The sequence below is a fragment of the Ornithodoros turicata genome, chromosome 1, assembly GCF_037126465.1.
Source record: "Ornithodoros turicata isolate Travis chromosome 1, ASM3712646v1, whole genome shotgun sequence".
NCBI lineage: Eukaryota > Metazoa > Arthropoda > Arachnida > Ixodida > Argasidae > Ornithodoros > Ornithodoros turicata.
This window is the reverse complement of record NC_088201.1, coordinates 164,851,318-164,923,406: the sequence shown is the minus strand read 5'-3', so window position 1 is coordinate 164,923,406 and position 72,089 is coordinate 164,851,318. Positions and strand designations below refer to the sequence as shown.

The window sequence follows — 72,089 nt, the reverse complement described above, 5'->3', positions numbered from 1 at the left end:
ACCATTGATGCTTTTTCCTTCCTTTACTGAGAATTCCATATCATCAAGCATCTGTTGCTCTGTACGTGCAGTAGGCTCAGTGGTCTGAACAGGATACTTCATGGAGCCCCCAACCCACTCTCCCTTTTGTAAACACCAATTGCACCCAAAGTAACCGTTAAACTGCGTTACCCCCTGCATAGGAGCCCGCGCCACGGAGTCTACTGCACTGCACACACAGTAAGGTTTGAAATTTTGAGGTTGCCCCTTGTACACAACATCGAAGCCCTCAGTACTTAGCCTGTACATGTCATCAACAAAGGCACTTTGGAAGAGTGCCATATCTGGCTTTTCCTTCCCAAACCTCAGAGCTGCCAAGATGAGCTTGTTCATCCTCCGATGAGGAGGTAATTCATTAACAATAAGTTGAACAGGTCATATAGCAGAGCCACTTGATTTGAAAAGAGGTGCCCCATCTGTATTGAGTGAAAAACTGATACGTTGTCCAGACCCTTCTGTGGATGTAACAAACTTACGGTACAGCTGTCCGTCCCAAATGTCACAGAACATGGTCCTTTCTGGCAGTGGTTGCGTCAGGTCAAGAAGGTCACAGTTCCTGAAGAGCTTTTGCAATTGCGATTCAACGTTCAAGATAACAAAAAATGGCACACTGAAGAGAGTTGACATGTTAGCTGAACAGTGGCAGTTTGGACACTGAAAAGATTAGTTTGTGTCAAGTTGGCTTATTGGTGTGAAGCATCCTGGAGAAAAGAAACGGAAGGTCATAGAAGTTCCACTGTGCTTGAGCAATTGAGTTATCTTGTAGCGAGACTGTGGCAGTATAGGGCGATCAAAGAAAAGATTTATCATTTCTATCACGGTTTTCAGTGCTGTGAAGGATAATTTATTTTTCAAAGCATGTTTGAAGATCATAAGCAGGATATCTCCCCTTGAGACAACTACTTTTTCACTTATGCGTTCTTGAAAAAAATCGTTGAAGAACGAATCATTGCCAGGGGTGGACTTGTCTCCTTGTAGTTCTTGTGGTAGCTGTAAGAACAAAAAGAAATCGTATGCAAAAATACTTCTAGACATCCAAAATGCCACTATCAAGATTAGTCATGAAGCAGATGCACTCAAATAAGCAAAGGAGGAACGAATGTTGTGCACACACCCCTCCCAAGGCGTGCACACCCCAGATTCCGCCTACTACTACACATGCCCTTTTGTCATACAACATCAAAACACCATCACTGCTACGTGATAAAAAAAACACTGCTTGCGTAGTCCGTAAGCATGTGCCAGGACTTGTGAATACTCTGAACACTTGCCAAGCAGCAATTACAGGAATATTGCAATCAGCCCCACCAAGCACTATAGCGTACCTGTTGTTTTAAAGTTTAACTTATGTGCTGCTCTCAACCATGCCCCAGGAGCAGAGCCAACCGGTTGCGGTTCCTCCCTCTATGGTCTAAGTCGCTTTTGTGCCAAAAACCTCCAATTCATCATCATCATCCGGTTCCTCCAGGAGCATATAGTATTACAGGCTAGACGTTTCAATTAGTGTTGCAGCTACACTTGTTCGTGTCGTCTATCGTCACAGAAAGTTAGTCACCATTTCCATTTCGACACAAATAGAAGCACTAGTACAGGTGGTCCGAATGCCAGACAACACACATTTTCAGCAATTACCGAAAAAGTGTTGTTTTGGTAAGACCAGGCAAAGGCAGTGGTATGCTGCACAACACTGAAACAGCAATAGAATGGCCAGACCATATCATTTAATTAGAGCACTGGGTTACAGCAGCATCTCGTACAACACCACAGTTCCTACCTGACTGCATGACGGCCATGAAACGCTCCACATGTATGTGTCTATGATATTTGCCACTCTCTACTGTGTTTGTCTGCCATATTGTTCACCGAAGTACGTAACAACATGATAATGTTGGCAAAATGAGCACTTTGTAACAAAAATGTTTTAAGACTGCCGTCAACTTTCATGCACATCTTGTATTGTACCCATGCATATCTTGCCACTCACCCTACTGTGCTCTTGCATCTCTGGATCACTTAGGAAGTCCTCGTCATCACTTCGAAGTGGTGAACTTATTTCCTGGAAAAGGAAGAACAGCAGCACAAGAGCACAGTAAGGAAAAGTGGGCTTCTGGGTAACAACAGGTGCATTTTAAAAGTAATCTTGCACACAAAACAAAAAACAGCGCCCCCTGCGCAATAACGCGTAAGGTGGTTTTCTGCTTACGTGTTCATTATCGTTCTCGCTACGGGATGCACTTGAAGGTTCTTCTTGGAGCGTCGTAAAGTTTGGATCGAAATTTTCGTCGTCAAGGTCCCGCTCGTAGCTGAAGAAATGCTCTTCAACGGCATCAGGGTCTGTTGTAGAGGTCGTCGTAACGTCTGGATCGAAATTTTCGCCGTCAAGGTCTCGCTCGTTGCTGAAGAAATGCTCTTCAACGGCATCAGGGTCTGTTGTAGAGGTCAATTTGTTCGAAGCATCCCCGGTATCGTGCTGCCGACAATCTCGCGAAGTGGAAAATTCGTGGTCTAGAGAAGCCTGTAGTGCGCTCCCAGTTCCACGGGGAACAATAGCGGTCTTCGGGGGGACCTCCTGAAACAACATGAGCAATCTTTTATATAACACAGTGTAAAGGTAAAGATGCAATCAAGAAAAAAAAAAGGAAAACGAAGTTCACTTACTGCTTGTTGCCGGTGCTCGCGGCGAGTGGATCTCGGGAGCTGGAACTCCGCTGAAGGACTCAGATAGCTTTTGTAATGCCCCCGCTTTTTTCGTTTTTCTGGAGGATTCATCGCGGCCCGCCTTCAGCGTATAATAGATCCCAGCGGCTAGCAGTAGCACGGGAAAGACAACACAACACGGCACATATACCACTGACACATATCAACAACAACGCAGATGATGATGACGATGATGTCCATGTTTCGCGTTTTAATAGTTGTTCCACCTTACCTGATACGGGACAGCCAACATCACAAATGAGAAAAATAGCCAGCATTATTATGATTGCATTATTATTATGTTTGTTTCTATGCTCAACGGTTTCTGCGAAACTGTAGGCGCGCCACAACTCGACCGGCGTCACGCGCGAATTTTCCTTAGTTCTGACGCGGGGAACGCAGTAGCAGTAGTAGGGGTTCTGTATTGTAGTCAGTTGCTGTTATCGTATTTACTGCATGTACACAAAGTTTTGGCAACCTACACACAAAGAAGCGCGTTGCCATGATCACCCACGGTTATGTCCAATATGAGGATGACAAAAAATATGCCGTTGTGAATGTCGAAGACATCGAGGGTTTCCAGCCGCTGCATATACAGGACTTCTCTCCATCGGCGTTCTATTCCGTGAAGTGGACCGACACGGACGGCAGCTGTGACTACTACCGAGCGCGTATATTGATGTTAGGAGGTGAGTGGCATTTCGGTTGCTTGAATCCGACATGCCGAGCGTTCTCGGCGCGGCCCACCGCCACATGCGCCATATTCGTGGCATGCTCAAGTATCGTTTATCGTTTACAATAACGCTGTCTACACTGTGTTGCACCAACGCGAGCTCCGACTTCAGCCGAGATTAACGGTTTCTAAACTCGCGATTAATCGTCAACGATGTGCTACTAACGGTTCAGTTTGACTAGTGTAATGGCAAGGCTCGAAATCCAGCGTTTCTGAACAAATCTGAGTGTTTCAAACCGAGTTTTGTGGAATCCAAAATTTGTTCATGTCTGAAGTCTCATTGCTGCAACCGGGCGTAAGTGGGTTGTCGCGTGTTTGACATCTCCCACCTTTGTGTGGGGCGATTTATCACAAGTGCAACGTTGCGTTCTGCAGGTTATATTTCAGTCTGTAATCGTTTCCGGAATGCCTTACAGAGTCAGCAGAAGACGTGGCGGCTAAAGTGAATCGGAAGAGAGTCAGCGTCCGCTGCACCGTAGACACAAGCGAAAGTGAAGAAGACACAAAACAAGAGGTAGCTCCACAGCATTTACAAAAAAAGAAAACACAATAGGTTTTTCTTTTACAGCCACCTGTCCGCCCGAGTAAAGATGGGCACAGAAACAAGGACCTGCTGCACATATTAGAAAAGAGGAAGCAGCAGCTCAATGAAGTAACTCATGAACCGTCGAAGCGCAGCAAAAAAAAGCAGCGGAAGCTGCTAGCTGTGGAGGACGACAGAACTTCATGCTCAGAAAGGGCCATAAGAGTGGAAAGCATCATACGTGACCTTCAGATCAGGCTTCAGGAAAAGAACAATGAAATTCGGAACCTCCGTAGGATCAACAAAGCTCTGCAAGAGAAGATCCTGCGCAGGCTTGATGACCAGGACGGTACAGCATGTTAATGTATTTTATTTAAATTGCATAGTTTATGTCATCAGAGCATCATTTAATCCCAGGTGTACCATGAATGTCCTCCTGCTGGACATTTCGTGAACATGTGGCTCTACTGAATGCCGTTTCTTTTTCAGAGAACTCTGCATATATACCAGCTACGTGCTGGCCTGTTCAAAGTTTATTTGTATATTCTAAGTAACTAATTTTTTTTAGTCTGACATTTCCGCCAGCTTTGTCACAAGATTGGACAACTTGATCGAGAACTGTTTCTTAAAACAAATGTGATGAATATTAGTGTTTTTGCTTTGTTTTTCAAGTAATTAGTTGGTTTTGGTCTACAAATCTCGTGCAGCGTAAAGGCCATCTTTTATTTAGTTTTTATTATGGTTATAGTTTTATTAGCTTGTTCATAAACAGCGCGATCTCCTGGCTGTACCTTATCTTCCAGCAGACCCATCTCCTTAAGCCCATAATCTAATGCAGTATAGTCCTGCGAGAGAGTACATTGTGCGAGAATTTGTGGATTGAAATGCATTATTACCTGGAAAATTCATAAGGACTGAGGCAAGTTTTGCTCTGAAACAGTCCTCGATCAAGCTGCTTATTTCTGTGATGAAGGTGCCTGAAGCGTCCCACTCATATTTCAAGATTTAGATATAATTAGTTAGCTAGGCAAATAAGCTTCTGACATGTCAGCCACGTGCTGGTCTGAAAGAGGTTCATTTGCAAATGCTAACTAATTATTTTTCTCTAGCTTTCGGCAGTGCCACTTATTCACAAGCTAAAGATCAGGTGAAATAGAGCTCCACGGAACAGAGCACTGCTGAATTAGTCAACCACAGAGCGTTGTAGCCACACAAGTTCTGGCACAACAGCCTTTTCGGACCCAACAGCTGGATGTAGTGTCAGCTAGCGTGAACTGTTACATTTTAGCAGTTTCTTTTTTAACAGTACAGCTCCAAAATGACACCACCAATTTTCGGTTCCGTGCAGTTGCAGTCTACCCAAAAATATCGGTTTCTAATGGTTTTCGATTCAGGGTTGGATTGACTCTCTGCATAAATGTTCCAGAGCCTCTGAGCATCCTTTTCATAGTGCCGTTTTGCTTTCATTGTGGCTATAGAGAATACTTGTGTGCTCATTCAGCACGCTTTTATAACTGCTGGTTCTGAACTGGTGTGTGTTGAGAAAACAATTATAAGAGCCTGTATTGCAAATTAATGGGAAAATATAGATATGGGGCCAACAAAACTTTTGGCAGCTATGGTACACTTAATAAAGGTAATCTGTTATATAGGCCTTCAGGTCGCAGCACAGTCCCTTCATGCTGTCAAGAAACTGGAACTTGACAACATTGAAGCTCCAGCACTAGAGCTTCTGCCATCCAGAGAGGGCACTCCTGAGCCACCACCGCCAAGTGCAGCCAGCAGCAAAATGGTAGACGAAGCATCCCATAATTACTAACACCATTAATTGAAACCAGCCAATAAAGGTTGCCCATGTGACACCTGTATAGGTTCCTTATCGTATTTGCTCTAACTTGCTTCTTTCGTGCGCCCATAAGACAGACATGGAATATCCAAAAGTCCCTTGCTTATCCACTCTTGCTTCCAATTCAGGTTACAACTTTTTCAAATGCAAAATACAGATGATCTAAAGAGAGTGCTACACGATTTGATGGTTGTTTCCTTGAGGTTGAGTAATGGTGGTACTGCTAAAGCTAAAAAAAGTGTTAACAAATATCTTGTCACCAGTCAGCTTGGATTTAACTGTTAACAGTAATGTGTCCCAAAGTGGACCACTGGTCCAATTTTTTGTGCACTCAGCTGTGTACTCTGATTTCACATAAAGTGCTCTCTTGCATTCTGCTCAATGGTTTCAGATTAACATTGGCCAAGGTGTCGAGCTTCAGAAGGAGGTGTGGGAGCGTGTCCAGCAGTGCCAACAGAAGGACTCTATTTCTCTGAAGGAGCTTCTCATGAGCATCTGGCCAAAAGAAGACTTGCAGAATAGGTCTTTGGCTGGGTAAGCAGGACCTCTGTATGAGCCTTCTACACTTAGATGCATAACAGGTGTCCGTAGTGATGCAGCATGGCACACATGTTGCCCAACAACACATAATGTCAAGTGCCCAAACTGTTGTGGGACTTAAGACCAAATGGGGAAAGATTCAGGAAATATCATTTGCACACTCTCAATTGGTCTGTTACCTGAGAGGCAAGTTAATGACATGCCAGGGAAAGGTCTCCTACCAAATTGTGGTACCAGTAGAGGAACATTGCATACATTAACGCCTTTGCAGGTCAACTCCATAAAGTTGCATGATGAGCATATCTCAGGTGTCAAGTGATGTAAAATTGCACGGGTGAAACTAAAAATACAGCCCATTTGCACCCAAATTTTGAAAGAAAAGTAAACGAGAGAATACAACTCAGTGCCACATGAATCTTGAGGAAAACATACAACCCAATATTAACCCCCCGACTTTACTGAAAAATAAGTCCCAAAAAGGCAGCCCCCAGTTATGACTAAGCATCTCCCTATTGATCCTGTGTCTCGTGGGCTTTGTGAGGCCTCACATCCACAACACTTTCCTACATGTATTCCTACTGCTTAAAGGGTCAGTCGCATCCTTCTTGGTCGAAAGCGCCTTTTGACTTCTCATTCATCACCGACAAGAATTCTGAAAACCTGATGCAAATTGCTGGTATAGTTCTCGTACGATTCGATAAAACACAGAGCAGACGACAAATCTGGGTATGTGCCGTGCCCCCCTCTCTGTAGGTGTCACGCAGACAACAACCAATGAGGGCGTGCCTCCTAAGAAGGCAAACGGCTAAGCGACTGGGAGTGGGAGGAACGTCACACAAACTCTCGCCACTGTGCCTCCTCTGCTGCAAAAATAGTGTGCAGCCTCTCAAATTCTGTTATTGAATATGTGCCGTTTTTTGGCAAGCAAAACAGGGAAGGTACAGTGTCAAACGATGTGGAACGCTTTAGTTTTTGTTTTCTGGATGCAACTGTCCCTTTACAAATGTGACACAGTGATACACACCCACACACTGTCTTTAAGATGTCCACACTACATCTCCCAGTTGACAACAGTTTGATATTTTTTTTGTATCGATAGGCAAGCAGTGCCCTCGGTTTCCAGACAGGGCTCCAAAAACTCCGCTGACGCCTTGGAAAGTCAGCGTGATGAGAGGTAAGTGGATGTATACAGAGTAATATGGGAAAACATTGTTATGAATCTCATGTGTACTGAGTGTACTGACCGAAAGTGTGGTGCTTTGAACTCACTTGTTCAAAATAGGGTAACAGAGTTTTTTTAGTCTGAAGAAACACATGAGTAAATAAGCTTGCATATGTCATGAGCCGTCTGAGTTTATAAACGGGCTCTACGGTGCCATGCATTCAGAAACAAGAACCGCATTGCCCGCGACGGTGGCGACACCGGTCATCGGCTCCACGAAGCGTGGCATAAACAAACCTCCGTGCGGTTCGTATTCGAACGCGTTCCCAGAAATTTATTGTCATAGTAGAAACTGAAGCGAAACTTAAAGGGAAACTTAAAGGGGCCTGCGACTCTGTGCGGGACTTGACTTCGGTTGTTCTCACGCGATACGTAATAGGTTTCTTCCTGAGTCTACGCTAATACGACACCGGTCATCGGCTCCGCGAGCCGTAACGTCCGCGAGGTTTGTATTCAAACTCGTTCCCAGAAATATATTGTCATAGCGGAAACTGATGCCTACGACTACCTGCCGAAAATAGGGCCTACGACTCTGCGTGTGGACTTTGGTTGCCGCTGGAACGGCAGACATTTTCACACGTCCGTGATGAGTTTCTCCCTGAGCCTACCCTTGTACTATTGCATCGCGACTATTACGGTCAGTTTGAACTGCAATATCACTCCACGGTCTTTGTTAACGAAGCCACCTTTACAACGAATATTTTCCGTGGACCCTTGGACTTCGTTGTAAAGGACTGTATGGTTGATTTTCTTTCTAATCCCGAAGATTCATTGCTGAAAACTGTCGCAAAGTTCCCCAAAAAATCAGTTATATGAGCAAAGGAAGCCAAAATGTGCCTCCAAAGTCACGTAAAATTCTCATCTTTCAAACAACTGTATCCCCGGTGCATCCGGAATTAGTGCACGGAATGAGGACCATGGCTTCTAGAACGAAAAGTCACTGTAACACGTACAAGGACATAGTGTCTGCCTTCCATTTTGCTTTTTGTGTTTCACTGTGTGATGCCTACTAGACACATTGAATAATGTTGTTGTTTTTGGTTCGGTAATGATGTTCTGGAAATGAAACAGACTTTCATGTCATATCAGAAGTTACCTTTGTGTTTATGAGATGCATAATTCAATGGCTAATTGTGCTTTTTGGTAACTTTCTGTTAGAATGCTACAAAACACGCCTTCAACGTAATAGTGTTCCCCAGTGCCTCCTACCGTCTGCCCTGAAAGGCCTGAATCGCTTTATTGTGGAAAAACTCGCAGACCTTGAGAAGACAGCAAAGCGGTATGGGCCATTGTTTCTGTGTAACAACCTGCCACTATTTATAGTATGGTATGATACACTCCTGCGTGCCAATGATCAAACATGCACTGGGAGACCAGCATACAAGTATCGTGCACAGATATGTAATGTGTGTTGTACGTGTACAGTTGGAAACGAACCCACACATTGGTGTAAGCTGAGCTTTATTCATGATATATTTCCTGGCAACTAGTCTTCTACAGTCAGTAAAGTCCACTGGCAGCATGTTGTGACATGCAAAATGCTGCATTATGAAAAGAAAATCATGATTACATGGAAATGGGAATTACAGCAACATTTTACATTTGCGCGTCCTACATTCTGGACAGAAAATGAAATTTAGATTTACATGCCTCAAAGTGTTCTATGTACAGTTTCGTCCAACCTTAACTTGAACACGGTGCTGGCCTGGGAAGCAAGAGGGACGACACCCGAGCGGCTGAAACTGGAATTGGAGGAGAGCGATGAGGGTTGTCGTACTCACGTCACAGGGGTGGCCGTCCCACTGCTTTGAACGGGCACTGACTGTTAGGTGGATATTTGTTACCTACACGTCGTTCCAGCCTATTCTGGAGATTACTGTGGGCGATTTAAATCTTGGCCATCTGATCAGTGATTGTCCACATTAGCAATCGCTTTAACAAACATGTCACACATTGATTGGAATGAAAGAAATGGAATAATAATACACGTGACTGCATGGCACTGGGAAAGACTGTTGCTTAAAGCACCACATTCCGCGCCACGTTGTACCATGTTCGCGATGGCCAGCCATTTGACAAACTTGTTCCGTTCTCCCAGTGCTTCCCTTGTGTTGCAGTCGATAATACATGCCAGCGAAGACATTAAACATGTTACCCAAATAATGTGGTGTAGGCGGTGCTCTTATGAGTGCTGCCCTTTATTTATTTCTTCAAACAACAACAACGAGGATGAGCAGCTTGCTAGACGTCAAAATAAGTTATGGTAAAGGAGGCTTTGTAGAATGTCGTAAGAATGGAATTTTCCATGTGACATCACAATGTGGTTACTCACTCGCATTATTCAAATGTTCACCGTCCATTACCACTTCCATGCTGCTTCAAGAATAAATCGAGTTCGTTAAATGCAAGTGAAATTATCTTGTAGCGCTTGAACGCACAAAGCCTTTCTTGAGCAGTTAATAGCACGGAAATGGGAGTTTGGAGCCAACTGATGTTCCTTCACAGCGATATCAGATGGCACAAGCTCATGTAATCACTACAAACAAGCTGAAGCATTGAGTCTCCTATCATTGCCCATTCCAAGCGGAGCACCAGTCCTCGGATGGGCACCCCTGTGACGCCAGTAGCACAGCCCTCAATACTCTCTCCTGATAATTCCTGTTAGAGCCGCTAGGGTGTTAAACCCTGTGGTCCATACTCCGAGTCGGCATAGTGCACAACAAAGGAGGTCAGCTCTAGAGTTTTACAAATATCGGATTGCGCCCTTGTTGGGCGTTTTTCATGGATTGATGGGTCAGTGGTCTTCCAGTAGACGTGAATCACTGTCACCACTTTCGTTAAAGCTGCTTGGAGGAATGCACCAGGAAGATCAATGTACTCGAATGTGGACCCGTCCCTGTTCGTGCATCGGCGGGGCAGTACCGGTCCAGAGACACTGTCGGCCCTTTCGTTAAAACCGACGTATGGGGAAGATGCCAGGAAAAAATAGTCATCAGATAAGCCGCACCGGTGGATAAGCCGCGGAGCGTCCGTGAGAGAAAAAAATCGCGCATAAGCTGCGGCTAATACGTGTGAAATTACGGTACTTGAGTTAGAAACGTGACGTCTTGTCATTCCTGGGTGACGTTCATACACTTTGATGAAAACAAAAATCGTCTTCACTTTGACGCGGACGCCTTATTAAACTCTTGGTGCGTGAGAGAGCCCTGCACGGGCCCGGGCCCCCGACCCGCGGCCCGCGGGCCGGCCCGGGCTGGTTATTGGCTGTGTGCTCCGGGCCGGGCCGAGCCCCGGCCGACAAAATACGCCAGCACCGCGGGCCGGCCCGGGCCCGGGCCGTTAAAATACGCCACCACCGCGGGCCGGGCCGACAAATATGTTCCCCAGAGTCAGGCCCGGCCGGGCCACGCAGCTAATTCCACACAATGGAGATGCATTAGTTCATATCATCATGCCCTTGCGTCATTCCTGTGCATATTTTGCAAAGACAATCAAAGGATACTGCATTATTCATATGTTTCGACCCTCTAGAACATTCTCCAAGCCACTTTACATTGCTCCTCACATATTTCACAATCACTTTGGCAAAGCTTGGTGAGAGGGTGAGAGGGGTAGGTACTGGGAGAAGCAGTTTGTCGACAGCATGCTCTACCTCCGCAAAATCTTGACAGTGTAACGATAACGGCCATGCCCGCGTGCGTTCTGGATTTAATTTGGTCTCGTGCGGTTACGGTGTAAAACCGCCATCACTTGTATGTTTGTCTTCTCTCCTTATAAATTTACTTATAAATTTGTTTGATAATCGCCAGAAACGCGTACGTCGCGGCTGGAAATACTAGGCCGGATTTCTACTCGCCCGGCCACCGGGCCGGGCCGGGCCGCATAAAAATATGAAGGTTCGGGCCCGGGTCGGGCCCATTTTTCGATGCGCCCGGGCCGGGTCGGACCCGGAAAAGTCGGCCCGTGCAGGGCTCTAGCATGAGTTGCCAGCTCCTTAATGGCTTGATACCTACATGTTCCTCAGACACATCAGCCTTGTTAAGGAAAAGGAAGAAAGGATCTCGCGTACGCATCATTCATCGTGTACTCGTGTACATCGCATACGCATCATTCATCGTCATAGGCCATTTGAAAAAGTTCCAGGGAGCAGCGCGCGCCCTGGCAGGGCGTCCCGGGAAACGATGTGCGAAACGACAGCGATTTGCTATAGTCTCCGATCGTCGTCGTCTTCGTACTGGTGCATGCGCCGTCGCTGTCGTTTTGCACACCGTTTCCCGGCATGCCCTCCCAGGGCGCGCGCTGCTTCCTGGAACTTTTGGGAATGGCCTATTCTAGTCATTGATGAAAATATAATGGTCCTCAGAGTGAGGGCCGAAGCCCTTCGATGACCAAAGTTGTCAATTGTATTTAATGCGCAGAGCGTTTGTGGGATGGGCTTGAGCATGTAACAAGCAATTGAGCGTAGTGAGAGTGCGCAAGTCGGATTTAATTTATAGACTAACGTGATGAAATTTAAGTTCGAGACACCGCGTGATCCTGAAAGGTTGGTAGCGCGGGCAATGGCGAAGGATGTGTTCCGGATTTTCCAGGTCCCATCAATGACGCTTGCCGCAAAAGGTAACGCCACTGAGCTGTAAAAGCGACATTGAATCGCTTCCAGTGAATTAATGCACTATCCTTACGAGAAGCATGTAACGACATCCACTGAGCGAGCGTTGGACCAACTCTTGTCACCTATAGTCTCCATATAGACCATAGTCTATATAGTCACCTAGACTCGCCTTTCAGGAGTGCAATATTCGTCCGTCTACTAGAAGGGAGAGCTGCTCATTCCTCACGAGCCCACAATGACGTGGAGTTCTCCACTAACTAACTAGCCTGTGGGTTGCTTCCCTCTTTTGCATGTATCGCTACGTCCGTCGCCATGACGGTGGACGATCCCTGTATACCTTGCGTGCTTGCAGGCGGGCTCTCGATGGACGTGAGGTGGAATTTTGTCTCCTGATTCCAGAAGGTCCAGAAGAATCACCGAAACGCGCGACAGACTACTGGGTATAGACCACGCATTGAACCTTTATGTAAGAAGTCAATAAGGCTGGGGCGTGTCACACGCGCCATACGATAAAAGTCACATTTGGGGCGGACACAGATTTTCCTCAGGAGAGGGTAACGGCTGTGGTGTGCAGGCAAGCAGAGCAACTGCCGAGCTGCTTCGCTTTCACATAACACCTCAATCGGGAGTTCTCCGGTTTCCTCCAGAACGTGGTTCAACGCGTTTCAATCACTTCGGGGTGTCTCAAGCGCTCTAGCAGCCCCAAGGCGACGAAGAAGGCTACTTGCAAAGATGCCCCGAAGGGTATTCGGTGAGGACGTGGAAGTTGTTTGCAGACCTGGAAGGTTGTAAAGCAGCGTCGTCCACCCCAAGGCTTTATAAACTTCTCCATCCAGGTCCACACACATACAAATGAGATGATGGTGTGGTGGGTCATTCATCGCCGTTTGGGCGGTACAATGCCCCATTGCGCTTGTGGAAGGGATGAGAAAGTGATGATGACGGAAAGGTATCTTTTTAGAGTTCGTCAGTTAATCGAGTGCTGGAGAGGATCTCTGCAACAACCCGTAGGCCTTGCATCTGATGTGAAGTGTCCGACCAAGGCCCGATAATTTTGGTCAAGTCGAACTGGCGTTGAGCGACGCGTTGCAGAGCAGTACAGAAACATACTGAATAGCGGGAATCCGAAGGTGCGACTTGGCTCCGAGATGTAAGACCAAATAGCGCGGTAGAAAACACAGGATAAGGAAGAGACGAGAAGCTCTTCGACTGTGGACCTGCTCACGCTCTGTTGTCAGCTAGCCCAACGCAATGTTTTGACGGAATTCTTTGAGAGGACGCCGTTGTTGTAGCTGACAAATTTCCGGTGACCTGTGAGAGTTCATGGTTGTTCGCTACTCTGCTCCAGGGCACGCTACGTCACTGCAGAATATCGTGACGAGCTTCCTAGGTGACGTCTGTCCGCTGAAGGACGGCTTCAGTGGGTGTTCTGAATTGCGCAAATTGAACTCCACAGTTACAAGATGCCGTTTATCGACTGGCTGATCTCATTATCGAAGTTGAGCACGGTAGCAATATGGGAGCGGTGAAATTGCTTTCAGACACGTGTGTCCGTGATTTCCGCCGCGCGTTAAATAATTCCAACTGTGAAAATTATCCGCTCTCCCAACTGCGGCGCGTGTATGATGTCGCCCCACAAGTGTTGGAGGACTCACCTTTACACCGGCTGATGATAAAAAGATACAAAGCACAAACTATTGTTTATTATCATACAGGTCCTACAAGCTTTCATGCAGTGGACTGCATTTCATCGGGTACGAAAATATTTTCCATAATTATAAATTTTACAAATTCAATACAAATTCTAAATAAATAAACGAGAAATTAATTTTGTACCTAATGGAACGCAGTCCTTTGTATGAAAGCTTGTACGATAATAAACCGTAGTTTCGGTGTTCTTTAAAGGTCAGCTCCGGAGGAAACTCACTGCCACAGATTACAACAAAAACTCGCAGGCAGAAAGGTTGATGCCTACTGAATGTACTTCCAAAATAGTTTGGGCGAATACCCTGTATTTACTGCGAAATCTGTTTTTTTGGTTTGCCGTCCGATCGTCCGCTTGAACAACTGACGTCACGCTCAGCTTTCGCTTTGGCTCCTCTTGGCTTGTTTGCGGGCTCGCAGTTTCGCAATCGCCAGCAATCACAACTCGTCAGACTGAAAGCGAAATCGAGAGTCGTGTACGTACGGGCACCTTTCTCCGCGTCTTAATTTGATCATCTTTTTACTCCGGCTAGTCAGTACACACAACCTCATCTAAGTTGTCACTTTGTGAGAGATGCAGCGTGAGTGAATTGTGAGAATGCCGTGCTTCTCGCAGTATGAGCAGGTACGCTACTAAGAAAGATGTTTCGTGCAAGGTTCCCAGTTGATATTGTGCGTGATTGAGTGGTACGAAACCAGTGGTTGAGTGCTCTGAACTTATCAAGGCAACTGTCGTGTGTGCTCGAAGCATTTTGCATCAGAATGTTACGAGGTCGTTCACCTGACGGCCGATTTGGGCTGTAAAAGTCGCTGGAAAGGGATGCGGCACCTGCCTCGTTCGACGACAACAAAGAGGAGAGGATAGCAACAAAGGACCAAAGTTGCGGGCAAGTGTCCGCACGAAATTGCACTATGGCTTGCACACAATGTAAACATGTGAACGACAAATATGGGACTGCTAAACCCTATAACCCGCGGTTGTATGTAAAACTACGCAGTTTCTCAGAGAAGCTGGTTGAGAAATTACATGAGTTTGGAAAAGTCTGAGCTTGGGCACAGGGAAGACAAAACAGTCACAGCAGCTGAAATCAGCAACAACTTAGGAGTTCCTGTTTTGAGACACTCTGTGTCTGTTTGGACTTCTGTGTGATCACATTCAGCCTTTTCCCAACCATGGAACCACACCATATCCTGCATACATGGTAGCATATTGTTGTCCCTCTTTAAAAGCCGGGCTGTGTCTGTGAGTGCTGTGTATTCAAGCTGTAATGTAAAGTTATTACGTGCCAGAAATTCCATTCTGTCCTTCTATACTAATGATGTTGACTCCAGCAACTGAGTACCTTGACCAGCAAGGGATGACGATCAGCATGCTCGTCACAGATTAGCAGAAATAGGTGAAGTCATGAGAAACACTCATCTACCTGTGGATCATCGTTTTCACTCATGGCACATTGCAAGAGGGCCACATTTGCTTTGTAGCACACCGTCATAACACATATGTATGCTGTCCATTGGTTGACAACAAATTTCCTATTAGAAGGGGTATAGCTGGGGGCATAGCTGGGCATTTTGTAGCTCTTAAATATGTAGATGCTTTTTTGCACTTTTCCTAACAATATTAGCCTTAACAGGTATAATTATAATTTCTGCTTCTCCTTTCTCAGGCCCCAGGAAAGAGGTACATACAGCAGCACTGGTGAAGCAACGTCTGGTGCTACAATAATGGTGCCACAGTATCGTGAACATGTACATGTGTGCGCACATGGACAAGCAATGATAATGGCAACCTATTTCCGGTAAAATGGCTCATGATACTCTGGCATGTCATGGATATTTGGATCATAACGTTGCTTCACATATTCATGAGCATCAAAGTCACCATGCAAGATGTGCACATCAAGACATTGGGAAGCTGCTTTGGCCCCACGAAGGTGATTTACAGTATTTCAAGCTAGCAGCGATTACTAAGCAACTGTCCTGCATTCCTCACTTATAGGAACTGGAACATTCGAAGTGTTGTAGGGGATAGTGGGTGTACTTTGCCTTCTGAAGGGCATCCCGCCATTGTGTGCACTAAAAGTTTCCTTGTCTCAGTGCTGTTATACCCCTGTCAGACGTACTAATTTAGTGTCACTTTCAGCGAGTACACTTGCAGTAAGTGTCATTCTTTCGGAGTCACACGGCATCTTTTAGTGACACTAAATGCAAAGTACACTTACGATGAAGTGAGTTCGCCAAACTCACTTCACTTTGCCTGCGACAATCAAGTACGTAGCCTCCACGGCAGGGATTGCGTAACAAAAAGCTTATTTTTGGAAAAGGAAAGAAACAACGCAATCGGAATTTATTTTTAGACAAATTTGTTAAGACAGCGCTGATTTGTATAAGAAAGACGTAAGGATTTTTGGCGTGATTTACCGGTACTCTCGTTCACAGACTGCCCACTAGAGTTCGTAATCCACTTCGCGGCAGCCCTATTTGTTGACATCGCACGGTGGTTAAGTGTTACCGGCGAAATCGCGAAATACTCGCAGTGAAGTACTGAATAATGGAAGACAAAAAAGACAGGGCGTCGTGGTCTGAGATAGAAACCTATGCTATCAGAACATGGGAGGCCCAAGCGAAACGCGAAAGTGTATGCTGACATCGCGGGCCAGTTGCACGCGCAAGACATAGTAAAGACCACCAAAGAGGTGAAGAAGAAGATTGAACATTTGTCAAATAAATATACTTGTGTTGGTTCGCAACAATTATATTTATGACGTTCAATCGACTTCAACTGCGAAGAAAATCTTTATCAAATGTCTCTGGACGTAAGAAAAATGATTTTACCTAGAAAGTATGGCGCACTCCCCGATGTTAGGTAGGAGTTCAAGCCCGGCCATCGTCATCACCATGACTGCTTAGTGACACTTACTTATGCCGTGTAGCAGGAGCGTAGTGAAAGTGACATTAGAGGACGGAGTGCACTTCAAATAAGTGACACTAAATTAGTACGTCTGACAGGGGTATTACTCGGTCATGTATCTAAGTATGTCATGGTAAGTAGGTCATGCATCACTTCGACCTTATCTGTGTGCCACATATTGTATCTACACATAAGGAATGTGTGTGAGAAAACTACTGAAACAGAGAATTGCATTGCTTCTTTACTGCACAAGCCTGTTCTGTCTGTTTTAGGAATTCTAATAATGCTAATTTTCATGTCAGGGTATGTCCAGGGGCTTTCTGGTGCTCTGCTCGATCTCTGTGGACGATAGCAGTTCATGAGCCCCCGAACAGAAGGAAGAGACTACACAAGGGGTGCTCACCGCAAGAGTTACAGTGAATGAGTAAACGCTAACAACTCTGCAAGGCATTAAATGCAAGTCGACAGCAGAAGGGCTTCAGCAAACATGTACAAACAGTCGCACACCTAGGATTTTTAGTTTTTGGCATTTCATTCGCCATTAATCGGTGGCTTCTGTAGAAGCGTAGGGGATGGGGAAACAAACACAAGATTTTGGAGCACACAGTAAATGGTACTCCATGTTCCTTAGCCATTTTTACTACATGAAGTGCCAGGCAAAAATCAAAGGGGTTGGGACGCTTTCATAGACGTGGTTTGTTACATTATGGGTGCATCATGCATTGCGCTCCATAATGCTGATCAATCTTTTTTTTTTTCATGTGTCATACTTCGCGAGAAAAAAGCTCTCGAACAGATGTCTGACAAACGCACGAATGTCAAGGACCTCAGAGATACAGCCAATTCCACTGATAGCCCTGAGATCTGTGACGTCAGAGCTGCTTGAGTTTTGCTATTCAAGGTGCCCATTTTCTACGCTCTATTCCAACCTTGGTTTGTAAAACACACATTGGTGCGAAGAAGCTTTCATGTTCATGTGGGATGGTGGTGTTGCAACCCCTTTCACTGGTTTGTGGGGAATGACCTCATTCTGCACCTAAGACTTACCACAGAACACCTGAACTGACACTTGTATTCTGTCCATCTTGCAGTGTGCTTGTTTACCTGTTGCGAGGGATTATGGGGGGAGTCAGATAGTTTTATGATCTCTGTGTATCCAATAAAATTATGGTCTATTCAGTGTTACGTGTAAAATTACAGTATCTCTGGAATGTGTGGAGAAGTGCATTGATTCAAGAAGTAAATCGGCTTCTGAAACCAGCATGCAGATCCACATGTAATTCTGGTGTCTTTCACATATGGAAGCAACTCATCTTCATTTCTTTTCTCTCTTTTTTTTTTCTTTCTTTTTTGTGGTTGATTAATGTGATGGCTCATGGCTGCACTGCACTAGTAAACCAGCCGAAATAAGGTGCAAGATATCCCTGACAATTACACTTGCATGGTATCCTTGTACTGTGCAGTGTATTTTTGTATTCGTTTATTTTTTCCTTCCTTTCTTTTTCTGTTCAGCTCTCATAAGCCACGTATGCCCTCATGTAAGTATCTTGCTCTTGTATCTGGTGCTTGCTCTCTCGACAGTGTAAAAATTCGGCAAATACGTTCATCGCGAATCTACACTAAGGTTGTCATTCAAGCCCAATTCTTACGTACGTAGTACCTGCAGTGTGTATACGATAACATGGCGTTGTCAAACACAACTCGTTCACCCGGTTATAATGCCAAGAAATGCGATTACTGCTCCTGTAACGCCAAACGCCAGGTATTCGAGAGTGAGAAAGATATGCGCAAGTGATGCAGCAGTGGTGAGCCGTAACTATAAGAGAGTGAAGTCTTCAATTAAGCGATGAATTGACTTACTTTATCAAACACACCTACAATGCGAATAAAAATATCTTTCGTATGTAGGCGTAGCACAGTTCCGTTGACGATATACGTGACGTTCATTGCATTCTTAGCCAGTCTGCCGCTGGCCGGAACGCGACAGCATAATTGCACGAATCCTAAGTGCACAAGTGGTATCAACAGCGTGTTTTAGCATTGACAGATCATCCCAAATGTTAAAAAAACGATGCGATCAAGAAGCCTACGTCGATCGAGCAGACGCTTCCTGCCACCATCGCCTGTTTACATTCCCGTATGCTCCGTAGAGAGGGAGGGAAGTCTTGAAGAACACTGATATCACTTACGTCGGCGATATAGACCGCGTGAACAGCTGCCGTCATAAAAATGGCGGCCCCCATGTCTGTCGAAATGGTTAATTTACGATTATTTAAAATATGGGGCTGTTTTGTGGAAATGAAGGGCGCTTTCAGACACAGTTCGATATGGGCTTCCAGAATATTGTTACAGTTTCAAGAAGTCAAGGTATCTCCGGAGCTGACCTTTAAATCTTTTTGGCACTTGCGTTGACCGCACCAGGCTCAGTTTCAACATTCCGCGATTATCGGGTTATTCCAGGTCATCCCCTAAATGTCATTTCATTGTACTTATGCATCCCACCCCCGAAAAATCTGTTGAGATAAGACACCACAACAGAAATTCCAATGGAAACTTTATTTACAGGTCAACTGATATCCGAAGTAAAACTTATGCACCGGCAAACGGAGTTAGATACAACATTGTCCTAAAAGGGATGGATTGAGGTTTCACTCGTTTATTGCATCTCAAAAAGCAGCAATCCTGGCAACTTCGGTTGACAAACGAGGGTTTGTCGCTTCAACCTCTGGTGCCTGAAAGAAGAAAGAAGAATAAGCATGTTTACATAGGTGCAAAATGACGTACGTTACATGACAACTGATATGCGCAGCCGATATGAAATGCTGCAGACGTTATGGAGTTGCAGTACAGCTTGGGACAAAAGTTCACAGAACACTGTGGTGTCGTATTTGTTGCTCTGCTCAATGATTTTTTTAAATTCTTGTGATACAATGGTTCAGCAGGATGTAAGTATTGCTGGTAAGTATTTCGGCTGTATCGTGAGATTTTATTCGACTACATGCAAAGGGGTTGAAGAAGGTCTTTGCTAAGCGGCATTCTTGGTAGAATTTCTCAATGAATTCAAAAAGTTGCGCGACCCACGCGGTACTGAACTTTATCCACTCATCAATTATTAGTTCCCACATCTAATTGCACTGGCGGCATAGAAGGGAGGGGCAAGGCGTCCCCATCGTTGGTGGTAGCCAAGGTCGTACTGAAGACTGGGAGGTGGTACGTTCGAATCCTTAGACGGACTGTGCTGTCTGAGGTATTCCTTGGATTTTCCGAATGCGTTCCAGGTGAATTCGGCACAGTTCCCTTGAAGTCGGCCCATGACGCACATTAGCCACCCCCACACTCCTTCCTGCTGTCCTCTCTCCATCTGTCCACGTCTGTACGCCGCTCATAGCCACAGTTGCTTCGCGGCGCTAACACGGAACTAAAATATCATTTAATTGCTCACATTTGTTTCAGAATACTCGCACGTTCCCCTTTAGCTATTCATCTTAACAAAGAGCATTACATCGAATGCTGTTTGAGAAGTTGCTACGCTACACGCTTGGTGGCGCTACACTAAGACTGGCCGTGTGAGAGGGGCAGCGTCGTCCAGAAAATTCGATAGCGCGGGCAATGGAGATGGGGAGCGTGCTCCGGACTTCCCAAATCAGCACCGCAAATAACCTCGAGCAATGAGTTTAAATACGACTAGAGCCTCAATCTATCGGTCCGACCCGGCCCGTACCCGACGCCACGGAGGCTTATCCGACCGGAGCCCGACCCGGACGCCGTAAGTCCGGCCAAGGCAGCATCGCAGTTGCAATGGGGCGGACATTGTACACACCAATCAGTGTAAACTACACATACTTGGAACGCGCAAGCGCAGCTTTTGATGCGGTTTGTACTTATAGCAACACGCCGGCGTCGAGTCTAGCGCGCCTGTCCACGGTAGTGCACTGCACTGGCCACATTTTTAGGCCCAGGCCCGGCCTGAACCAGGCCGTTCCTTGATTTACCCACCCGTGCCCTGCCCAAGCCCGAAGGATCCCTAGTTTCTCGGCCCAAGCCCTGCTCGAGCCCGAGAAATTGATAGGATACCTGGCCCAGTGTATCAGGCTGTAAAATTGTAAAAAGGCCGTGGCTATCTAACACTGTGGTAACACAGGCTCGAGACCGACATAAGCCCGGCTATGTACGGGCCGGCCCAAAATGGTCAAACCCGAGCCCAGCTCAAGCCCACAAAAAAGAAGCTTTACCCGGCTCGGTCCGGCCCACGGGCCGGACCTGGCCGGTCTCGGGTTTTCGGATATGCCCGAGCAAATGCAGTGCTCTAGTCCAGAGTGTATGACGCAGGCGAGATCCACAGCGTCGCGAAGTCGAAAATAAGTTGACGCCTATGTTGTAGCGTTTTAGAAGAAAGACGCCGGGAGCACCCAGCTCCATGGTTTCTTTGTTTTCAAAACGTATGTTGAGTATTATATAATGTGAAAGACTGACTCACACAAGCTCGGCCCGACTGCGACCCGAGAACTCTCGGACTGAACCCAAACCCGGCCCGAGCCCGCAGTCAAAAACGGCTTTGAGGCCCGATTTCGGGAGCGCGCCGGGCCGGGCTCTGGCTTTCGGGCATGGCCGTCCCATTGTAGCGCTCTAAGTACGACTACCCCTATCATCGTCACCGTCAATGCATTCCCGTTGCCTTGCTCATTGGAGTCTTCATAGTGCATAATAAATAATAATAATTGGGGGTTTACGTCGGCGAGACAACAGAGATCAGTGCACAATAAAGCTTGAGGAACACAGCCTGGGAATGACGAGACGGACATGAAGGACTCCGCAATCCCTCTACATCCCTTCTGAGGCTGCACCGCAACTTTGTTTGTTAGTTTCCGTCTTTTCTCGGTGTCCTCATTATATATTCATTGCATGTTTTGAGCGCTCTGTGTCGTCTGGTCATTCCCGGGTGTTCCTCAAGGTTTGTTCTGCACTATGAACGTTCACCAGCTGGCCGCAATCCTTTCAGTTCACTTCAATTCACACTTTGCAGCGCCTTTTAGGCAATTCAAGTTTGGTAAATGAATTGAATTAAAACGAAAATGAAATTCTCTCCATTTGAGTCTTGTTTTGGGCGTGGAGACAATATGTACCTTTACATAGACTTACCTGGTGATAATTCACTCTCAGTGCTGGGCGAGTGGTAGTCAGAGAGGTCTGAGGTGAGTTCAGTCATTTTATACTTCGGTGAGCTGTTTTTTTCTTCGCTGTATCAGTGTTGCAAAGACTGGGCCGAATAGTTGCTTATCGCGAGAGCATTACTCTTCACGTTACTGTTTCCGACGCTGTGGAAGTGACCCAACAAGTGTACTTAGCTTAAAGTTACGCGACTATAAAAGTATTTAAGCTCGGGAGAACCTAGTATTTTTTGTCGACGATCAAGCTATTGCGAAATTCGCGACTTCCTAAACTTTCCACGAATAAGAAAAATAATAAAACAAACAATAAGAATCTGCAATGAATGAGTCGCACGAAGTGGGATCGACACACAGAGCCCTATTTATTGGTAGCACTAATACACACACTGTACACTTTGATAACCTTTACACTATTATAGGCACCCATTTCCATCTTTTTTTTTTTCAAAGTCTACTAACACATCACGGAAAAATGACGTCCACGAAACTCGTGAAAACTGACTGTGTTCGGAGTAACTATGGTTAGCCGCCGTTTCAGTCTGTGGATGGAATGCGAAAAGTATGCGATCGAATGCATACGAATGTTATGAGGCTAAAAATATGTATATATATATATATATATATATATATATATATATATGTATATATTTGTTTTTCAGTCCCAGTCCGCAGAAGACAAGTAGAAGCCATGACGCGTGTGATACTCCTCTCTTTCCTCCTCTGAAGAGCATGGGCAAACACAGGTAAGCTCTTAAACGAATATGTTTGATGCCATCGACTGATTTTAGACTGAATATACATTTTCGGAACTTCGTCCACCAGAGCATGGTAGTTTTTTGAGATAGAGAAGAAAAGTAAATGGCGTGCACACATCCGGTGCAGTACAATACGTGCATCACGTAATGATCTATATACGTGCAAGTGTCACAACTCCTTTATCTATTGTCTACATAGAAAACCATTGACAATATTAGAGAGTTTTAGCAAACCAGTTTCGTCTGCACTTTAGTAACGATCCCGCGGCGGACGGATAGGGATAAATTCAGCCATGCTTCTGAACGTTCGGCGATTTCATTGGTGCCCGAATATGGATTTCGAGATATGCGCGCGATAATGCATGGTATCGTGTGCTAAAGCTGTATGGGAAGTAATATTCTAAATTGCTAAAGAATATGCGATATATTTAATATTTGAAGGCGTAAATTAGGAAGCGGACACGTCAGGAAAAAGTGAACATATAGCAGCTTTTAAACTTCATACAGTAGGAAATCTCACAAACAAAAGGCAGAAAACAAAAGCAAAATCATGTCTGATGCCTTCACTTGACCGAAGAGGCGGCCTTGTGCCAGCATTGACTTAGGCGAGATAGTATGGGTGCGGATGTCTGGATCAGACAACCAAATTGACCAAGGTTAGGTTAGGGGTATCGGGCACATTTCGAGGGGCAGACGCAAAGGGAACACCCTGTCACCAAACAGGTGATCTCTGCTGCGTCGCAGATCCGTAGGTCTATCTCTAGCCAACAAGGTCTCTTCCGCTGCCAACAGTTGCGATTCTGAAATTTCAAGAAGAAAAGGTTTTCTTTCGCTCTTTAAAATCCCAGTAAAAGTACCCGTTCAAAAATCAAACCCATGTCCGGTACATCAGCGCGCAAGATGTAGTTAGTGCGCCAAAGTCGGCGTCGAAGAAAATACGAACTTAGACCCAGTGTAGAACAGAATGTACACCCAACGTTACGAGTGGGTTATCAACAAAATGTTGTGTCCTCCGCTGGCAAAAGTGTGCTAAAAGCAGCCTATAAGAGTTCAGGAACAAGCTCAGTGCAAATTTATACAATGTCAGCTCACTGAAACACAAATACAAAACGACTTACTCGCGTCGCATAAACCGCGCTCGTCAGAATGACAGCTGTTTTAGAATGACCGTTATCCAGAGTCCTGTAAAACTTATCTAGATAGAGGCACAAATACATGTACAACACACATTTTCCAAATTGGCGTCGTATCCTAGGGCCTTCCAAGCGGAATCAACCTCGGCGCGCGTAAAAACAAACCAAAGTGGGTAGCAAAAGGACCAAGACCGGTCTTGGAGTGGAGTCGCCGAGCTAGCGCGATGTTCCCGCTGGTACCCACTGCTATGCCCCTGGTCCCAGCCCTGGTCCCCACAGGTCCACTGGCTCTAGGGACGAGCAGAGAGGAGAATGCAGGAACGCTACCCGTCGTCCCTATCCAGCGCCATGTATTGAACACGGAGATCATTTTTTCTCCGGCGCAACCATTGTCATCAGCGCCGGAGCTCACGTGCATAAGCAGGCGTGAAAAAGAACAATTTGTTGCACACGCGGCTTTGCTTCTAGTGTTCTCAGAATGGGAAGGAATCGCAAACACAACGAGTGTGCAATTTGTGGCACATGGAGTCCCACGAAGTGTGACTACAAAAAGGACTATGAAGTATGAGCTAGTCTCGAAAACATATTTTTGATATGAATACAGCTGCAGCTAAAAGCCTTGGTAGAGAAAGGTATGCTTGATGACCAACACACACACACAAAGAACTAGCTCACCTTGAGCGCTTACTTTTTGTGGCAATTAGAAATACTAGAGATGGGACGAATCCAGAATTTTCCGAATCCGAATCCGAAGAAGGTTCTGGAAATCCACGAATCTCATGAATCACGAATCTTTCGAATCCTTTCTTGAAAAAGAGTGAAAGACCCAGGTGAAGAAACACTTCTACTGAAAAATGTTTTGAAGTAGAGTTTGGTATCTTGGTTTAATGAAAATAATATTAAATATTAGTTCACTTTCAGGGTAAAACATACTCATATACTTCTTTATAATGTAATTCATTTAACTTCTTGTTCGTCGACTACAGAAAACACAGAAACTCTCGAATATGAATTCTTTCCATAAAACTACGAAACAATCAATAGCAAAACCATTTTACTTTTCAACTTGTAATGTAAGATTCCTGCCTGCACTCTTTCACTATAGAGCATTGTAAAGAAACAAACAAGAAAACACAGCTGAAAGTTTTAAATTAATGCATATTGTTTTTCTAAAAACACCAGCAATCTCACCCGCTCGGGGTCTAGCCCACAGCTTTTTTTATCAGCTATAACACCTGAAGTGCTCAAGATTACACAACGAGTGCGACATTACTGTCGGTGGCGATGCGATCAGGAACGTTTTAGGCCAATCAGGCTTTCGGCGGACTCCCGAGGCGCCAATTTTCAAAAGAAACAAACAAACGTGGCTGGTGGATTCGAAAGATTCGGTTCGTCTTTTTCAGCACTGGGATTCAGATATCATCTCGAATCCTTACCTAGGATTCGAGGATTCGGTTGGCCCGTCTCTAATAAATATGATGAAAGCTAAAATTTGGAAACACCAATTTTTTTTCATACCCCATGAGTTCACCTAGAAGATAACAGAAGGATCCTAGATGAGATGTCGCTACAATGCAGCACTCAGACGGGACGAAGGGCGGTTAAAACAAGGAGACAAACGTATCTGCAACCGCGTTTTAACCTCCCTTCGTCCCGTCTGAGTGCTGCATTGCAGCGACATGAACTATCACCAAGTCCCCCTCTTCCTCCCTTTGATCCTAGATGAAATCCCAGATTAGAAGCTTATCCCAGAAGGATAACATCCGATGACACTTTACGGATTGTCCACATGCTGCCTGCAGGACGTTCCGAGGACATTTAGGACATTCTGGGAAAGATAAGGACATGATAACACTTTGAGGGCATCCTGAGGACTCTATGAGTCCTTAGGGAGATGAGTGTTACGCAAGTCTCGTGACAGTCTGTCATGAAGTTGGTCCGGGGCGTAGATCATGCTGAGGGCAGGCAAAATATCTAAACATATATCAAGACAAAGGGAGAGATGGAAATATAACCGTACATGTAAATATTGAGTGTTACAGGAGACGGAGCGCACTTGACCATCACGATTCGCGTGGATACCACTGTGAATGTCGTCGTAGCTTCCGTTGCTTCAGTCATCATTCTTGGCTTCCTGCTGTTTTGTTACAGCAGGAAGAGAACAGGGGTAAAATTGTGTTTTAGGTTGGGCTTACAATAACATGACATCATCCATTAGCAATCAGTATCCATCGCCAATGTAACAATGCGGCGTTAAACAATGATTTTAGCTCGCCCTCTCTCTCTCTCGCAAAATTACTTGGTCCCTGGACACATCCAGCCCACCAGCGCCCTGCCCTAAAAGCTCTCCTTACCTTCCTGGAGCTCACGATCGAAGTCGAGCACGGTAGCAATATGGGAGCGGTGACATTGCTTTCAGACACGTGCGCTTGCGATTTCCGCCGCACGTTAAATAACTCCAATTGTGAAAATTATCCGCCGTCCTAAATGCGGCGCGTGTACGATGTCGCCCCACAAGTGTTGGAGGACTCACCTTTACATCGACTGATGATAAAAAGATAAAAAACACTGAAACTATTGTTTATTATCATACAGGTCCTACAAGCTTTCATGGAGTGGACTGCATTTCATCGGGTACGAAAATATTTTCCATAATTATAAATTTTACAAATTCAATACAAATTCTAAATAAATAAACAAGAAATTAATTTTGTACCTAATGGAACGCAGTCCTTTGCACGAAAGCTTGTACGATAATAAACCGTAGTTTCGGTGTTCTTTAAATCTTTTTGTCACTTGCGTTGACCGTACCAGGCTCAGTTTCAACATTCCCCGATTATCGGGTCAGTCCAGCTCATTCCTTAAATGTTATTCCGTTGCCCGTTTAAAGCCTCCATCATCAAGAGGAAAACAAACTAAGTACTTATGCATCCCCCCCCCCCCCGAAAACTCTGTTGAGATAAGACACCACAACAGAAATTCCAATGGAAACTTTATTTACAGGTCAACTGATATCCGAAGTAAAACTTATGCACCGGCAAACTGAGTTAGATACAACATTGTCCTAAAAGGGTTGGATTGAGGTTTCACTCGTTTATTGCATCTCAAAAAGCAGCAATCCTGGCAACTTCGGTTGACAAACGAGGGTTTGTCGCTTCAACCTCTGGTGCCTGAAAGGGCAAAGAAGAATAAGCACGTTTACATAGGTGCAAAATGACGTACGTTACATGACAACCGATATGTGCAGCCGATATGAAATGCTGCAGACGTTATGGAGTTGCAGTACAGCTTGGGACAAAAGTTCACAGAACACTGTGGTGTCGTATTTGTTGCTCTGCTCAGTGATTTTTTTAAATTCTTGTGATACAATGGTTCAGCAGGATGTAAGTATTGCTGCTAAGTATTTCGGCTGTATCGTGAGATTTTATTCGACTACATGCAAAGGGGTTGAAGAAGGTCTTTGCTAAGCGGCATTCTTGGTAGAATTTCTCAATGAATTCAAAAAGTTGCGCGACCCACGCGGTACTGAACTTTATCCACTCATCAATTATTAGTTCCCACATCTAATTGCACTGGCGGCATAGAAGGGAGGGGCAAGGCGTCCCCATCGTTGGTGGTAGCCAAGGTCGTACTGAAGACTGGGAGGTGGTACGTTCGAATCCTTAGACGGACTGTGCTGTCTGAGGTATTCCTTGGATTTTCCGAATACGTTCCAGGTGAATTCGGCACAGTTCCCTTGAAGTCGGCCCATGACGCACATTAGCCACCCCCACACTCCTTCCTGCTGTCCTCTCTCCATCTGTCCACGTCTGTACGCCGCTCATAGCCACAGTTGCTTCGCGGCGCTAACACGGAACTAAAATATCATTTAATTGCTCACATTTGTTTCAGAATACTCGCACGTTCCCCTTTAGCTATTCATCTTAACAAAGAGCATTACATCGAATGCTGTTTGAGAAGTTGCTACGTTACACGCTTGGTGGCGCTACACTAAGACTGGCCGTGTGAGAGGGGCAGCGTCGTCCAGAAAATTCGATAGCGCGGGCAATGGAGATGGGAAGCGTGCTCCGGACTTCCCAAATCAGCACCGCAAATAACCTCGAGCAATGAGTTTAAATGCGACTAGAGCCTCAATCTATCGGTCCGACCCGGCCCGTACCCGACGCCACGGAGGCTTATCCGACCGGAGCCCGACCCGGACGCCGTAACTCCGGCCGAGGCAGCATCGCAGTTGCAATGGGGCGGACACTGTACACACCAATCAGTGTAAACTACACATACTTGGAACGCGCAAGCGCAGCTTTTGATGCGGTTTGTACTTCTAGCAACACGCGCGCGTCGAGTCTAGCGCGCCTGTCCACGGTAGTGCACTGCACTGGCCACATTTTTAGGCCCAGGCCCGGCCTGAACCAGGCCGTTCCTTGATTTACCCACCCGTGCCCTGCCCAAGCCCGAAGGATCCCGAGTTTCTCGGCCCAAGCCCTGCTCGAGCCCGAGAAATTGATAGGATACCCGGCCCAGTGTATCAGGCTGTAAAATTGTAAAAAGGCCGTGGCTATATAACAGTGTGTTAACACAGGCTCGAGACCGACATAAGCCCGGCTATGTACGGGCCGGCCCAAAATGGTCAAACCCGAGCCCAGCTCAAGCCCACAAAAAAGAAGCTTTACCCGGCTCGGTCCGGCCCACGGGCCGGACCTGGCCGGTCTCGGGTTTTCGGATATGCCCGAGCAAATGCAGTGCTCTAGTCCAGGGTGCATGACGCAGCCGAGATCCACAGCGTGGCGAAGGCGAGAATAAGTTGACGCCTATGTTGTAGCGTTTTAGAAGAAAGACATCGGGAGCACCCAGCTCCATGGTTTCTTTGTTTTCAAAACGTATGTTGAGTATTATATAATGTGAAAGACTGACTCACACAAGCTCGGCCCGACTGCGACCCGAGAACTCTCGGACTGAACCCAAACCCGGCCCGAGCCCGCAGTCAAAAACGGCTTTGAGGTCCGATTTCGGGAGCGGGCCGGGATCTGGCTTTCGGGCATGGCCGTCCCTTTGTAGCGCTCTAAGTACGACTACCCCTATCATCGTCACCGTCAATGCATTCCCGTTGCCTTGCTCATGGAGTCTTCATAGTGCATAATAAATAATAATAATTGGGGGTTTACGTCGCGAGACAACAGAGATCAGTGCACAATAAAGCTTGAGGAACACAGCCTGGGAATGACGAGACGGACATGAAGGACTCCGCAATCCCTCTACATCCCTTCCGAGGCTGCACCGCAACTTTGTTTGTTAGTTTCCGTCTTTTCTCGGTGTCCTCATTAAATATTCATTGCATGTTTTGAGCGCTCTGTGTCGTCTGGTCATTCCCGGGTGTTCCTCAAGGTTTGTTCTGCACTATGAACGTTCACCAGCTGGCCGCAATCCTTTCAGTTCACTTCAATTCACACTTTGCAGCGCCTTTTAGGCAATTCAAGTTTAGTAAATGAATTGAATTAAAACGAAAATGAAATTCTCTCCATTTGAGTCTTGTTCCATCCCGGTATGCTATGCCCCTTATGAAAATTTATTTTTCCTTTCTGCAGACTTCTTGTGGACTTCTTGTTCCCTGTCTTGACAGTGTGTTGACTTTGCGTTCTTGTTGATGGAGCCAACAGGAATTGCCATTGACATCATTTTTACAATCTCTTGAACTACCTTATGTGTACCTTCTGTGGACAAGGTATATAGATGTCGCTGTTGACAGTTTGTGGACTTTCTATGCGTCTATAGTAGCAAGTACTTATAGTAGCAAGTACTTATTTCAACCGTTTTTTTACATAAATTCCGTACTATTAATTACCGCATTATTGGACAGTAATGTCCACAGAGGTCGACCTCAAGGGGGCACCGAGCATCCCATGGGGGGGGGGGGGTATACAGGGTGTCCCAGAAAACGTGTCATTGAATTATAATAAAAAAAACTACGCCACCTAGAATCATGCGGTCAAGAGCATTTGATCTTACTAGGTTTTCGCCACCTCCTAATGGGAATGTCATGTACTCCAAGTTTAATTATGTAAATCTTTGCGAACTCAAATCGGAAATTTGCCAAGTAAAGGTCTCTTTTTTACCCCACCAATATGAAGAGCGTGCCGAATTCACTCAAATTCATGATAATTCACAGTGATATTCATGAGCTATCCCATCGGAAAAAATAGCCGAATATCGTGCTTCTCGGAGCACCGGACCTTAGCGCGCGATGACTTCTTGAGCGCAATCGCTCTCAGTGCGACGAAAGGAGGCTCCAAAGCCAGCCCACAGAGTGATAGGAGAAAAAGTAACAGTTCCTAAAATTGGGAGAGGGAAAACATTATCCCAGCGAAAGTCGTACGTGATAAGCCGTGTCTGTTTTATCTCTTTCTGCGGTGTCGGGGAGGGCTGGGTTTCCAACCTCCTTTCGTCGGACTGACAAAGATTGCGCTGAAAAATTCATCGTGCGCTATTCTGTGCGACTTCCGTAGAGCATGATGTTCGGCTATTTTTTCTGATGGGATGGCTCCTGAATATCCCTGTGAATTATCATTAATTTGACGAAATTAGACACGCTCTTCACATTGGTGGGGTAAAAAAGTGACCTTTACTAGGCAAATTTCCGACTTAAGCTCGCAAAAAATTACATAATTAAACTTACGTTACACGACATTCCCATGAGGAGGTGGCAAAAACCCAGTAAGGACAAATGCCATTGACCGCGTGACTCTAGGTGGTGTAGTTTTTTTATTATAATTCAATTACACGTTTTCTGGGACGCCCTGTATGTATATAGAGTTATACTGCTCTATTCATTCGGAGACAAGCTGGGTAATATCAGCAATTTCTGAGTGTGTTGTAAAAAACCATGTGGGATGTACACCAGGTCCGTGCTATCGGCTCTCTAAACAAAGCGGTATTTGGATCTGACCTTATAATTAAATGTAGCAGCTTCAACGCAACTTTGCCACCTTTTAACTACATTATTAAAACACTAAATACATTTTTGATGGCTTTGAAAAAACGGTTCCTCGTATTGTTTATACTTCAGTTCAGTACACAATATATTTCCAACTTATACGACCACATGAGGATCATGCGACAGGTTTGCTGCACATTTTGATTCTGCGCCTCCGTGCCTCGCCCTCTCCTCATCACGAAGGAGCCATCGCCATTAGCATCATCGGAGTGTCGTTGGGACGGTTGCAACATGTTTCAGTTGTCTCAGGCTTTCAGCGTTCACTCGTCAATTACAGAACAAAGGAGGATATGATTTTGCGTCGTAAGAGGTAAGCAGTGTGACAGAAGTGCCATGTGTCATCAAGCTTCACTTATATTCACACGATGACTGTTGTGTTGTAGGCTTTTTCTGTTCGCTTCGAGCAGCGGCTGCGGTCTTGCGTCCCGTTAGGTAAGTGTACAAGTATCAGTTCGTGGCCGGTGTTGGTTCTGCTAATTTCATTATCGTTTTTGCAGGCCATGAAAGAACAAAGGAGGATATCATTTTGCGTCGTAAGGGTTAAGCTGTGTGATAGAAGTGTGTGGTCAAGCTTCACTTGTATTCATACCATGACTGTTGCGCTGTAGGGTTTTGTATGCCTCGAGCGGCGGCAGCAGTTTTGCGTCCCCTCAGGTAAGTGTACAAGTATCAGTCCGTGGCTGGTGTTGATTGTGAACCAAATTTGTTGTTGCTATGACCATTCTACTCGGTTTTACTCACTTGTGTTTGAACATTACTAATTTGCGATTGAACGCCCTATTCAAACACATTTCTCTCCAGCGCTTCAGAGACATCGCTTTCGACGAAATTCAGTGAATTTTGAAGTCCACCGTGATCGTGGGTCACCAGAAGAACTCAGACCACAACCCGTCATTGACTGTCTATTGTGCGACGCGACACCAGTCCTCCTCAGGTACCCGCGGACGCGGCTGCAGAGTATGTACCACTGCGCCCATACACCATGTTGCAAGCCCATTGGCCTAGACTGTGCGCTCGCTCCAATTGGTCGAGAACGTTTTGAAATCGCATTTTGTAGCGCGCATGTGCGTACAGCGTCTCGGCCGTTTCAGCATAGTTTCGAAATAGCATGGCCGGCATGTCGTCCTCCTGTGTTCGGTGGTGTCAATCGACAGAACAGTTTGTAGAAATATGTTCGCGGGTTTATTAGTTCGTCCTTGTGAGTCTACGCGTGTTGTGCTGTTTCTGGACACAACTGTTATCCCACGAACAATTTGTCAACTGCGGTACCGGAATGCTTCATGAGTTGGAGCGTGAAGAACAAGTTCGAGCGCCGTTGGACTTCGAGGACTGTCAACAAAGACTGGATTACGTGCCACACAAGCGGTTTTCGCTTGGTTATAATGGATGCACCGCAGGCAGCGAAAGATGTTCACCATGAAATGGTACGCACTCATGAGACTGGCTCGGTATTAGGAGTTGAACTGTGTGTTCGTTTTGCTTCATGTTCGAACTTTGTCCCAGTGTGTCAGCAACGCAGTGGGCTTTGTACGCACAGTGCACCCATGTATCAGATCTTTGAATTAGTGATTTTTTCAAATAAATCTTTATTTTACTCCAAAATCGCTTTAGTTATTTTGAATACCGAGTAACGGCGGCAGGCCTGGAATCCAGTAGAAGTCGATGGTAGCCAGGACCGACGGAAAAGCCAGCCGGACATGGAGGCTCCAGATTGGCCGACTGGTTGTGCGTAATATCCACCACGTCGCAATTTCATTGGTCGTGTGCCCAGTGTTGTGTGAATTATCTCAAACTATGGGCTCTATGGGGAGCTGTTGGAGCCTGGCGACACTGTGTGGCATAAAGCATGCGTACGTGTGGAATACTTCGTGACTGTGTGCGCGGGATGTTTTGTATGATTGTGTCGACACTGGAAACCACTTTCAAGGTATGCATTTTCGGAATAAAATAGATACATATATAGTTTTGCAGTACTTCATTTCGTGTATTTTATGCGTGTTGCGATTGAGTGAACAATAGAACGGAGAAATTCAACATCGCTCAAGTCACAGAAAGTCCACAAAAAGTATTCACATCATACGGGGATGACGTTAATCGGACTTCAGTAAATCATGTATCTTCCTCGATTAAGAAGAAGATACCGAGTGCCTCACGTAACGGTCGCCAAGCCTTTTAAAAAAGAACGAAGGTACACTCAGAGAAAAATCTATACCTTTAGAGGTATAGATCGCCTGCTCAATAAAACTTAGCCCTTCTTATGTATTATTTTATACCCCGCTTACAGGTATAAAAAATAGTCCTCAAAGGACTATATGCCATACCTTTAGGGGTGCAGCTCTATACCCCTGCGAGGGTCTGCACGAGTATACCATCATGGTATTAAATCACACCTAGGCATAGGCATTTTAGAGGAGGGAACTCACATTTGGAGGGAAGAAAAGTTTTTGACATACACACACACACACACATACTACAAACACGCAAACGCATATGGTTGTGAAGTAGAAAGCAAAGCTCGTGCACATTGCTCCCCACGTAAATCATCCCGAAATAAAGTTGTTGCTTTCCCCATGTAAAAAAAAAAAAGAGAATATGGAGTTAAAGACGAAAGAAAATTTTCAGGGAGCAAGATCGCTCTGCGCAGTCATCAAATGTGCATCGCGATGTATTATGTGCATTGCGAGATAGACATTTACAGAGCAACAAATACTAATATACTGGTGGCGACTTGACAAACAGTGGCGCAGCCCTCGTCTGGTACGCAATCCTAGGGGTGAGGACATCTCGATTCAACATTTTAGCAATACAGGTATTATGCTGCCATAAACTAACCATGTGGATTCAGATAGTACTGTACTGATGTCTGTGTTTCTTAATTAACTATCTGTTTAACTTAGCTGATACCGTCTCAAGAAAAAATAATTATGATGTGATACAGCACGTTGCGGAAGTAAAGGTATAAAAAACAGAAGGTAAAAGCAGCCTCATCTATACCGTGAAGGGCATAGCCTTCCTGGTACCGGATATAAACGCGTGGTGATGAGGTATAAATATGGTACGTTAGTCCTCCTTTATACCTCTTTCATACCCTTGAAAAGGCTTGGAGGTATAAATAGGAAATTCCTACCTCTTCTATACCCTCCAAAGGTATACATCTAAAGCAGAAGCTATAAATGAGGTATAAGAGCACATTATTATACCTTATTTACACCTTTTTTTCTAACAATGTAGTTTCGTGGGTGACGCCGACTCATTGATAGCTGAGTCAGAACAAAGTCAACAGAGAAATTGAGATCACATATAACAAGACTTACACATGAAGGTCACACGAAATTTGTGTAAAGTATACGGAGAGTCTGCAGAAAGACCTGTTACCTTCCTGTGAATAATTGTCAACAAGACTTAAAGTTCCATAAGTCAACATAAAATCAATATGTCATGAAAGAAGTTAACGATGAAAGATGAAAGTCACTGAAAAGGTTAGCCAGCTGTAGAAGTCGAACCCACATCTTCTGGATTGCCGGTCCAGGGATCTACCAATTGAGCTAAGCTAAGACGCCTTCTCAACGACTTTAGGGGTGCGTCATCTGAAGGGACAAACCAGCCACACTCTCTCACTCATCCTCCTTTCACTGTTACATTTTTGCTCACTCATACACACATTCATACGACGGGATCGACGCAGGCGGCAACTGTTGAACATGAGAGAAGGGTGTTCTGAGGCTGGAACAACATAGAAGGGACAAATACATACAAAGCCTCAATTTGCCTAAGAAATTAACGATGAAAGAAGATGAAAGAAGAAAGTCACTGAAAAGGTTAGCCAGCTGTAGGAGTCGAACCCACATCTTCTGGATTGCCGGTCCAGGGCTCTACCAATTGAGCTAAGCTAACACGCCTTCTGAACGACTTTGAGGGTGCGTCATCTGAAGGGACAAACCAGCCATGCGTGTGTATGCGTGTGTATGTATCTGTCCCTTCTATGTTGTTCCAGCCTCAAAACATCAGTTCTCTCATGTTCAACAGTTGCCGCCTGCGTCGATCCCGTCGTATGAATGTGTGTATGAGTGAGCAAAAATGTAAGAGTGAAAGGAGGATGAGTGAGAGAGAGTGGCTGGTTTGTCCCTTCAGATGGGGCACCCTGAAAGTCGTTGAGAAGGCGTGTTAGCTTAGCTCAATTGGTAGAGCCCTGGACCGGCAATCCAGAAGATGTGGGTTCGACTCCTACAGCTGGCTAACCTTTTCAGTGACTTTCTTTCATCGTTAATTTCTTAGGCAAATTGAGGCTTTGTATGTATTTGTCCCTTCTATGTTGTTCCAGCCTCAGAACATCAGTTCTCTCGTGTTCAATATGTCATCCCCATATCATCGTCATCATATATTTCTCTCTCTCTCTCTCAATATGTCAGGTGAACACAAGGCTAATAGGAAGTCTACTGAATGTCTGTGCTCTCTGTTGACTAAGTTCTGTAGAATGGAGACAAAAGGTCAACAGCCATTTTTGTAAGGGCTGTAATACCGAAAACTGGGGTAGTCGGTGTCTATTAGTCATGGCATCGTCAGTGCAAATATAACAAAGACCCAGACAGACGGGGGCAACGCTGGACCCTGTCTCTCTCGGTCCATGTTATATGTGCGTGTGATTACGTCGTGATTGTCATTGACGATCGATGGCAGGTGCTGTACATACCTGAACAAGCAACCAAACACTCAGTGAGTGACCTGAAGTTGTTTGCGTTGCCATCACAACCACCGTATATGAACTTTCGGCAAGTGCCAGCAGCCTGACTGTAGTGGAACCTTGTGATGTCAGCCTCACACAGTCCATGTTTTGGTGGAAGCAGGCAGGATTGCCGAAGTGGAATTGCCGCGTATGATTCTGGGAAGATTGAGAGCGATTGTTACACTGGGCGAAATCGTCGTTCAGTACTCCAAACACCGTGGGGAGAACAGAGTAGAGAAGGGCAAGAAAGGGTGTGCACCCTTTCCTCACACATTGGAGTAGCGCGCCGTGTATCTTCGTTCTGGGAAGTTTGTAAAACTCTTATTCAGGTAATTGCATTGACTTGCAGGCAGCTGCATGGATATTGAAGCCGAACGACAGAGCACCGACCTTCAAGCAAAAAACAGCGACACGCTAGTAACCTTTACTTGTCTAACATCGCACGAGGGACGTCAGTAACAGTATAGTCACTCTTAGTGCATCGTATACGCTATCGCCTTTGCATACGTAAGGGATAGCGCGGTGGATCTGCGCAATGCGCGAAGCCCTCTTTAGGTTTTGCGCGTGTGCAGAACCACCACGCTATCCCTCACGTACGCAAAGAGCGATAGCGTACGATGCAGGCTAATTCGACCACGCAAGGAACCTGACCATCTCCAATTCTTTTTGAAAAAATATATTCTTCAGGGGACGGGAAATGATGAAAAATGTGCCTATATTTAAGCCTCAAAAATTCAGCCATTTTCTAGGAAGAGGGGGAGAAAGAAGCTGATGGGAATGTGGCCCAGTCGTGTCGGGCTACTTTGAGGGCTTCTCAACTGAGAACTATGCGGTTTTAAAAGCCACAATTTTTTTCACCTGTTCACTACTACAGCAGTCCGAAACGACTGGGTCACATTTCGACCAGTTTCTTTATTCCCCTCTTCCTCGAAAATGGAACCCCTCCTCCTTTTTGCGTTTTCTTGCGACTTTGCTATTTTTTTACGAACAAAGTTTCAGTTACAAATGGGTAGGAAGAAGAGAGTGTGTTGTCCATGTAGTAGTGAGAAGGTGAAAAAAAAATTTGCTCTTAGAACCACATAGTTCTCAATTGAGAAGCCCTCAAAGTAGTCCGAAACGACTGGGTCATATTTCGACCAGTTTCTTTCTCCCCCTCTTCCTCGAAAATGGCTGAAGGTTGGGGCTTAAATGTAGGCGGATTTTTCATCATTTTCCGGGTCCTGAACAATATATTTTTTCAAAAAATTGGAGATGGTCAGGTTCCTTGGTTGGTCTCGAAATTCGCTGGAATTAGCCCGCAGTAAAACTCCCTAATAACATTTTTACGTTGCGAATGCCTTCCACGCTGGCAGTTTCACAATATGGGAGACTCAGAGATTATGAGAGTTGTCCGTCATTTGGCTTTACTGGTTATGCGTTTGTGTAAACCAGGGTTGCGGAATAGGATCACCCATTCCATTCCACTTCCATTCCGAGGAATGAAGATTTGTGATAATTCCATTCGTTTCAATTCCTCGGAATGAAAAGGTATGGTCAATTCCCGCTCCTGGAATGGCTTGGCAACCCCATTCCATTCCTTTAATTCCACCAATAAAAGAATTAGGACCAGTAACCGTCCTAGCTAGTCCAGCAGCGCTATAGAGGAGATTGACATTACCCAGCACGGAAAAAGCACAAAGACAAGGTTATCTCGCCCTCTTCCTCTCCTCCTCCTCCTCTTCATTGGCATCATCATTACAGGAGTTTTCTACAGAAGTAACTGGTGCAAGTCATGTGGGGTCGCGGGCCTCACACTAGTGAAGTCAAAATCTCCATTTTATTTTTCTTAAAACCAAACCAAACCATCGCCCTTGACCGTGTGGCACCCAGACCATTATATTCCGCAGCGCCTCATTCCATTCCCATTCCATTCCAATTCCATTCCGGGCTCTGATGATTCCTGAATCATTCCAACCCCGCAACCCTGGTGTAAACTATGGAAAACTCATCTTTCCCACTAAAATGCTTTGGTCCGGATGTCATGGTTGTCGACGTTTGTTCCGTACTGTGGTTAGTGTGTTGGCTGTGGCGTTCTATTGCTGGGCGTCCTGCCTTCCGATGAGGCACCATGTTCATCGATGTAGTGCGTCTCTGCTGACTTCGTAGCGAACTATGCTGACAGTCGCATTCCGGTACAGGAAGAAATGTCCCACTCCCCCCTCCATTTACGAGAAGAGGCTTTGAACATTTTCTGATATTATCAAGCAATGTTCCAACTTGATTAGCTGTGTTAATGCATACGCTTGGCATGACCAGCTAAGACCACCTGCTACCTAGCTAACTGATGCGCTAACGAACGTTGTTCCAATGAAGTTGATGATGATGTTGTTTATGATGATGATGAATTCTGTTTAAGGGCGCATAAGCAACTATGGCCCTTGATGCGCTAAATAAATTGCTCAAGCAGTATAGATCATGGCCCAATATTAGAATTCCGGCCCAATATTGGTGCGAGATTGGACCAATATCGGCCGGTATTGCAAATATTGCGCCAAAATGTTTTGCTGCTTGGGTTTCTTTTTTTTTTTAGATAGAGACAACCAAAAACCAAGGGGATCCTGTGGGATATCGTAAACACGACATCTTTTCCTGTGTTAGGTAGACGGTAAATTTCGACTACCACTTCGCATCTGGCCTTTATTTCTGCAAAAGGGAATATGAAGATGGACCAAAAGCCTGGAGACATGTTTCTTTAATAGTATGAAGTACACAATGAAGTAGAAACACTGGCTTGCACAAGAAGCCGTTTTAAACCCCGTTTCATTTTCGTGTGCTGATGATGACGCCCGAATAGGTGTTGAAACGTTCACGCATTTCTTTTTACTTTTTACTGCTTATGCAATCCAGTGTTTACTTCATACTATTAAAGAAAACGGAATATGAAGGGAAACCCCCAAAATGTGACCCTGCGTGTGAGCCTGCTCGAAACAAGGAATAATTGTATGACACTTACGGTTGAGACAGCGCGTATTTGAAATATCGAAATAGAACCTATAGCGCGTATTAAGTCTTACAAATAAGTCTTACCGGTGGCAGTGGCCAACGCAAGGATGATAACCATGGCCTTCTGCATCTTGATTTGTGGCTGGAAGTAACGGCCTATCTAGTGTTTAGAAATAAATAACCCACAATCAGCAAGGCATCTCCATAAAGAACACTAATAGCGTCCTCGATAAACTTGCTCAGGAATTGCCCCGAAACCACCGTGGTGCGTGACGCTCTACACTGGCGGTGCCCTGAGCGGAGGCATTATCGAACATGAAACTACACTGCACTGGTGGATCTGGTGGATAATAGCGTGCGCCGCCTAGTGATCTGTGGTCGTTGTGGCTCGTAGGCTGCGCGACCCGTAGTGAGCGGCACCTGGAGGCCTGACTCTTTTGCGGGTCGTTTAAACAGATGATCACGAGTTCCTTGACTGACAGCGACCGAAAGTGCGACAACTGTGCTCAACTATGAATACAGTCGACGTTGTCGTCAACGGAAAAACACGTCGGTTAATGATGACACCGAATGAAATACAGGAATTACTGTTAGGTGAGCGTAGAGCGTGTGCGTCCGTAGAGTTGTGTCCGCACTTGGCTTACACGTCCGCTATAACTTTTTTGCTGCGAAATAGATCCAGTGAAGCTGCAGGCTTTGCAGTCCAAATTGTTCTCCGACGACTTCTCTGTAGCTGCTGGACCTTCAGTACCCCTGGGCGTAGCAGATTCGTCGCCTTCCCACGGTTAGTATAGACACGGAAGCTTCAACACCGACTTCACCATGGTCATTTTCGGATAAAACGCAATTGATACCTGACAAATGGCCCTGCACTCCACCGCGTTAGTTAGGTCGTGCAACCCATTTTGTAATGTGTACAAATCAGCACTAATGGGTTTTGGGGGTGCAGTATGAATGATTTCATTTCAGAGTCCGATCCCTCCCAAACTTGCTACCTGAATTTGTACGGATTTAGGTTATACCTCGTTATTCAATTTTCACCCCCCTCCCCGCCCCCACCACTATCGTGAAAAACTTTCCCAAAAACTTCAGGCTTTAATGTTGACCACAGTAACAATTGTGTGAAGCACTACAAATTACACTATACATGATGGCCTATACTCGAGGGATGATATCGTATGAGGTTTCTTGATATGAAGTGCATGTCGATAAGTTTCTTTTTTTCCTGCATGCAGGTGATGAAAGCAGTAGCTGCTCTAAGGTCCAGAATTCCAGCTCCAGTCATCAGAACTTGCAGGCACAGCGAGAGCCTGCAGCACTTGTCCGTGGCCAAAATGAGTGGAGTGACGGTGAAACCAAGTTCATGCTAGATAAATATGAGAGGTACCTTGGGCAAGTGGGGCCCATGAAAGCATTTAAAAACAAAAAAGCTATGTGGGAAACCATCTCATGCGACATTGAACATGAGCTTGGCACTAGAAAGTCTGCAGAGCAGTGTCAGAATAGATTTAAAACAATAAAGAAGAGACGTACTGAGAGGCGAAATCATAACCGGTCGTCAGGTGCAGATGCTGTTCCGGTCCCCTATGATGAAGAGTTCAGGAATATTCAAGCACTTGATGACAGTCTCGAGCCTGAAGTTCTGAGGGGACCGGGGCGTGTCGTATATAAGCCTTCCTCCCAGTCAAATGAGAGCCAATCGAGTGGGGAGGCACCACGACCAAAAAAACAAAAGACAGATTCAATACCAGCAGTTCTGTGGAAAATCCATGTTGACAAAGAAGACCAGAAAGAGCGATGACACAAGGAGAAAATGGAACTTCTTCGCAGTCTTCTGGCTTCACGAAGTGAGTCAGATGTACAGTAAAAGCAGTAATTTTTGGCCTGTGCAATACCAGACAGTACCTGAATAAATTATTCATGTTTTGGAGGCAGTTTTCATGCTGGTTTTATTAGCCACAGTGTATAATTTGTCCCAATTTCTAGGAAATTACTAGCATAGAAATTTCCCCAGTATCACTGATGTAACAGGGTAAATTTATTGCCTTTTCACACACATTTATTTTCAACATACAGTGAGCTCCCCCCAAAAGTTGGGGTGGGAATAGACATATTTAGGGAGTGACACTTGCAGCTTAAATGCCTTGCTATTTTCAGATCTGTAACTCGGGGAGAAATTGGGCGCCAGTTGTGCCTTGGGTGTTATTGGGGGATTTTGTTTCTCCTCTTTTGTATTAGGCCCTTTCCTAATCTTTCTCCTTTTCTTAATTTTTTGGGGGGTGACCTAGCTGCACTAACCCCGATGGTGTAGTCAAGTGCTGACACACATGGGTGTATTTCTGAGAAAGCAAGTGACCAATTTTTGCATGTGTTAGGCGTGGCGACCTTTGTTCATCTTCATTGGAAACGTCACTTGAGGTTTTCATAGTGAAGTGAATTTGGGAAGAAATCTGTCTTTGTTCGAATTGGTCGGAGGTCAGTTCAGTGGAGTGGGGATAATCGGGCGGGACCGGGTTTAATCTGAAAAAGTCACCCCCTATATTTACAGAAAGTAAAAATAACACATACGTACAGTACAGCAGCTACAGGTGGTGAAATGCATATAAGTACTCAGATATCCTCTTCCTTTTTTCCTCACCAAGCTTCCTGAGTAGTCTGTCCCTACGTGACACATCTGTGGTGCAGGTTTCGGTGACCCCTGGCATGGGTACATTACAGCACCCTTCCACAGTCTCATCTTCTATTGTGACATCCCCCCCATCCACACACAAGTTGTGCAACACACAGCACGCAAGGATAAACTGTGTGGCCTTAGGAACAGTCCACATCTCCAAGAGCAGTAGCTGCCTGAATCTGTTCTTCAAGAGCCCAAATGCATGCTCTATTCTTACGCGTGTCTGGCTCAGGCACAGGTTGAAATTGAGCTGCTGGGGTGTCAGGTTGCCATAGTCTCTATAGGGTGTCAGAATGTATTCCCTCAGAGCGTACGCCGCATCACCTAATATGTGGTACTTGTCGGCACAGATGCGGGCAAGCTCGTCCACGATAAAGGAACGTCTGAATGCTTCTGCATCATGTGTCTTTCCTGTGTGCCCAAGAAATACATCAAGAAACTTACAATCACTGTCACAAATCGCTTGAAGACCGTACGACTTCTTGTCGTGCCTGTTTGTGTATGTTGAAGCAATCTTGTGCACTGGGCATCTCGTCTCTATGTAGGTGCCATCCACACACCCCAACACATGTGGGAAACCTGAAATCTGAAGAAGAGTTCATTTATTAGTATATCAATTACACATCTACCACTGGCATCATACTGTAAAAAGAAAAAAAAAAAGGTGTTGTCATTACCCAGCTCCCTAAAGATATCGCGCAGACAACTCCGAAACGACATATCTCGTGTGAATAAAAAAAGAAAAAATTAAACGGGAACAAACTGCAATTGGGCTTGATCATATGAAGTCCAGGCACAGAGGGTACCATCAGAGCAGAAACCTTGCTTGCCACCTGCCTTTTCAAACTTTTCACTGCATGCTGCTTTCTCTTCTCCTGTCACAGGAAAGCGTATAACTTCTTTGCTGATGCTTTCAAAAAAGCATGCCACACGCTCGATGATGTCGTGGATCGTGCTTTCCGCCATGCCGAAAACAAGAGCCACAGCCCGTTCGCTCGATTTGTTTCCTGCAAACCTGAAGCAATTTTGTGTTTTTATAGCGCAATTTTGGTTGGAGTACCATACCAGAGAAACGACAGCACATGTTCTTCTGCAGTCTTCGGAGCGAAAGGGCCACGGCCAGATCCTTGTTGAAAGTACGGAGATTTCTCGTAATCAGCAACGACCTTGTAGCACACTGTTCGGGTCACACGAAAGTGTTTTCGGAACTAAAAACAACATCGCCGAACTGCGTTAAACCTCTGTTGACTTCGCAGTAGCTTACCTCCGTATCGCTGAAATTCCTAACAACAGATTCCACAAAGTCGGTCACTTTAGCTCGTGTCCCACGAAGCACCACCGCGAGTTCATCTTCACTGTCAGACGAACTGCTAGACAGAAATTCCACAATAGCTGCGGCAAGTCGAACAGAACTCCGATCGAAAGCCATGCTGACGATTGCTGTCTGCTGCTGCTTGCACGGCTACACCTGGCTACTTACCACTTCCGCCTTCCTCCGTGCTTCCGGCAATCGCGATGCTTCTTGGGATTGCACTCTGGCGCTCGGCCGATTTTCTCGGTGTGAGTTCGGGGCAACTCAGTGTTGCACTGAACGGGTGCACTCCTTTAATCGAGGACGTTCAGTGCGCACCAGTGCAGTTTATCGAGGATGGCAAGCCGCACCAGGTCGCACCGGGGCGCACCGGTGCAGTTTATCGAGGACGCTATAAGTATAACCGCCGCTGGATGACGGCGACATGGACAGGGCACTTTTATCGCATTGCATTGGTATTGCATTGTAAGAGAGGAATAGCTGTGAGGGATACCAGACCAAACCAGGTCGAAGATGGAATGACGATAGACGATGAACCACTGCACTTTCAATAAAGATTTATTTTAGACTGCCTTTTGTTCTGATACACGAGTACAATAGTTTTGCTAAGCATGTGGAATATCAAGTTGCATCATTTCGTGTATGACCGGTACATCCCAAAAATATGTGAGCTTTCTATGAATAATAAATGGAAGCTCTATTTTTACACAATTGTCACACAACTTCTGCATCTGTGTGACACCTTCGAATAGCAATTCCCCGTCGTCTCTACAAGTCTTCAAGATTTCAGGTTTTTTTTTCAAACAGAGCTTCACACATGCACTAGCTGCGTCAAGTGATCTCTAAGCGTGCTTTTTTTTGAAAAAAAAAAAACTAAAATTTTGAACATCTGTAAAGACGACGGGGAATTGCTCTTTTAAGAAGCCACACAGATATAGAAGTCGGATGACATTTGTGGAAGTAGAGCTTCCATCTATTATTCAGAGAATGTTCACAAATCTTTCGAGGCTACCGGTCACACATGTAGTGATGCAACTTCATATTCCACATGCTTATCAAAACTATTGTACTCGTATTTAAGGAAAGAGGTCGTCGAAAATGCAGTTCCTCATCGTATATCGTCATTCTGTCTTCATCCTGGTTTCGTCAGGGTTCCCTCACTGACATTTTACATTGGGAATGTCCTACCAACAAGCCCAGGTCCTTACACTCTCTTCGGTATTGCATTGCACGTGATTCCGTAAGTCGTAACCCAGACGGGGGGAACACCGCAGAGCAATATTATTCTGCGCTTTTCCTTCCAGAATCAAGGAAGGGTTCAGAGAAGAGAGCTCAGTATAGAAGCCATCAATGAAATCAATATGCACAACACAAGCTAGGCAGACACCGTATAGCGTGCTGGCTTCGTTTTAATTAGCCTTTTAATTCGACTTTAGGGGCCAGGAGGGAGTCTTTCTTACACAATTTTTGTTGCGATATTATAATAATATCTCTTTCGAGTGGATTATGTGGCAATTCGCTACTTACCATTTTAACGCGTGTTTAGCGCAATATTAATTTGCATAGACTATAGGAAACACTGACTAATACCGTGTAAGTTACCAATCTTTCTCACATTCCTTCAACAACAACAACAGCTTCATTTCGGTTCCCATCCGTTCAGCTGTCCGAACTTGACAACAACAACAACAATAAATGATGACGATGAGATGGGGTGTTCCATCGCGGTGGTGCGGTACCCTACCCCATTGCACGGGAACATTCTGTGAAAATGATGAAGGAAGCATGAAAACACAAGAACTTGAATTAATAGTGTATGTAACCTATATTGCGGTTATAATAATCAGTTCATGCCTCATATATGAATTCGGACAGAAAGAATTCCGAGAAACCCTGAAACGAAAATTCGCTTCCGATAAAATAGCTGGTTTGATAAAACGGCTGGTTGCAGCTTTGTTGTGTATTTTCGTCTAATTCGTTTAACCATGTTCGGGCTTGTTTCATAAGGGAAAGTTCACTTCGCTCGCCATGTCAGAAGATGTTGAAGTAAGGCAACTCAATTGCCAAAAACTCCAAATTCTATTGAGTGCATTTATTCCAGGAAAGGTTGCCACTTTATGTAGATATCTGTTCAACGAATGAGAACTCAGAGAATCCCTCTCGCGTTGGAAGCACATTTATGGAAAGTTTATTTCCTTTACAACAACATCCTCGTGATATAAATCACTAGGGTCACGATGCGCAACTTTTGGATAATCCACAACGCGCAGTGAATGCATCACGTTCCCGTGATTCGTCGGGAGCTCCATTGCGATAACCAATCGCGGAGTTTATTTGGAACCGCAGCCTACCAAAACGTTTTTCCCGTAGCGCCTCGTGACATTTCGAGTGTGCCAGACAAAAAAGACACAAAACGAGCGGGCACCGAACGCTGCTTTCGGTTTAGGACCCGGACCCAGGCGCATCTACACGCATAAAGTGTATTTTATTCCAATCATAATAAATACTTCGATAAATAGTTAACTACTCAATATAATGGCTACGAGTTGAAATCTCTTCTGTTCAGCGATGCGGCACGCATGCAAGAAGAGATGATGAGCAAATGGAAAATTTCAGCGATGCAGCGTTCGTTAAAAACGTTTATTTCTTGGATGGCGTTGAAGAGCTCATCAAAATGGTTCGTTGCGTTACCTTTGTCTGACTGTGACAGCCAGGTCGACATATGTAACTGGGAAAATGTTGGTGTACCCTTCCAAAGGGCTGATAAGGCAATCCCGTTAGCCTCAAACTGGTATACCTCGTTGGCAATATCATCTGTAAACCCACTTAATAATAGACGATGGATGCGTTGGTGAGAATTCTGTGCCATTTTAGATCGCTGACTATGGCACATCTTCAAACGTTCGTTGAATGTGTACAGGGAACAGACTGTAAAACAATGTCACGTACAGAAAGGTAGTTCCAAAAGTTAGGTTAGGAGCATCTGCATCGGAAGGAATTTTAGTCTCTGACGTATTTGATTGACAGCATTGATTTGACAGCATTGATAACGGCCGGTCAACATTTCCGTCTTTTACACAGGCAACACCTTAGAGGCGCCAACGTGCCCGAGTATGGAGTGTACGAAACGGGACAGAAATATGTACTCACAAACGAGTTGTGTGGAGTGGAAGTGATAGAAGCTCAAGTGTTCTGAGATTCTTTTTATAGTACGCTCGATTAGGGATATTCCTGGAAAAGCCTGCTTCCGAAGATAAGAGCTGGTCTGTGATGTATTTCGTTCGAGAAAAAACCCGCACGCGATAGCAGCCGAATTCGCAGAACACTTGATGTGACTCACCCCCATTGTTATAAATCTGCATAGATCTTATTGGTATCACTTTCACAAAAGCAGGGGGTGTAAAATGGGAATCAATGTGGCATGGACAATTTCATTTGCCCCGAAAGGTCGATTCACAAACCACTAAACCTGATGCAGGCAAAGTTGAGACACCGGAATAGTCAATGCGAATCCGCATCAGAGAAAAATTTACGAGGCTTCTCCGAAGTACATATGCTAAACACAGACTATTTTGGGATTAGAAATGAATGAGTGAAAAAAAAAAAAAAAGAAGAAGAAAGCAGACAGACTTTTCGAATAATATGACTTTTTAAATATTCTCAAATATCAGCTTATTTTTGCTTTCCACGCAAGACAGCGTTGATCAGGCACGGCATAACAGTGGTTATTTTATAGGAAACACAAGGGGCCAGTAAATGCTACCGTAGTGGAGTCCACACATGGAGCCACCGCGCATTATGGCCAGGGCCGGAGAGAGAAATTGCACCTTTAGGATGTCTATTTTTCATTTACTTCTTCCTGCGTAGTTGGGATGCTACACATATATGGCATGCTGATGCTGTCTGTCGAGAGAGCTCTCCTCGTTTACTCAGTAGCATCACATGCTGTTGTCGCTTTGTCTGTGGCGCTTAGCAAACGCATTGTTTATTGTCTGAATCTAGGAGGGAGACAAATGGGAGCCGGTCCCGCATATAATGGAGAGGGGCCCCTTGATACCGGGGTCCGCCCCCGAGTGGGCCGTGTCGTCCGGGCAGCATCGCTTGCGGTGCTGTTTCCAAGAAGATTTTTGCTAAAATCTGCATATATTCTCTTTCAAGATACTTCTATTTAGTTTCAATGTGAGCTTAACTTTGCTCGCCAACGTATATTACTGGTCTAACGCGCACCACTTAAAATTAACGGAAATTAGAAAGAGCTCAATGCATAAATAGGGTTGTCAATCGGGGTATCCCGAATGCCGAAATCCCGGGATCTCGGCCAATTTTCGACGTCCCGAAGTACCCGGATTCCTTCCGCAAAATCTGTGAGAGCCGATATGACAGAAAAATCCAACACCTGTAGGCCATCAGGCGCAGACTCACTCCTTCGTAAGGTAATGGCACTTTTTATGGCTGGAGGTGGCAGAGGACCGCTGCCTACACATGCGTACAGGTATCTGCTGAAAGTCGTTACTTCCGGCGCAGAAGCTGATTAGACCTTCAGTTCAGCAGCCAGTATTTGCAAAAACGTTTGCTCCAAATTGGGGACACCACCCTCGAAGCTCTGTGCTTTCTCAGGTCGTGTGTTAATCGTTGTACAATGGGATAAGCACGCAGCGACGGTGTTGTAAACCGTTTAATGTTTTGTTTCTTTCCATTCGTCTTTATTGGTTATTTTTATTTTTGTTGCTGATCGTCATTCAAGTGGAATGTGATACTGTTTGAGGAAATTATAAAGTAATATTTCCTGTTACTTCAAGCGTAGTGGGACTCGCCTTCTTTTCAATTGCAAAAGTGAAATGCAGATTAATGAAAAAGGAGTGGCATTATCGTAGAAAAAAAAAGGAAGAGGAAAAAAGGAACCATTTCGCCATTACTGCCTTACATGCTTAAATGCTTTCCTTCAGGAAAAGGTAGAATTGACAAACCGCACATGTACTGCGCGCAACACGGCGATATAGTCAACTGAGGTAAATGGACTTGGAAATAGACTTCTGCACGGCCCGCGGGACCTGCGTGCGCGGACGGGTGACTCGATGGCGGCGGGTCTATGTTTTAGGTGTCGTGCGAGAAGCGGATCGGCTGCGGTCGTCTCATCTTAACAAATGGTATTAGAAAGCACACCGAGTTGCTTAATCTCTTATGCGTCTGTACTGCAGTCGCTCGAAATATGACGTAGAACGCCGCTAACAAAGGTGGAACAAACGGTCACACTGTTAAGGTGCAACAGCGCGTGTGTGTCCTTTGTTCGTGTCGCGTTTCGTATGATCATGCCTCAAGTCACAAGCCAACACGCATTTGGACCTTTTTGCCCCCTGCGTTGATGTCGTATACAATAAACTATACACACAGACACATCTAATCATAAGGCGTGGACCAGGGAATACTCTCAGTTTACTCGTGAACGTTCATCGCGTTGCGGGTAGCGGGTCGGCTGCGGCTGAGCTTCTGAAAAAAAACGAAAAAAAAAAAGAACGTGGGGCCTGCGGGCGGATTATGGTCTCGATTTGTAAAGGGTTGCGTGTCAGGTGCGGATTTGAACCTGCGGGTCAGATAATTCTGACCCGCACAGGACTGTACTTGGAAGCACCATCTGAGATCGTCACAATCCCGAAATCCCGTCCTGGGATCCCGGGATTGACAGCAAACAATTCCGAAATCTCGGGACTGCAAAAATGGCTCGGGATTGACAACCCTATGTGTAACGTACACCGAAGGATAACGCCCACCAGACACCCGATGATCCCTACGATGTACTGTTGAGCAGGAACTGAGTTCTACATCGCCCTTCATGTATGCAGTAATCAAAATGTGTTATTGTTTCAAATCAAATCGTTTATTGCGTCTTAGCCGCAATCGCACTTTACCTCACCCTACGCTGGCTCACGTGTGCCATGTCGCCCTCAGACAAGAACAATAGCGCTGCTGCAGAAAAATATCGCTAAAGTCCCTACCCATGAAAGCCCAGTGTCGTTTTCTGCCAGAGGTGAACCGCCTTATAATCTCCTAAAAGATTGACGCATTTAACTCGTTTAAAAAGAGAAAGGAACGGATCTATTTTGTAGTCCGTGATAAAAGCGTTAAAACTCGGTGCAGGGGAACTTAAAAAACCGTGTCGTGTCGTCTTTTTGATATTCCCTGCACTGAGTTTTAACGCTTTTATATATAGTTTACGTTGCCCGGCATCCTCGCGGAAAAACTCCGATGTATACATAATACGCAACGGTTGCTAATGAGCACTGCCCTTAGGTTTTTTCGAGAAAACATATCGCAAACCGATGTTCTGGTCGTTACAATATTCTAGACGTATTCTATCTATTCTTGACAACAAGACCACGGGGTGAGGTGTTGAGCATGGCGATGGGGTAGAGCACTGGGCTATTCTAAATGTTTCACGACTCGAAGGCTTGAAGTGAAATTATACTTTATTTACTAATCGATAGCTTTGAATTGGCACGATAATCTCGAATGATATCGTTATCTGCCCTGATTTGTTGAAAACGGGAGGCGTACGCCTTTTCTGTGACAAATATGAACAGCATAAGTGTCAGAAAAAGGCGTACTCCCCTCGTTTTCAACAAATCAGGGCAGATAGCGATATCATTCGAGATGATTGTTGGCTATAGGAGCGTGCTATGCGGTGAAGTTCATTTTTAAGAGTGCGATGATATCTCTTTCAATCCAAATTAATCGAATTTGTCCAAAATGGTGGCACCCAATAAATAAGGGTGAGGTATAAGTACTTGATGGCCTGCAATAATAGGGAACTGTATTTCGACCTGTAATTGGCCAGATATCTCAAAGAGTGGATGGAGCCTCAGGTATATGCAGGTCCCAATCGGACACGAAGACAGAGCGACATCTTGTGTGTACAAGGTGCACAACGATAATTAGCCGAGGCGGGCCACATATTTATTTATTTACGTATCCTCAAGGGAAGCAACGACGAGGGGGTGGGTTCATCAAAGAAAAACGCAAATACAGTCAATGATACGGTACAGGTAACGATGAGAACAGCATGAGATAAGTGGCATGAAACAACACTAATCAAAGAAAAAAAAGCAAAGGAGGATGAGGTGCTACAAATGAAGAAAGTCACATAGGCCTTTCTTAAACTCCTTGCTGACTGCGATGTTTGTAATGGATCCGAGCAAGTCGTTTCGCTTCACAGACATCCGGAGTATGAATGATTCATGAAATGGTCTAGTTGAACACGTTATGACACCATTTTTCAGCTAATGGTCAACATGAGAGGAGACGTAAAAGGGCTGAGTAATTATTGACTGCTTCAGTACATCGTTATATGCTGTGATAAAAAATCGATGGAACAAGCAGAAGCGTATCATTTTGCGGCGAACAGACAGATCTGGAAGGCTTGAAGGCTTCAACTAGTATGGATAGCGTTCGTTCACCAGGCAGGCCTCCCCCGATCGGTATAAATCCAGCGTCGTCGGGTTCGCCTCAGAGATCGTCCATTACGTAGAACGTGTGGCCAGGAATCAATAGAGATAATACATCGCGCATCGATAAAAGCGATCAATGTCGTCTACACTTGCGTGCTTAATTATCATGATTCTGCAATACGTCCATTCCCTCCAGCACTTTGATGTGCAGTGGACGGACCGCATACTCCAAACACCAACATCGTAAAAGTGTAAAGACAGTATAAGAATTGTTAGTCACGAAACGTTGAATACCACAGGAACAGACATATTCGAGACGCAATTCCATAAACCTGTTTTTAGTGCCCGTCAGCAATGTTGTGGAAGCTCGAGGTGTAAAGAAGAGAAATTAATTGATTAAAAGTTTCCATTTTATTTGTTATACAAACGTTCAACACATAAGCTGGCATTACGTAAAACTCTTGATGTACAGAGATTATGACTCAAGCACATGAGAATATGTCACTAGCGAAGCCGAAATCTCCTTTGTATGTTTCCTTCATATCAATCAGTCGATCAATATGTCGCGACGCTACATGTGCGTCCGCGTATTTCCCTTTTCGTACTGCATGCTCGCATCACATGTGGGAAAATACGGTTACGTAATAGCTTCGATACCGTAAAAGCTCCGGGCGTGGCGATACAGTAAGTGATTTGCACTCCCCAAGCAGCACAATGTACTGAAAGTTCAAGTACATATGTGTGGCTGGCAGGTGACTTATCAGTGGGGTGCGTCATTGCGCAGAGCTGCCTGTGAAGACAGACAATAGATAACTTTATGACGAATTCGTGTTGCCATTTCATGGCAACACGGCCTAGCGCTCGGAAATTGCTCGGTTGGCACCCGAGCAAGATCACGTGGCCTTTGCCACCCGTACATGAGTGCCAGGAACCTAGCGGTTTTAGTCACCTGGATCGCGCTAGGGTCACCGCGGTTGCCCGTCTTCGGGATCCGTCGTCCGCTAAACCGCGTGGACTTCGACGTACGGGCCAATAAGAGCACTCGCCATCGTTGCAGTGCGGATGTGACGACACCGGGTATAGTTGGGCTACCCGCTGCTTCGTCACGTCGAGGCACGTTTAAAAAAGTGCTAGCTGGGAAATTCCTGGCGCTCGGAAGGCGCCACGTGAACATGGAGATCTGGCAAAACTGGCGAGAACAGGAGGGACCTGGAAAAAAAGAGTTGCCACGAAATGACCACCCGAATTCGCCATTAGGAAAACGTACAACATTCACGGCAACGTTTCGGAAAACGTGATAAACCAATCGCATGATTCGTTTGGAGTGGCTGATATCACATGGATCATATATGGTTGGCAGATATCGATAGGGAGTTGGAATTGGAGGACCCTTACGATTTCCCAGAACTCCCGAAGCCTGCTCTATCCGGGCACCCCATATGCACTCGCGCTTTCAGCACATTGTGCTGATTGGATCAGTTCACAGGTTAAGTTTCATTCCAGAGGAAACATCGTGTTAGCTTGTCCAGCTCTAAGCGTGTTTAAGCACACATCAAGATCTCTACGAAAACTATACGATAAATGAAGTCAGAGGCGGAGAGTTTTCATTTTCCCGGGAGGGGGGGGGGGGGGGCAAGGGCGCACCGCGAGTGAGTACTCTGGCGGGGGAGGCTTTGTCTATTAAGAAAAAAAAGACAGGAAAGGTAAGCCAGGTGGATGTCGGCTTGTTATTCCAAAAAAAAGTGAAAGGGGGAAGACAAAAGATGTAAAGAAAAAAGACAGCGAAAGAAAACAAAAAGCAGGAAAGAAAGGAAAAGAAAAATGAAGGACACAAACCTAAAGCTTAAGAATCACACACTCTGGCGGGATCCTATGATGTATGCAGAACTGGTATAGAAATAAGAGGAAGGAAGAACAAAAAAAAAAAAAAAGAAACAGAGAGAACGTAGACAGTGAATATGTGCACAACTGAAGGGATTACGCCTTTGAAAACTAAGCGGTGCCCCCCCCCCTACTTCATGTTCCGGGGGGGGGAACTAAGCCCCCCCCCTCCCTTGCAGTCGGCGCCTATGAATGAACTCATGAAATCGAAACTTCGCGATCGTGATGCCACCCGCTTCGAAGAAAGCCCAAGGAGCAAAATGTACTGAAAGTCGAGTGCAATAGGGGCGGACGGGTAGGCGGAAGGCCTTGAACAAACTCGCGAAACTACAAAAAAAAAAAAAACACTGATAAGACACATACCGCGCACCCCTATTGCACACGACTTTCAGTACATTGTGCTGCTTGGGGGACGGTTGGCTTATCATGTTTTCGGAGCTGTTATCGTGAACACCACCCCATGCATTAAAACTCTCTATTGTTTCAAGGTTTGTTGCAGGGTAAAGATACCGTGGAAAAACCCAAGTGCACGAGACACTCACACAAGTGATTTCCGGAGTTAAACGCTTCGAAGTCAACGAGTGACCATGAACCTATTCGTTGTCGTGGCTCTTACTATTTGCTTGGTTTCAGGTGAGTCACGCTGTCTTTTTTTAGGGCTTTGCGTATAATCGGATTTCGAATTCCGAATGGAATGCGTAATTCTGTATTCCAACTTGGAATCGAAGTAATGGATCTTACGAATAGAATGTATTGCAACAATTCCGGAGCTCCACTCCTAAGCATGAAAGCTTCAGAATAGGGGTATGGAATTAAGTGAGTGCTGCATCGCATGATGATCCGTAAGCATATATTGTGTGATGAATGTATCCGCATATCCGTACATATGCCGTATACGTAACTGATTCGATTATATAACTATTCACTTCGTATACGCTTCGTATGTTATAATTACTATTCCCACATGTCTAGTTTTTTTTTTTTCTCTCTCTCTAGGAAGCTTCTTGTTCTCTAATTCTGCCAAGCTCTATTAAAAATCACGTCAAAGAAGTGGTTGTAATATAAAGCACATTATTCCGTCAATAAAAAGATTCGGCACGGTGTAGACGAAAGAGCAATTTTAATCTGTTACTTGCATCCGTCCGTTGGTGGTAACCAAGGTCGTAGTGAAGACTGAGAGGTAGCGGATTCAAATCCTTCCACCGGCTCTGATGTCCGAGGTTTTGCCTGGGTTGGGTTTTCCGGCAAACGCTTAAGGCGAATGTCGGCATAGTTCCCCTTCAAGTCGGCCAGGTTGTTTCGCCGCTTCGCAAAATGCAAACGCTCAAAAAACGCAAAATGCTTCGTTCCTTTCTTTCTTTTTTTTTTCTCTAAGTGTGGTCCGACTTCGTTGTGGCACCCTGTACAGGGACGTGCTCTTCTCCAGGCGGCGCGCCGAACACTGTGGCGGCAGCACCACAAGTGGGACAATTTTAACCGTCAGGTTGTTCTCTACGTCGCCTTTTCCTTCCTACCGGCTTCCTTCCCACTCAGGTAAAATCAGATAAGGGAAGCAAACGATATGTGGACGATTGTCCCAAACAAAACACGGCCGCTGCACGTTTGTCGGCGTTCCTTTGCGGCAGCTACACGACCGCCTTGCGGCTTCTTTCTCGGCTCCGAAACTTTACTGCACGGTCCCTATATTGCTATTGCTGCTTCTATTATTTGACCCCTCATTTTCTTTGTGCCAATAGCGGATCGTCCCAATGTCTGCTACATGGCTCCATCTAAAGGCCCGTGCAAGGCAAACATCACGAGGTTCTACTTCAATCCAAGATCTCTGGATTGCCTGAAATTTATCTACGGAGGATGTGGGGGAAACGCCAATAATTTTGCCACATATCAAGCATGCATGAAAACGTGTAAATGTAAGTTAATCTTACGCTGCTATAAAAGAATATCTTTTGTTGTTGTTGTTGTTGTTAATTTTGTAATTGACTGGGCATCGTTCCTTTCGAGATTCTGCAGCTCCTTCTGTAACATCACCTGACCTTGATCTTGTGTTTGGAAAACCTGATACGCATTCTGCTGACAGTCTCGTCAATTTTTCAGCTACAGATACAGAGTGTTTCACCTAAAGTAACAAAAAATTCTAACTGGCGACGTACTCGCCGGAGGATTGTGGAACTTTCGGCAATTACCTTCTGGGAACTTTTGCCGACATTTAGGAAGGCTTTAGACAATTTTTAATTGAGGGAAATTTATTTTTTTCAATCGAACTTTCAAAACTGCAAAGTGAACCTCACTTTTTTTTACACAGATATGAAGTCCTCCACGGACAGCCAGAGACCCAACAAAAACTATGCACTGCATCGCAACAGAAATAGACTAAAAAATAGTAAAAATTCCGCTTTTGGCCCCGCCCGCTTGATTGTGGCAAAGAAGAGCGCACGGAAAGTGTTGGGAGAGGAGGAAGTGTTCCCGCCTGTTGTTTTTCCTTTCGTACCTACGCGTTGACCTTGATGCTGGCGTCAACCGTCTTATCAAAAAGAAAACTAAATAACCGTCTTATCACAAAAAAGGCAAAACTAATGAAGGCGGGGACACCTCCTCCACTACGCGCACATTTCGCGCGCGCTTCTTTGCGAAAATCAAACAGGCGGGGCTAAAGCGTAATTATTACTATTTTTTTTCGATTATTCCTGTCGCGATACCGTGCGTAGTTTTGGTTGAGTCTGCGCTTATCCGTAGAGGACTTCATAGTTCTGCAAAAAAAGTGAGGTTCGCCGCTCATAGCCACAGTTGCTTCGCGGCCATATCTAGTGGAATGTCATTCATGGGGTCTCTGTTTATTTTACCGTACTGTATACGAAGACAAAATAACACTTATTGTCCAGATGCTTACGTCATCAAAGAACAGAACGTCGTGCAGAAATATTAACTGCAAAAAAAAGCTATTGTGCTATTGTCTTTAAAAAATATATGATGCGTCACTGTGTGGATTGCGCGTCACATAACCTTCGTTGTAATTGATTGTTATTGATTTTGTTTTTGTTTTTCTTTTGATCTACGTAAACTGATTCGATAAGGGCAACATATTTTTTCCCAGCACCGCCTAATAACCTCTCGAAGAACTTGCAATATCTCCCAAAACATGGTTCAAAAAGGCCAGATAATCTAAAAGAAAGAAAAAAAAAAACAGCACCAGCTACGAGTGTCGCACTGCATCACAAAATTCAAACGCCCCTCCCGCTCATCATTGCGTGTCCTTAGAAGCTGTCCAGATGCTACAAGGCATGCGTCGGTCATTATCAATGCCAGTTCGCGTGGCGCAGTGGTTAGCGTGCTGGCTGTGTCACGTCGAGGCTGGGACGTAACCGGGTTCGAATCTCGGTTCCAGCTGTACTGTCTGGGGTTTTCCCTGGGTGTTCCTCAAACGCTTTGAGACATGTGTCGGCACAGTTCCCTTAGAAGATTAGAACATTCCCACATTTCCCACCGCTTTGAGGCCGACAATGACGAGCACTTTCCCCACCACCGGTCTGTATCAAGATGCACAGAATAATGATTTGCCTTCAGGGATGCAGATCTCGTATCTCTAATAAATTTCCCTTCTGCTCAGCACTTCTGATTACATCTGGATTCTTCTTTAGCTCCCAATACGAATACACATGAAAAGTGTTGCTGAAATACTTTCATGGTCGTTTTGATTATAGTACCTGTCTACCTTCTCGTTTCTCAAGCCGATTTGAGGACCACCTAATTTGCATACATGTCATTTCATTATTGTCATCACTGTCATTCATGCCGTTGGATTATTATAAAGTGTTTTGGCTTGCGCGCGACACGTGCAAGGAGCTCTGTGTTTTCGGGTAAAACCGGCTTTTATCCTCCGATTTGCATCATCGCCACTTGCGGTAAAAACTGGAAACGAACTTGGAGCAGTGCCAATTCAGACGTCAATTTAGGGCACCGATGGACTCCAACCATTAGAGACGCAGCACAGCTGTTCCGCACCTTCTGCCAATCTAAAATGCGAGAAGTGATCTTTTTTATTTTCTACCCGGAAGACTACTTTTTCAACAGATATCCCGCGGTTTTACCCTGTTTTACCTGGTTCTGAAATAAAACGTGATTTCTTAGCGCCGATTTTAAAAAAAACATAAAACCTGAAAAACCAGGGCCATAAAAGTCCAGCTGCAGTACGGACAAAACAAGAACACCTACATTGTATATTAAAGGTGACCCATCAGCTTTGAAGTGCCGTGGTCAGTACAAAAAGTTCTTATATTCCAGAATATTACGCACAGCACGGCAGCCTGAACTATCGCATGAACAAGCAAGGTGGCACATCCTCGAGAAGCAGGAGCCGTAAGAGGAGGACCTTGAACACGGAGTTATCGGTTGACGCATCATTCATCTGCACATTGACATCACTAGAGCTATTATCATTAAATATTGCTGCCATTCTATTACATGCTTTAACTTTAATGCGTTAGCATTGGGAGAGTCAAAATAGAAAAAAGCTGCATGTGTGTGTCTGTGTGTGTGTGGTGTGTGTCTGCGTATGAGATGGTGAAGACTCACAGAAGTATACGTGGACAGGTGAAGGGTATATAAGAGGGTAAATGTAAATGAAACTAGTTGAAGGTAATCAAGAGTAAGAGCAATTAAAAGTAATTAATGGTAATTAAGGACCTTGAAAGCAACAAAAGTTGAGTTTCAAGATTTAGATTTTTGAACATAACGATCAAGATAACGAATTTAAGATTTGACTTGACTTGCCGCATGGACTTGAAAACACGGGTCCAAGCGCTGAAGTCACTCCTCCGTTCTACGCGAAGATCATCAGAATCTACAAAGAGATTCAAGGAAGCTGCCCCGATATTGAGGTGCAAGGAGCGCCGGTGTCTCGCGTTTGCGAAATCCTATGCACCTCGCGAGTGAATGGCGTCCCCAATGTCCTAAACGTAGACACGGCGTGGGAACAGCTGGCGTCTTCGCAGTTTCCTCGCATTGTGCGGGACTTCATATGGAAGGTTGGCCATGGAGTATTGCCCACGCGTGACAATCTTTGCAGATGGGGAGTCACTGCAAACGTCAACTGTCCGAACTGCGGTCAGGAACAAACAAACAGTCACGCTGTTGAAAGTTGTGTCCAAGTTAGAACTTTCCTTACTCTGGTGGGTAGGTCGTTTGGGTTTCATCCAAGGGTCCGTCGACGTAGACGGTATCGGTTTGAGAACCTGCTTGTGGCGGTTGTCTTATGTCATTTGGCGTAGTCGATGTATCGCTTTAGGCCGAAATAGACCTTCTCGAGAAATGATCCCTATGTCACTACGCCTGAGGAAGATGTTGCATACGCACCTTGAGACTCACTTGTTTGAATTGGGCGAAAGGGAGTTCTTGAAGAGGTGGGGTACTCGCAACATCTCTGTAACCAATGGGGCATCTGCATTGTAAAAAAACACACACTATGAACTGCGTGATTAGTGACAGCAAAAGGTGTGCTGTACATTTTTGTTGGTGGTGTAAATAAATATTCTGTAATAAGGCCGAAACAGCTGTCCAGTACTGGCGTGGAGACGTTTGAGCACTTACAAACATATGCTATTCGTGCAGCCAAAGAGCTCGGGCTATTTTTTACTAATATACTTCACTGGCTTTGCACTGGGCTTTAAGTGGTAAGTTTGTTCACCCTGACGGGAGGAATCACGTGTTACGTGACCTTCTGACTCCATCTGCGCAAACTTTGGTTGCCTGCGTACTGCTGACGGTGGTCCAATAAGGCCGAAACAGCTGCCTATAGTACTGGCACGCCGACGTTTGAGCACTTGCAAAACATATGCTATACGTGCAGCCAAAGAGCTCCAGCAGTTTTTTTTTCTGATATATACAGGGTGCCCCAGAAAACGGGTAATTGAATTTTAATAAAAGAACTCTGCCACATCGAATCATGCGGTCAACGGCATTTGTTCTCACTAGGTTTTTGCCACCTCCTGATGTGCATGCCATGTAACCTAAGTGTAAATTTTTGCGAACTGAAATTTGCCAAGTAAAGGTCACTTTTATACACCACCAATGTGAAGAGCCGAATCCCCCCTTTCTACGTAGACACCGAAAACTACAAAGAACTACACGGTCCCGACGCCAAACAACGCCGCCCCGATGGGATGGTGGCATGGGACTCAGGAAGTCCTTACCTATCAACTCAGCAATAGACAAGTTTTGCTTGCTCCCCGGTTGGCAACTTGGCCTCTACTCCGCATCACGAAGGTAACAGAGTGCGTTGAGGTAACGTTCAAGGTGACGCGGGCAGAGAAGGAACGAAATAGGTGAGGAGGCGTTTCTCTGGACGGTGCGTAGTTCGCTCGCATTTAGTAGCCGCTGAAACACCAGTTTCTTCGACTCCCGTCGGGAGATCACGTGGACTAATCGACGGCCAATTTTACAGCGACAGCCTTAAAGGGCTCAATTTCGTGAAGATCCTGCCCGTACGTCGCATAGCCGAAACTGCTGGCGCGAAATAAAGCGAAGTAAGGGGAAAAAGGCGAGTGATGCAGATTGGTCGTTTTGGAGAGACACGTCGGCTGCGACCACTGATCTCGATCGTAAAAGGCTGGATCGCGGATAGGGAGCGCGAGCGTGCGGCAACCGGCCGCCATCTTACCGTACCCAAAACAGTAGCCGCAGCGAACATGGCAACTGCTTACGGTCGTACCAACCGTACCGGCAAGGATACAGGGCCTAAATTTCTACATGTGAGTCATTGTTTATCAAATAATAAATAGGCGTCCATTCTGTACGTTTATTTGACAATTATGAAGTGTTTTTTTGCTCAAAATCAGCACTGGATGCAAGTTGTTTGGATGCAAGCAGATTGCAAAACCAGACTGGATGCATGCAGATGGCTCTTCCGAGGTTCAATCGAACACACTTGCATATTGCCCGGCGGTAAATGCAGTTTGAGTGCATAATATGGTAGAGAGAACATGTTACACTACACTGGTAGTGTTGTCATCAATATATGTGCGAGTACTCGAGCGCTTTCCTGCATGCATTGGTAGCACGGTACACGGTGTTCTCTACGAAAGCAAGTGCAATGCCATTTCTTTGAATTACCTTCGCACATACGTCGTAATGAGACCAAGATTGTCACCCTTCTTCATGTATTGGTATTGTTTTGTGCCTTGGTTTGATTTGTAACAAAGAATCCTACATAACGGTGGTGTGGTGCGACTTGGATAGCGCCTTTGTGTCTGAGCTATGTCGTCAGCTTGTTGCGATAATAATAATTTGTAGCGTGTCGTGTTATTTGTAGCAGTTTTTAAGGCAAAAGTGGTCTCTCAAAACAGGTTTCCTCATGGGGGCTACACAGAGCATCGTCTGTGCAGTGTGATGCGATCGATTTTACAAACTAGTATCATGTTCCCCGTCCACGGGTTTCTACTTTACGGGAAGGAACCACCTCAGAGCACGCAGTGTGGTTAGCCACTCTCAATTTTGCACATTTTCTTTACATGTTCACATCATGAAACACACCTTACACCTTACACACCTTAGGCTCCTTCACCCGGCATTATTGTTTGGTGATGAAGCTATAATTCTTTTGAGAAGCGTTTTTAAAGTTTTAAAATTTTAAAAGATATCGGTATTGTAAACCCGGTTTTAAACTGATGTTTTAAACATTTGTTCAATGCATTTATTAAACAACATATTTATTTTTAACTACTTGCATCCTAACCAATGTTCTGACGTATTATGACCTTTGTTGTCGATGCATCATAAAAATTGGAATAATCATCATCAATACAGGTTCTTTCACAGCTGCCTCGACATACTCAAGAAATGGGTGCAGATCCCATGCAGTGGCCACAAACTTTGCTTACCACAGCACCTCCAAAAAGTAAAAGGATATGTGTCATGGGATTTTTAAAGGTATTCATAGTATATAATACCTTGTATTAACTGTTGTAGATCTAATCCGCCCCTACAGTACACTCTCAGAAATTAAAACGTGTCAGGGAACTGTGATCATTGTTTCAGTTAATAGGCATGCACATATGCTATAAGAAGAACATTATTTCTTGAGAATGGATTTCTCTGGCTAGTGATGTTGTTTACATCTACTGTTGATCACATTCATTTATCACATATTACATTCTTATATATTATTATTATATTATTATTATATATATATCATTATATTATCACATATTTCATCACATTCAATTGATAGTTAGGCATATATGAGAAAAAAAAGAGGGCAGTTGCTATTCATTGCTCATTCCAACCTAAAATTCAGTGCTACAAATTTAGAGAGTGTACCTGTACATTGTCATTCCTGAAATATATATTGTCATTGCAGGGAGATCAAAAAATAATAAACGTAGTCTTTTGTGACCTCCCTGCATGTTCATTGTATCTTGAAACGCGTAAGTGCAAGAAATAAATGTTGAACTTGAAAAATGTATATTCTCTTTACTTATCATCACTGGTCTTCCTTACAAAGGCAAATCGTGTTACACTGTTTTGTTTACGTTTGACATGATTCAGTTGATATAATTTCACCGACAGGGTACACCAGGGCCAAAATCACAACTGTTTCAAGCTCCAAATCGTCCTGTTTCAATTTGCAGACCATACGTGTGTAGCGCAAGAGAGCCCTCGCACATCAAAATGTAAAATGGGAGTCATAGTAAATGCAAAGTGGTTCCTATGAGAGGATCCGACGCTGAAGAAAACTGTGCGATCTGCGGAAGGTGTAATAGAAGATTCAGTAGAAACCCTGTCTAGTCTCACGGCGGTGCTACGACGCTCCCTTTTAGATGACGATGATAAAGATTGGAGTTTCAGATGTGCAGCTGCATTTTGTGGAGCGTGCTCCACATACACACACGACAAAGTCAGCAGTGGATGGCAGGCCCCCGTCCTTACGCAGCTTTGCTCACGCTGCAGTTCTGTTCAGCAAAAGCATGTGAGCACGCCAGAAGGACATTCAATCTGGCTCAACCGCGCCTGCAAATAATCAGAACAAATGAAGGAATAATCAAACAAAAATAGAAGAGCTGTACCTCAAAAAGAGATAAGTCTTGTGTCTCAAGGAGGTGTTACAACTTTCTAAGTAATTTGAATAAGCTTACATATCACTAGCTGATTAACTGTCCTAACGAGCGTGATCTAAGTGCGTGAAGAAATTATTTGGGCGGCTTCGGTGTGTCCATATATGCGAGGCATTACGTCGAAGACTCCGCTGTCGTTCACTAAAGGACTCCTTTTCCGGTGATGGTTGATATAAATCATACTAAACGCATACACCTATCTAAAACAACGGCTGTGATTCTACGGAACGATCTCTTTCTACCACGCGAGTATATCTTTTGCGGGACCATTCTTTCTGGAACAATTTTTGTCCAGAACGCAGCACGGGAGATTATATACATGGTTGTTGTTAATCTCACATCGTTTCTTATTGAAATGTTGGCTGTGAAACGTGCTGTAGCACAATCCCCAGCGCTGCACTGCAGTGACGGTCTAAGTTTCGGAATACAAAACATAACGTAATTAAGAATCGAACGGCAGGACACCTGTGAAACACTGTTAGGATACATCAGTGTACTGGCACCTTACAAAATTGTGTGATGACAAACAACGATCAACGCTTGCAGCGCAATAAATACTCACAATCTCTGTTGCCTCCCATTGTTTTCTATGGGCACACGCATCGCTTTAGGGTCCACCAACATGGCGGCCCGAATGCGTGCCTCTCCCCCACGAGCCCCTCTCCCATGCGCGATCCAGCCTTTATACATAGAGATCAGTGGCTGCGACGCTGCCGTCACGTGCTCTAGAGGAAAAGTGGCACGTTCACATGTCAGCGCATGTGAAGAATTCCGCGGCGCGTGTACCGGCTTCCCGTTGCCCGAAACAGCAGTGGAGACGGTACCGAACAGCGACATCATGGGCCGTCCTAGGGATTACATGTACGAAGAAGATATTGCTGCGAACCACAATCAACAGAGCGACCCATCCCTGTGGGCAAGATACATCCCTGTTAGGTACGCAGGATATCAGGATCTGGATGTTAGGATACCCTGAGGACCAAGCTAGAGGTCCCATTTACATCCAGAGGACATCCAGGAGACCAGGATTTCGGCACTAAATACACGTCGCAGGAACGTCCCTGTGACATAACTTTTTGGATATGCGACCAATATGGGAGGTTGTTCAACCACCTTTTGGTTAACGATTATATGCATTATTAGACCGCACATACAGCTGCCACTAACCACCCAATTCAGCTACGTGCACTTCTGGAAAGGCACTAATGACTCACAAAATACGCACCGATAGCCGACACATTTTATTTCCAGATTAAAGAATTTTAGAATATATGTGAAAGACGACAGGAATGCTAGCTTGCTTGACCATAACCCACGACAAAAAAAAAACAAAAACAAAAAACTGCCCTCACCCTAAAGACGAAGAGGTTGCAGGTGCTCATATGACGATCCCCCTCCGCAGCGCGCAATCGGTGCGCAATATAATCATTGGCACCTGTCGTTACCCGTGCATACGAGCTAGTATCTGTATTGGCATCGGAGCGGAAGACCAGCCATACAGCCTGGCTCCCTCTAACCGCATACAGGTTCAACCATATACTGAAATACAGTTTTTTGAGGGAAGCTGATTATGTGTAATAGGGTGTAGGGCGCGAAACATCTGCAACGGTGACGAGAGTGCTTCTTTGCAATTAACTTAAGTCTGCGACGACGCTTGGTTAATCATTTAACATTTCTGACATCTCTGCCTGTCATATACTGTGTTTTTAATTCAAGCTAATGTGATTATCGGCTGGATGCAGCTGTAATGCCGATAGCTCTCCTCCTTTGCTTGAAGTGTTTATGTAAATATTTTGTACATTCAGCGGCACGTGAATGATAGAAATATCTAATGCTCTTACTAATCCCCCACACTTCATGCTCTTACAAGTTAAATTTTCGACTTGCTATTATTTCATGCACATTTAGTCCCAGTATTCGATACCCAAAGATTGTGAAGCATATGTAAACCATTACATACATTACTTATTTGCATTACTTATGTATATTACTCCCATTACATATGCCATGCACCTACACAGATCATTGAAAAAAATCAATTGAATCAAATTTATTGAACTTATTTCTTTAAAATTGGTCATTCTTCTCGTTGTGACATATCCTGTGGTCCATGTCCATGGGATGTCGCAGGGATGTACAAGACGCGTGTACCTATATCGTCCCATTGTGTATATCCATGCAACATCCATGTGACGTTCGAGACGTCTGTGACGTTTGGGACATTTCTGGGATGTCTCAGGGATATGTGGTGTCCACTGGGATGCACTTGGGACAAGCGTGTTCAAATAAACAGCTTTGTCGCTGTCGTTGATTTCATGCTACTATAGCTTGTATCATATCTGTTAGACTTTCGTTTTTTTCCTGGCAAAGTGTCAAGGTCACATCTCCCAGCCTGTCACGATCGTGACAGGCTATACCTGGAAGGCGCTCCCTGATATAGCGGTGCTTCAAGTGCGCAGGGGAATCCTATGAATATCGTTTCGTTTCTTCGAAATCGATTTGGACAGCCACTGTGTGTTGGCCAAAAATTTGAAACACGTGTATCGAAACTACGTTCCTATTGTTGCTTATCACGACTAGACGGACGGCGACACTTCAAAGCACATAACACTGATATGAGCGGACGATGAAATGAGACGCACTCATATATGAGAATCTCAGGTATCCCGTAGTGACAGACCGATCGTCGTTCTCTGAAACTACACTCCCTTTCACGGACATCTCCGCAAGACTCCTGCCATGAAGGCTATCCTGGTGATGGCTCTGATCGTTTGCCTCGCTTCAGGTATGCCCATGCCGAGTTTTACGTGCTGTCCCTGTGCACTTCTCTTCTGGTTGTCTAATTTCTAGTTGTCTATAGTCTAGATCTAGTTGTCTAATGTCTCTCTATCTATCTAATGTCTAGATTCTAGTTGTCTAATATGACAGCGTTGATGACGATAACGTCATGCGTTCGGTCCATGACTGTGGGCGTTGACTGCGCAGCGCATGGTATACCCCGGTCATAGTATGTGGTACAGTAGAACAGCACAGACGGCACCTACTTTGTTGACTGAGTTTTTCCCGGTGTTTTGGACGGGAACCGGAAAAAATGTTCCCGGAAGAAATGTCCCCTGGGAAAGATGTCCCCGGAAAAAATGTCTCCTGAGAAACATCCACTTTTGGTACGCGTGGAATTGTTGCGAAATCCCCGGTTGCGATATTAATATTGGCGGTCTTAAGGTGCTCGGACTCAAAATAAATACTAAAATACCTAACCACTTATTAAGTGTTTTTACTTGGAAAGCTTGGGCCGCTTTCACTTATGATTTCGCGTAGGGAATACACTGCAATCAATTGCCATGCTTGTTGATACAACGTGCACACTTGGCTGGGTATTCTTATTTTGTTTCTTCTTATACTAAGAGGTATATCCTGGTGTGCAATCAGAACGCCGGGATTTTGCGACTGTAGATTTTAGCCCTGACGACACAGCTATCCTTTCAGGTTTGAGGGAATTAAGAGGGGGACATACATTCTTTCTGGACATACTCACGTAGAGTAGCGGTTAGGATGATCGCCTTTCACGCCGAGGCTGGGAGGTGGTGCGGGTCCGAATCCCTGTACCGGCTGCGCTGTGTGACGTTTTCACTGGGTTTTCCCGCAGACTTTCCAGACGAATGTTGGTACACTTCGCCCTGAAGTCGGCCCTGGACGCATACTAACCCCCTGTCACCCTCCTTCCCGCTGTTCTCTGTCCACGCCTGCACACCGCGTACATCAACAGTTGCTTCGCGGCGCGCGCTAACACGGAAAAGCATTTTCTCTGCGAATTAACACAAATGTAAAGTGTCACAGGAAGGCGTACGCCGCCCAGTTTCAAGAAATCAGGAGAGAAGATGTCATTCGGAACGACTAGGAGCATGTCAAGTTCCTTTTTAAAAGTGCGCGGATCGACGTGCAGGGTGATGTGCGAAAACGAAAATAAAATGCCAGGGGAAAAGCAACAAAATTGACAGGCAAAAATGTATTTCAATATGTCTCGCGGTGTCACGCGTTGCGTCTCGGGAGCCCCATGCACTGTACAGGCCGCTTTAGTGCAAGAAACAACGAAATAAATGCACCAAAACTGCCCTATGCAAAGAAATGCTATATGTGAATAGTCATTTTAAAACGGAATTGAATACGAATAAATTAAGCGACTCGTTGAATAACCGTATCGGATACATATACAGCATGTGTTGGAATATACACATGTACGGTATATGTAAGTGTAAGTATAGCTGATATAGCGCTCACTCTGTTTTATGGCTTACATGTGCCGGCCTTACGTGTGCAGCTTCGGGACAATTCAAATATATTCGGTTTAGAAGAAACATCAATTCGGTTCGGAATTCGAGCATTGAATTCCATATTTGATTCGGAAATGGAATAGGATATACGATTACTCTCTTCGGTGTTCCAAAAATCGAAATATTCGCACCGTCCTAGTAAAAAGTCAACGTCCGAAGTCAACCAGTCCACGCGTACCAAAAGTGAATATTCCTCAGGGGACATTTTTTCCAGGGGACATTTTTTCCGGGAATATTTTTTCCGGGGGCATTTCTTCCTGGACCCGTTTTGCTCAGACCTTGGAATGCGACTGTCAGCATAGTTCGCTACGAAGTCAGCAGGGACGCACTACATCGATGAACATGGTGCCTCATCCGAAGGCAGGACGCCCAGCAATAGAACGCCACAGCCAACACACTAACCACAGTACGGAACAAACGTCGATAACCGTCATATCCGGACCAAAGCATTTTAGTGGGAAAGATGAGTGCGAATTTTCCATAGTTTACACCAGGGTTGCTGGGTTGCCACTCCGGGGTTGGAATGACTCAGGAATCATTCTAGGTTTATCAGAGCCCGGAATGGAATTGGAATGGAATGGCGGAAACTTTCCTGGGAATGGAATGGGAATGGAATGGGGCCTTTTTTCGCAGGCGGAATGTAATGGTCCGGGTGCCACATGGTCAAGGGCGATGGTGTGGTTTGGTTTTAAGAAAAAATGAAATGGAGATTTTGACTTCACTAGTGTGAGGCCCGCAACCCCACATCACTTGTACCAGTTACTTTAGTGGAAAACTCCTGTAATGGTAATGCCAATGAAGAGGAGGAGGAGGAGGAGGAGGAGAGGAGGAGGGCGAGATAACCTTGTCTTTGTGCTTTTTCCGTGCTGGGTAATGTCAATCTGTATAGCGCTGCTGGACTAGCTAGGACGGTTACCGGTCCTAATTCTTTTATTGGTGGAATTAAAGGAATGAAATGGGTTTGCCAAGCCATTCCATGAGTGGGAATTGACCATACCTTTTCATTCCGAGGAATTGAAACGAATGGAATTACCACAAATCTTCATTCCTCGGAATGGAATTGGAATGGAATGGGTGATCCCATTCCGCAACCCTGGTTTACACAAACGCATAACCAGTAAAGCCAAGTGATGAACATCTCTCATAATCTCTTAGTCTCCCATATTGTGAAACTGCCAGCGTGGAAGGCATTGGCAACGTAAAAATGTTATTAGGGAGTTTTACTGCGGGCTAATTCCAACGAATTTCGACCAAGCAAGGAACCTGACCATCTCCAATTTTTTGAAACAATATATTGTTCAGGATACGGAAAATGATGAAAAATGCGCCTACATTTAAGCCCCAACCTTCAGCCATTTTCGAGGAAGAGGGGGAGAAAGAAACTGGTCGAAATATGACCCAGTCGTTTCGGACTACTTTGAGGGCTTCTCAATTGAGAACTATGTGGTTCTAAGAGCAAATTTTTTTTTCACCTTCTCACTACTACATGGACAACACACTCTCTTCTTCCTACCCATTTGTAACTGAAACTTTGTTCGTAAAAAAATAGCAAAGTCGCAAGAAAACGCAAAAAACGCCGTTTTTCGGAGCCTTCCTGTACTGACGCCGTTTATCGAAGAATAATGAAACTTACACCATTCGTTTCGTCATTGCATGTCGTGCCCTATCTGTTTATACCATTTTCATTGTTCTACAGCTAATTTGCTAGAAGCAGATTGTAGCATTCCCACGGGCGGTATCGCGATTTAGCTGTACTTCGGTTGGCGCTAGCAAAAAATGGCCATCAGAAAGTGACGCACGATTTTTTTATATGTTGCGCAGAAACCCTTTCCTAACACTGAGGAAAAAAATTGAGATTCGTATTTGATTTTCGGTGACGCTACGATTTTTTTAAAGTGACAATGTGCACGCGCGCTGCGCGCTGCCCCTGGGCGGTACTCTCGCACTCTTAAAAATGAACTGCGCCACATAGCACGCTCCTAGCCAACCATCATCCCGAATGACAACATTCTCGTCCCTGATTTGTTGAGAACGTGAGGCGGAGCCTATTTTGTGACACTTATGCTGTTCATAATTGTCACAAAAAAGGCGTACGCCTCCCGTTTTCAGCAAATCAGGGAAGATAACGATATCATTCGAGATGATGGTTGGCTAGGAGCGTGGTATGTGGTGAAGTTCATTTTTAAGAGTGCGGGTCAACCGCTTGATCCAGCGTTGACCAATTTTTGGCGACGTCCGATGTCTGTCAATATCCTTCGTCAAGGCCAGTCTTAGGTTGGTGCCTTTGATCGCAAAAGCAGAGGCTCTTGGAAGCCGCCAATGAGGCGTCAGCACCAGTTGGTCCGAAAGGTTGGCACGTGAGAAAGCTTTAGACATAAGGCTTCCCACGGTCTTGAGGACACATGAACCCTGATGATATGTATCGATGGTGTCAGCGACTCGGATATGAGCCATAACAGCGTTTTTCACTTGATTTCTCTGAATCGCGTCCGTCCTTGGCGAGCGTAACGCTGACCAGCTGCGAGAGAGGACTGCCTAGGGGCAGCGCGCACCGCGCGTGCGCACTGCCACTTTAAAAAATCGTAGCGTCACCGAAAATCAAATACGAATCTAATTTTTTTTCTGTGTGTTAGGAAAGGGTTTCTGCGCAACATATAAGAAAATCGCGGGAACTTTTGGAAGGCCATTTTTTTGCTAGCGCCGACCGAAGTACCGCTAAATCGCGATACCGTCCGTGGGATTGTTAAAACCTGCTTCTAGCAAATTAACTCTAGAACAATGAAAATGGAATAAACAGATAGGGCACGGCATGCAATGACGAAACGAATGGTGCAGGTTTTATTATTCTCCGATAATCGGCGTCAGTACAGAAAGGCTCCGAAAAACGGTGTTTTTCGCGTTTTCATACGACTTTGCCGTTTTTTTACGAAAACCGTTTCAGTCATAAATGGGTAGGAAGAAGATAGTGTGTTGTCCATGTAGTAGTGAACAGGTGAAAAAAATTGTGTCTTTTAAAACCGCATTGTTCTCAATTGAGAAGCCCTCAAAGTAGCCCGAAACGACTGGGTTACATTTCGATCAGTTTCTTTCTCTTCCTCTTCCTAGAAAATGGCTGAAGGTTGAGGCTTAAATATAGGCACATTTTTCATCATTTCCCGTCCCCTGAAGAATATATTTTATTCGAAAAGAATTGGAGATGGTCAGGTTCCTTGCGTGGTCGAATTAGCCTGCATCGTACGCTATCGCTCTTTGCGTACGTGAGGGATAGCGTAGTGGTTCTGCGCACGCACAATACCTAAAGCGGGCTTCGCGCATTGCGCAGATCCACTGCGCTATCCCTTACGTATGCAAAGGCGATAGCGTATACGATGCACTAAGACTGACTATACTGTTACTGACGTCCCTCGTGCGAAGTCAGGCAAGTAAACGTTACTAGCGTGTCGCTGTTTTTTGCTTGAAGGTCGGTGCTCTGTCGTTCGGCTTCAATATCCATGCAGCTGCCTGCAAGTCAATGCAATTACCTGAATAAGAGTTTTACAAACTTCCCAGAACGAAGATACACGGCGCGCTTCTCCAATGTGTGAGGAAAGGGTGCACACCCTTTCTTGCCCTTCTCTACTCTGTTCTCCCCACGGTGTTTGGAGTACTGAACGACGATTTCGCCCAGTGTAACAATCGCTCTCAATCTTCCCAGAATCATACGCGGCAATTCCACTTCGGCAATCCTGCCTGCTTCCACCAAAACCTGGACTGTGTAAGGCTTACATGCCAAGGTTCCACTACAGTCGGGCTGCTGGCACTTGCCGACAGTTCATATACGGTGGTTGTGGTGGCAACGCAAACAACTTCAGGTCACTCAGGGAGTGTTTGACTGCTTGTTCAGGTATGTACAGCACCTGCCATCGATCGTCAATGACAATCACAACGTAATCAGCGCACATATAACATGGACCGAGAGAGACAGGGTCCAGCGTTGCCCCCGTCTGTCTGGGTCCTTGTTATATTTGCACTGACGACGCCATGACTATAATAGACACCGACTACCCCGTTTTTCGGTATTACATCCCTTACAAAAATGGCTGTTGACCTTTTGTTTCCATTCTACAGAACTTAGTCAACAGAGAGCACAGACATTCAGTAGACTTCCTATTAGCCTTGTGTTCACCTTACATATTGAGAGAGAGAGAGAAATACATGATGACGATGATATGGGGATGACATATTGATATGTTGACTTATGGAACTTTAAGTCTTGTTGACAATTATTCACAGGAATGTAACAGGTCTTTCTGTAGACCCTCCATATACTTTACACAAGTTTCGTGCGACGTTCATGTGTAACTGTTGTTATATGTGATCTCAATTTCTCTGTTGACTTTGTTGTGACTGAGCTATCAATGAGTCGGCGTCACCCACGAAACTACATTGTTAGAAAAAACGGTATAAATAAGGTATAATGTGCTCTTATACCTCATTTATACCTTCTGCTTCAGATATATACCTCTGGAGGGTACGAATTTCCTATTTATACCTCCAAGCCTTTTCAAGGATATGAAAGAGGTATAAAGGATTACTAACGTACCATATTTATACCTCATCACCACGCGTTTATATCCGGTACCAGGAAGGCTATGCTCTTCACGGTATAGATGAGGCTGCTTTTACCTTCTGTTTTTTATACCTTTATGGTTTTTTATATTTTTACTTCCGCAACATGCTGTATCACATCATTGTTATTTTTTCTTGAGACGGTATCAGCTAAGTTAAACGGATAGTTAATTAAGAAACACAGACATCAGTACAGTACTATCTGAATCCACATGGTTAGTTTATGGCAGCATAATATCTGTATTCCTAAAATGTTGAATCGAGATGTCCTCACCCCTAGGATTGCGTACCAGACGAGGGCTGCGCCACTGTTTGTCAAGTCGCCACCAGCATATTAGTATTTGTTGCTCTGTAAATGTCTATCTTGCGATGCACACAACACATCGCGATGCACATTTGATGACTGCGCAGAGCGATCTTGCTCCTTGAAAATTTTCTTTCGTCTTTAACTCCATATTCTCTTTTTTTTACATGGGGAAAACAACAACTTTATTACGGGATGATTTACGTGGGGAGCAATGTGCACGACCTTTGCTTTCTACTTCACAACCATATGCGTTTGCGTGTGTTTGTAGTATGTGTGTGTGTGTGTGTCAAAAACTTTTCTTCCCTCCAAATGTGAGTTCCCTCCTCTAAAAATGCCTATGCCTAGGTGTGATTTAATACCATGATGGTATACTCGTGCAGACCCTCGCAGGGGTATAGAGCTGTACCCCTAAAGGTATGGCATATAGCCCTTTGTTGATGACTATTTTTTATACCTGTTAGCGGGGTATCAAATAATACATAAGAAGGGCTAAGTTATTGTGCAGGCGATCTATACCTCTAAAGGTATAGATTTTTCTATGAGTGTACCGTCGTTCTTTTTTAAAAGGCTTGGGGACCGTTACGTGAGACACTCGGTATATTCTTCTTAATCGAGGAAGATACATGATTTACTGAAGCCCGATTAACGTCATCCCCGTATGATGTGAAGACTTTTTGTGGACTTTGTGTGACTTGAGCGAAGTTGAGTTTCTCCGTTCTATTGTTCACTCAATCGCAACACGCATAAAATACACGAAATGAAGTACTGCAAAACTATATATGTATCTATTTTATTCCGAAAATGCATACCTTGAAAGTGGTATCCAGTGTCGACACAATCGCACAAAACATCCCGCGCACACAGTAACGAAGTATTCCACACGTACGCATGCTTTATGCCACACAGTGTCGCGTCGCACAATAGACAGTCAATGACGGGATGTGGTCTGAGTTCTTCTGGTGACCTACGATAACGGTGGACTTCAAAATTCACTGAATTTCGGAAAGAAAAATCCATTTTCATAAGGGGCTTAGCATAACGGGATGGAACAAGACTCAAATTGAGAGAATTTCATTTTCATTTTAATTCATTTCATTTACTAAACTTGAATTTCCTAAAAGGCGCTGCAAAGTGTGAATTGAAGTGAACTGAAAGGATTGCGGCCAGCTGGTGAACGTTCATAGTGCAGAACAAACCTTGAGGAACACCCGGGAATGACCAGACGATACAAAGCGCTCAAAACATGCAATGAATATTTAATGAGGACACCAAGAAAAGACGGAAACTAACAAACAAAGTTGCGGAGCAGCCTCGGAAGGATGTAGAGGGATTGCGGAGTCCTTCGTGCCCGTCTCGTCATTCCCCGGCTGTGTTCCTCAAGCTTTATTATGCACTGATTTCTGTTGTCTCGCCGACGTAAACCCCCAATTATTATTATTTATTATGCACTATGAAGGCTCCAATGAGCAAGGCAACGGGAATGCATTGACGGTGACGATGATAGGGGTAGTCGTACTTAAAGCGCTACAAAGGCGCCATGGCGCTACGGCCATGCCCGAAAGCCAGAGCCCGGCCCGGCCCGCGGGCCGAAATCGGACCTCAAAGCCGTTTTGACTGCGGGCTTGGGCCGGGCTTGGGTTCAGTCCGAGAGTTCTCGGGTCGCAGTCGGGCCGAGCTTTTGTGAGTCAGTCTTTCGCATTATATAATACTCAACATAGGTTTTGAAAAAAAAAAATAAGCCATGGAGCTGGGTGCTCCCGACGTCTTTCTTCTAAAACGCTACAACATAGGCGACAACTTATTCTCGACTTCTCCACGCTGTGGATCACGCCTGCGTCATGCACCCTGGACTAG

The 72,089-nt window shown here is 45.0% G+C and overlaps 3 protein-coding genes and 1 long non-coding RNA gene across 4 annotated transcripts in view; 2 read left to right on the top strand and 2 right to left on the bottom strand.

The window, feature by feature from the left end:
• Positions 1-19,364: 19,364 nt before the first annotated feature.
• LOC135372416 (kunitz-type serine protease inhibitor 2-like) lies at positions 19,365-45,729 on the bottom strand. Its single transcript, XM_064606035.1, has 4 exons — positions 45,713-45,729; positions 38,661-38,736; positions 35,562-35,750; positions 19,365-19,559 (listed from the first exon to the last, which is right to left on the bottom strand). The coding sequence occupies exons 2-4, from the start codon at positions 38,704-38,706 to the stop codon at positions 19,546-19,548; spliced, it is 249 nt and encodes an 82-aa protein (XP_064462105.1). The 5' UTR covers positions 38,707-38,736; positions 45,713-45,729; the 3' UTR covers positions 19,365-19,545.
• On the bottom strand, positions 39,770-43,435 carry LOC135372408 (uncharacterized). Its single transcript, XM_064606025.1, has 4 exons — positions 42,515-43,435; positions 42,316-42,458; positions 42,088-42,265; positions 39,770-41,836 (listed from the first exon to the last, which is right to left on the bottom strand). Exons 1-4 carry the CDS (start codon positions 42,677-42,679, stop codon positions 41,159-41,161), a joined length of 1,164 nt encoding a protein of 387 aa, XP_064462095.1. The 5' UTR covers positions 42,680-43,435; the 3' UTR covers positions 39,770-41,158.
• A 6,646-nt stretch (positions 45,730-52,375) lies between the features above and the next one.
• LOC135372403 (uncharacterized) lies at positions 52,376-56,339 on the top strand. Its single transcript, XR_010415987.1, has 3 exons — positions 52,376-52,518; positions 53,622-53,795; positions 56,164-56,339. It is a non-coding gene; the product is annotated as an uncharacterized LOC135372403 (long non-coding RNA).
• Positions 56,340-63,489: 7,150 nt separating this feature from the next.
• Positions 63,490-72,089, top strand: part of LOC135378741 (kunitz-like toxin PcKuz3) — a 16,064-nt gene continuing 7,464 nt past the window's right edge. Inside the window, exons 1-2 of the mRNA XM_064611830.1 lie at positions 63,490-63,774; positions 69,015-69,203. Coding sequence (XP_064467900.1) covers positions 63,729-63,774; positions 69,015-69,203 — 235 coding nt within the window. The 5' untranslated portion in view covers positions 63,490-63,728. The remainder of the gene's footprint in view (positions 63,775-69,014; positions 69,204-72,089) is intronic.

What these genes read in the sequence shown, in the direction of transcription:
- LOC135372416 (XM_064606035.1), bottom strand. Translation starts at nt 38,706, where the DNA reads ATGCAGAAGGCCATGGTTATCATCCTTGCGTTGGCCACTGCCACCG. An exon ending in TGCGTTGGCCACTGCCACCG is followed by an intron (nt 35,751 to 38,660) that starts GTAAGACTTATT and finishes CAATCTTCCCAG; the next exon opens with AATCATACGCGGCAATTCCA.
- LOC135372408 (XM_064606025.1), bottom strand. Translation starts at nt 42,679, where the DNA reads ATGGCTTTCGATCGGAGTTCTGTTCGACTTGCCGCAGCTATTGTGGAA. An exon ending in GGAATTTCAGCGATACGGAG is followed by an intron (nt 42,459 to 42,514) that starts GTAAGCTACTGC and finishes TGTTGTTTTTAG; the next exon opens with TTCCGAAAACACTTTCGTGT. An exon ending in GCAGTGAAAAGTTTGAAAAG is followed by an intron (nt 41,837 to 42,087) that starts GCAGGTGGCAAG and finishes ACTCTTCTTCAG; the next exon opens with ATTTCAGGTTTCCCACATGT.